The 72,089-nt window shown below is 41.4% G+C and overlaps 1 long non-coding RNA gene across 1 annotated transcript; it reads right to left on the bottom strand.

Moving 5' to 3' along the window:
- Positions 1-26,670: 26,670 nt before the first annotated feature.
- LOC140731453 (uncharacterized) lies at positions 26,671-44,470 on the bottom strand. Its single transcript, XR_012099836.1, has 3 exons — positions 44,296-44,470; positions 36,429-36,488; positions 26,671-26,753 (listed from the first exon to the last, which is right to left on the bottom strand). It is a non-coding gene; the product is annotated as an uncharacterized lncRNA (long non-coding RNA).
- Between the last annotated feature and the right edge of the window lie 27,619 nt (positions 44,471-72,089).

Raw genomic sequence — 72,089 nt, 5'->3', positions numbered from 1 at the left:
CTGTTAACTTAAATCCTAGCTGCCATAATAATCAATTGCCTGTCATGACATCAGCTCTGCAATATTTATATACAATTTACCTCATTCAATAATGCAGATTACTCTTCAGATAATAACAGCAATCTGCTCAACTCAAGTCCATTGAAAATACAGTAAGTGGACAACTGTTACGTTTTGTATCTTCAAAACATTAAAACTAATTGAAAGCAAAGTATGGAGCCAGGAAGTAACTCATATACACTTGTCTTAACTTTAACCAAGGAGTACACATATGATACGGTGGCATCATTGCAAAGAACATGCACGTACTTTTACATATAACTTGTAATGAATTATTTTTTTAACAAAGAATGATTCATCAACCAATATATTTATTGTTGTTCCAGGAATGGCCTGGAAAATGTGCTTTCAGGGTGTGGCTTTGGGTGGCCATGTGGATGACGAATTCCTCACCAATGTTGTAATTGAAGTGTTGCAGAAGACAGGAACATTGAGATAATGGGTATGGCTATCAGAGTCCTCTGCACTCAGCTGATCTCTCTCTCTCTCTCTCTCTCTCTATGGGAGGAGGTAAAGTCTGCTGGTTCTCGAGTTGGGTGAGCTCGAACAAGCATCACTTCAAACTGTAACATCAAAACAGTGATCTGTTGGTCTTCCCTCTCACTGCGGAAGGGGTGACACTTCTCCTCCCTTGTTAGTGAGAGAGGGAACCTTTGGCGTGTTGATCTGTTGGGTGAACAATGGTTTTTGTTGGAATGCAGATCATGATCCCTCTTTGGGGCTTTGCTTTTGCTTGCTTGGTGGATGGCCAGTGCTGACACTTCCTGCTGGAACAAGTTGGGGGAGGGTTGTTTCCTTATCACTGCTTGTGCTTGGGAAGGTTGAGGGGGGCTTTGAGGTTCCAACATTTTCATGTCATTCATTCTTTGGGTTTTTCTACCAAGATGTGAGATAACATCTTTCCTGACAAGGGAGATCACTCTGGTTGGCAGGTAAGGTTTGTAGCTATGAAAACAATCTTAGGTTCTGAAGTCTCCTCTGTGGTGGTTGTAGGAGTTGACTCTGAGACTACAGAAAGTGGTTCTGAGACTCTGGCTTTCCACAAGATCAATGTTTTGCATCATTCTATACACCTCTATCAGGTCACCTCTCATCCTCCGTCACTCCAAGGAGAAAAGGCATAGTTCACTCAACCTATTTTCATAAGGCACTCTCTCTCATCAAGAACCTTTCAGAATTCAATTTCAGTTGACTCTATTACAGGGGATGTGATATGCAAATGGTGGATGGATGCCCAATCAAGTTGTAGTTGTCTGAGTCAATGGCACTCCCGCATAATGCTGGTCCTCCTCGTTTTACCACATACTACCCCAATGTGGCTCGTCGAATGTTGTATATTATTGTTACAAATGTAATCCGAATAGGAGCTAACTTTTCAAGAAAAATTCTTATCTAGTTGGATATCTGTAGATATCAGATTAGTATCTTTGAAATGTCATTCAAACTCATTTTGTGGAATGACTGAAACAGCTGAGCCGTTAGTTAGTTAGCCATTCAATTCTGGTGTAAGTCATATTGCTTGTCCCTTGTTAGTTTTCTCATTGTAAAGCTCATGGCTACCCTTTTCTGTGTCACACTCACAATGATCAGATTTTTCATCAACAGCATACAGATCAGTCCTGTTTTTGAAACTGCAGCTTGACTACTTAACTTATTCTCTTCCCTGTGCAGTCCTTCTATTTTTGTTTGCCTGACAGGCTTTTTGAAGTATGCCTTCTACTTTGTTGTATTTTCTTCAAATTTTCCCTTTAAATCTGCATTGGTCTGAAATATGTGAGCCCCACCACAACAGTAACACAATTTGTTCGACCAGGCCAGTTTCCATTTAGATTTTATTCATGCTCGCTTTAATTCCAGATTGTAGCTCAGTTGTATCTCTTTCTGTTCTTTCCATTGATACAGTTATTTCAACTGCTTTTCTAACTGCTTCAGTTAGGAGCCATTTTTCAATGTTTTCTTGTAAGATTCCACAACCTAAATGATCTTTTAGTGCATCATTAAGTCCATCACTGAACTGACAATGCTCAGGCAACTTCTTTAATTCAGCCACTTATGCTGCAATGAACTCCCCTTCCCTTTGAAACTTAAAGTGTTCTGCAGTCAACAATGGTTTCAGTTCTAAATGTTCTTTTGTTACTTTCACGATATTAGCAAAGCTCACTTAGGATGGTTTGGTTGGAGTGATCAAACTGCAAAGCAAACTGTGAGCCTTTAAACCCAATGCACTCTGCAAAATTGGCACCTGCTTTTCATAGGCTATTTCATTTGCTTTAAAATACTGCTCAATCCATTCAGTATACAAAACACAGTTATCTCTTGTGCAAATTGAACACGTCAGTCTTTCAGATGTAGCCAGCTATTTCTGCTGTGTTTAATTAAGTTTATTATCACCCAATACTCACTGTTTATGAACGCATTAATCCTTCCATTTTCTGCCTCTTTTTAAACTCAATTTTGGCTGGTCCTTCAAAAGAAGCACCTACTGTGCTAATTTTTTATTCAACCATTTTTCACAACACCTTTTCTTGCTCAAATCTCTTGCTGCACTTTAACGGGTAGGCAGTTGTATTGGCTTCATTTTATAAATTACCTCATTGCCACTGTTACGTTTTGTAACTCCAAAGCATGAAAACTGAAAGCAAAACAACGAGTTAGGAGATAACTCATGTACGTTTGTCTTTACTTTAAGCAAGGCATACACATATGACATGGTGGAGTGATGATGTATGCCATTCATGTACTTTTACATATAACCCATAATGAATTATTCAAAGAACAAGGAGTGCTTAATCAAACAATATATTATTCAATTATTACTGAAATATTAAACACACATCAGCATTCTGAATTCTTGATGGATAGAGGCACCTTGCTGCTTATCATATGATATGGATCTGTGATTAAAGCCAAGAACTTAATTGGAGCTACTCCTTTTTAAATTACTAAACCGCACTAAATCATCTCTGAAGACAACTTTGCTCTTGTTATATTAAGATAGGTGTATGATAGCTATTGACTTGATGGTCCAGACCATCAAGTGAGGTGCCTTCACTTGGCATTGACCTCTGTAGAAAGCATGAACATACCTTTTCATTGGCAACTTTCATCTGCAGATTGCACTGATCCTCTGTGGTGTTACCCCATGAAATGGTAAGGCCTTGTGAAAAACTCTAATCTGGTGGTTTGGGCAGGTTTGTTGGTGATTAAGTAGATCCCACCCCACCATTGGTAGTATCTCTAGGAACCACAACTTCAAGAAGGCAATATCAATGATTCCCACTACCGGAGACATGCCAACTCTTTTCAGCTACGATTGGAAGTCCCACCCCAGCAGGTTCAGGACAGTTACTTTCCTTAAACCACTCAGTTCTTGAACCAATCAGAAAATCATTGATCACTCTAGTTTATTAACATCAGGACTACTTTGATCACTTTGCATTAACATGGGCTTTGTCTTTGTTCTAATTGTGCTCTTTCTTGTAAAAAGTGTATATATTTTATCTTTAATTTGTATTAAAGATAAAACATACAAAATGCTGCTTATATAATGCTCTGTACATGTGATGTTGTTGCCAGTCAGATTTTCCTTGCACCTGTGCATGTATGCTCATTCAATGGCCACTTTATCAGGTACCACCTGTACCTAATCAATTGGTCATTGAGTGTACGTTTAAGGTTTTTTGCTGCTGTAATTGATCCATTTCAAGGTTTGACATATTGTGCATTCAGAGAAATTTCTCTGCATACCACTGGTTGTAAAGTGTGGTTATTTGACTACTGTGACTACTTCTGGGGCGCCTAGGCGCAACTTGAGTAGCAGCAGTACTCTCAATGGATACGATTAAATATTCCCGTTTCAGCCTGATACAGCTGAAAATCACAACTGCTTCCAAGGTCAGTACAGTCAAGAAAGATGTTTTATTGCATTTAAATGAACTATCGCTGCTTAAAACTGATGGAAACAACACCAATTGTGGTCAGAAGTGCCCACAGAGGACACCTCGGAGGAAGCGCGAGTGTAGATCGGGGCTACAAGTGTGTTTAAGGAAACGGGGTTTTAAACTCCCTATACCGACTAACTTGCTGGCAAATCTGCAGTCACTGGTGAATAAAATCAATGATCTCAGAGCTAGGGTGCTGAATTAGAGGGACATTCAGCCTGTGTCCTTTGTTTCATGGAATCCTGGTTAACCCCTTCTGTACAAAATGCAGCGATCCAGATTGACAGGCTTACTATACACTATTAGGATAGATCTATAGAGTCTCTTAAAAGCAGAGGTGGAGGAGAATGCGTCATGATCAACTCTTCTTGGTGCACAAATATATCAATGCGGTCCCAATTATGCTTACCAGACCTGGAGTATCTAGCAGTAAAGTGCTATCCTTTTTACCTACCACGGGAGTTCTCCAGGATTTTTAGTAGCAGTATACATTACACCTCAGGCCAATGCCTATCAGGCTTTAGAAGATCTGAGTAATGGGAGCAACATGCACAAAATAGTGCACCCCAACATTTTCACTATCGTTTTGGATGATTTTAACCAGGCCAGTCCAAAAAAATCACTAAGCGATTACCATTAACAAATCAAACATGAGGAAATCTGCAGATGCTGGAAATTCAAGCAACACACACAAAATGCTGGTAGAACACAGCAGGCCAGGCAGCATCTATAGGGAGAAGCACTGTCGACGTTTCAGGCCGAGACCCTTCGTCAGGACTAACTGAAAGGAAAGATAGTAAGAAATTTGAAAGTAGTGGGGGAGGGGGAAATGGGAAATGATAGTAGAAGACCGGAGGGGGTGGGGTGAAGCCGAGAGCCGGAAAGATGATTGGCAAAAGGGATACAGAGCTGGAGAAGGGAAAGGATCATGGGACAGGAGGCCTAGGGAGAAAGAAAGGGGGAGGGGAGCACCAGAGGGAGATGGAGAACAGGCAGAGTGATGGGTAGAAAGAGAGAAAAAAAGGAGGGGGGGGGGGAAACTGAATATATCAAGGATGAGATAAGAAGGGGAGGAGGGGCATTAACGAAAGTTAGAGAACTCAATGTTCATGCCATCAGTTTGGAGGCTACCCATATCAGAATGGGAATGAGACATGGAATTAAAATGTGTAGCCACTGGGAGATCCTGCTTTCTCTGGCGGACCGAGCGTAGGTGTTCAGTGAAACGGTCTCCCAGTCTGTGTTGGGTCTCACCAATATATAAAAGGCCACACCAGGAGCACTGGACACAGTATACCACACCAGCCGACTCACAGGTGAAGTGTCACCTCACCTGGAAGAACTGTCTGGGGCCCTGAATGGTGGTGAGGGAGGAAGTGTAAGGGTAGGTGTAGCACTTGTTCCGCTTACAAGGGTAAGTGCCAGGAGGGAGATCGGTGGGAAGGGATGGGGGGGGGGACGAATGGACAAGGGAGTCGCGTAGGGAGCGATCCCTGTGGAAAGCAGAAAGGGGGGGGGTGGGAAAGATGTGCTTGGAGGTGGCTTATCTACTGATCATCTCCCTCCCCTTTCTTGATCTTTCAGTCTCCATCTCTGGAGACGGCTTATCTACTGATATCTACTATAAGCCTACAGACTCTCACAGCTACCTGGACTATTCCTCTTCCCACCCTGTCTCTTGCAAAAATGCTATCCCCTTCTCGCAATTCCTCCGTCTCCGCCGCATCTGCTCTCAGGATGAGGCTTTTCATTCCAGGACGAAGGAAATAGCTTCCTTTTTAAACAAAGGGACTTCCCTTCTTCCACCATCAACTCTGTTCTCAAACGCATCTCTCCCATTTCCCGCACATCCGCCCTCACCCCATCTGCATACCACCCCACTCGGGATAGGGTTCCCCTTGTCCTCACCTATCACCCCACCAGCCTCCGGATCCAACGTATAATTCTCCGTAACTTCTGCCACCTTCAACAGGATCCCACTACCAAACACATCTTTCCCTCCCCCCCTTTCTACTTTCCACAAGGATCCTACGTGACTCCCTTGTCCATTCGTCCACCCATCCCTTCCCACCGATCTCCCTCCTGGCACTTATCCTTGTAAGTGGAACAAGTGCTACACCTGCCCTTACACTTCCTTCCTCACCACCATTCAGGGCCCCAGACAGTCCTTCCTGGTGAGGCGACACTTCACCTGTGAGTTGGCTGGTGTGGTATACTGCGTCCGGTGCTCCCGGTGTGGCCTTTTATATATTGGTGAGACCCGACGCAGACTGGGAGACTGTTTCGCTGAACACCTACGCTCTGTCTGCCAGAGAAAGCAGGATCTCCCAGTGGCCACACATTTTAATTCCACATCCCATTCTGATATGTCTATCCATGGCCTCCTCTATTGTCAAGATGAAGCCACACTCAGGTTGGAGGAACACCAGCTTATATACCAGCTGGGTAGCCTCCAACCTGATGGCATGAACATTGACTTCTCTAACTTTCGTTAATGCCCCTCCTCCCCTTCTTAACCCATCCCTGATATATTTAGTTTTCTCCCCCCTCCTTTTTTACTCTCTTTCTGCCCATCACTCTGCCTGTTCTCCATCTCCCTCTGGTGCTCCCCTCCCCCTTTCTTTCTCCCTAGACCTCCCGTTCCATGATCCTAAATTTTTATTCTATTTATTTATCCTATTTTTTTTCTCTCATTGCTAGATTATGTGTCACATTGAACTGCTGCTGACAAGTTAACAAATTTCATGTCACATGCCAGTGATAATATTGATTCTGATTGAGTTAACTATCACCTTCCTGTTAGCTTAAACCAGTATGTCCATTCTCCTTTGATCTCCCTCATTAACAAAATGTTTTCACCCACAGAACTGTTGCTCATTGGATGTTTTAAAAATGTTTTTACACCATTCTCTGTAAACTCTAAAGACCATTGTGTGTGAAAATCCTGGGAGATTAGCAGTTTCTAATTTACTCAAGCCACCTACTCTGGCACCAATAATCATTCCAATGTCAAAGTCACTTAGATCACAATTTTTCTCTATTCTGACCTTTAGTCTGAACATCAGCAGAATATCCTGACCATCTCTGCTTGGTTTTATGCACTGACTTGATAGGCTGATTAGATATTTGCATTAACGAGCAGTTGTACAGGTGTACCTCATAAAGTGACCACAGAGTGTATTTGTGCATAGGACAATAAACTTGACTTTGATTTTGTCCTTGAGTAAGTCCTATTCTATATTCACTCAAAAATTATTTGATTTATTTAAGCTAGTTTGAAATTATTTAGCCGGCCAAGAAACATTTAAAATTGAATATAAATCAAACAAATGAAATAATTATTTAAAAAACAAACAAACTGAAACTGAAACAAAAACATTGGTGAAATTCTTAAGACAACTTAAAATATTTAGCCTGACGCTTACTATTCCTCTCGCAGCTGTTCTTCTTCTTTGAAATGAATAGAGCCACAAAAAGCAAGTATTCTCCCCAGTTTAATAGCTGCAAATATAGGTATTTATTTGGAGAAATGCCAGCAGGTCCATGTAGAAGCTTTCACATTTCCCAGCAAGAATAGGCTCATTGTTGATGACTTTTCACTGGCAAACATGAAGATCTAAACTAATGCATAAGCCTGATTTATAAAGTGGAATTTGAACCTCAGTTGTTTGCATTTTCAGATCGTAAATCCTTTACAGTAAAACACAGACTACTGTTGCAAAGACAAAACTATTTTACAAAACCAAGACCTCTGTTCACTGATACTCCAAAAGTAGACCACAAATGCTTCTTTGCATGTATAATGATTATGTTTTGAAATAAGTTCAAAATTTTTTTAAAAAGTTAATGATTCCTGATGTTAATATGCTCATATATTTTCCATATCTACAGATCTTAATGATTTCTGACGCTCTTGGCTTGTTACATGAACTGTGTCTGGTTACCTGGGTGATGTATGAAGTTTGGTTATGTACACAAGATTTGTTTTACGGTGAGACTTCAGCCGATTGCTTTGCACCCAGAAATTTATTCCATCTTATAAATCATTCCACTTTTTTGGCATTACGCTGGAAATCCTCATCAGCCTAGGTCCAGAAATGATGTAAAATGTTGCTGAAAGGATAACGAGCAAGGTGTGACCAGGAAATTGGAAACTTCTGGTTACTGTTAATGCTGTCTGATCCACACCTTTGGTGTTAAATCTGACATTTACAAAATGTCATATGTTTTTCTCCTGCCTAGCTGTGTAATTCATCAACCCGCAGGCTCATGAGAAGGATCTAGGTTAAATCATTTGGTCACAGGAACAGAAGTTCGTCACTGAATCCCTCCAAACTATCTCATTGCTTGGCGGATTACTAGATGCTCTGCTTTCTATTCCCACCTTGTTTTCGATCTCTCGTAATACTACTGGTTAATAAAACCCTACACTTAACATTAATTTGTATTTGCACAAGGAACAGCAATCGAAGTTCTACTTTCAGATAGGCTTCCTAACTTCACTCCAGTCAGTCAAGGTTCTGGTTGTATTACTAAGAAGCGTCTCTCTAAGTGCCAGGCTATCTGTATCCATTTATCTCTCGACCTATTTAAATCTAAGTGCCTGTCACTCCAAAGCATCGCCTCAAAGACTGGCACCTTCAGGGAATGCATGTCCCAGATGGATAAAATGGGCACCAATGAGTTTTAGACCGGTAGCACTTTTTAAAGTAGGCCCATGCCATTTCACACTGGCCTTTTGTCCAGCAGAAGTGGGAAGGGAAGCACCTATCGATACTGTCCCAGAGAGCTCAGACGAGGCCATCATTAGCGTATTTTATGCCAATGCCAATGTGGATGGAAGGTGAATGCTCTACCAGACCGATGAAGGCAAGGAGAAAGGAAAAGTCTACTTCCATGCTCACAGAGGTTGCAAAGAACCTGAATGCCATGTCTTGATTTCAAAAAACTGTGAGCACTTAACCGCAGGCATCATTCGCTCACACAGAATGACAGAAGAAGACGCCAAATGGAGGCCACTCTACCTTTCTGCCTTTGTATCCAGTTAGACTGTGTATCTCCAGCACACAGCTGTAGTTTGTAGTTTGGTGCTCTAGGTGAATAGTGGAAAGCCAGCTGGAAGCAAAGTATCGGCCTTACGGAATAGGAAGTTGCCATCATGAGTAGGCCCCTCTCCTCACTGGTTTAAATGTCAGTTGAGACAAAGTTTCAGAAGGATTATATGAGGTTTTATCATGCATGTTGGGACTCTTCAGGCAGTTTGAGACCTGATATTTTGATATTTGAGATTACCTAGTATAGAGCGGAGCTTAATATGTACTGTTTCCCATGCAGTTTGTTTAGGAGAACGACTATTTGATGAAAAGTCTCTCGGCAGAAGGTAATGCTACGAGCTGTTTCAGGGACTCTTCTCTGGCTGCTTTCTGTGCAATACTCCCTCCAAGCTTAACACATTCTTCCGACTGCTTGGTGCCCAGAACTGATCATGTTACTCCAGGTGTGGTCTAATAAGGGCTTTGTTAGACAAGTGATGCCAACAAAATTGCAGGCACAAACATGAAAATTTAGCTATTTTTGTGTAACAAATTACCACTCTCCACCCAGATTACACAATCATACGCTCTGTAACACTGCACACTTCAAGCTACATGTTAACTCCACATAAACAAATACATCGGACTCCAAGATAATCAGTATTAAAAATAAATATAGCTAGAAATCAGAGATAATACCCACCTTTTCAGCTGAATTCACTTGTTTTCTCTTTCTTGTATTGCTTTGTCTCACAAGAAATCCTTCATTCTCAGGTCACTACAGACTGAACTTGTGTTAAATTGCTGAGAGGTGATTGTATTGTTAGGTGGAGAGAAAAGGGAACAGAGAAGCTGTGTTAAGAATAAATTAGTAAATAAAGAACAAAATACTATGACAATCTCCACCAGTAACCCTTTCCTTCCTACGTAACTGCAATGATGCCACATCTACCCTTTTAACTCCTTCTTTCTTAGCATCCAGGGAACCAAAAACTTCTTTCAAGTGAACCAAGCCTGTCATTTTCCATCTACGGCCGAACTGGCCATTTCTCCTTTCAGATATCTACCTGTGATATTGGCTGCTTTCCCCTCCCTTTCCATGAGCAGCAAATAACTTGCTGATCATGTTTTACAATCCTGCATTTCAGGTCAATTTATGTTCTTTTCCACTTTCCATAGATGCTGCCTGAGTTGCTGAACACTTACAGTATTTTTTTGTTCTATTCCACTTTTGTTCTTTGTTTTCTTTCTCCCTCTACTTTCCCTACAATTGAAAAGATTTTTCATCTCTTATTTTTAATAGATATAATAAAAGATCATTGACCTGAAATGTTAACTCTGATTCTCTTTCCACGGACTAGCTATTTTTGGCTTTCTAGCCATTCTGATTTTGAAATATCACTGAGAAACTGGATTCATAGAATCTCTTTTTTTTGTATCACAGGTGTTAACATCAACGCAATTTCATTTGCAAATACAGGTCCTTTTTTGTGTGGCTTGTCTTAATTCTCTGTACACCCTGAAAATATGTATAGTTGGTGAAACAGTTAGTGTGCAGCACTAATTTGATGCCAGCCCTGCCATAAGGACTGGACTTACCATGCTAATGCCACTGTGTAAACTGGTCTTCACAGTAGCAGGGTATCCCCATCCCTCAGTTTCGTGCTTAGTTTTCCTTGCTGATTACACAATTTGAATATGTTTATTAAAAGCTGTTCAGAGGATAAAATGTCTGAAATTGGCACGAAGAGACAAAGGAGGTAGACTCCTTGGCATTCAGTAAAATAGAAAGGTGGAAGTCTTGAAGAATAGTCAGGAGGTAGAAAGAGAAAAAAATATTTGGGATGGCCTACCATTGAAGAGCAGTCACAGTCATGTGTCTGTTAGAGTAGAAGCTATATTGGAGGTTAAAATTCTCCATGGAGGTGGTCACCAGGATCTACAGGTTGACATGGGCAGAACAGCTGCTGTAGGGATGTGCCTGAACTAATCAGCCTGGGGAGGATTGAAATTCTGGCCCTTCCCAGTTTACTGCATTTCCCTTATGCTCTCTCTAGCAGCTAATAAAAATGCTAATTTGCAGCCACATCTCCTATCGTTTAGTAAGTGACAGAGGTTCTTTACTCAGGGATGGGGTACGGCAGATTTTTGAGGAATGGTGAGGAGTAGCATATTTTCTTCAGCATGGCCAGGCAGTGGCAGACAACACTTACCATCTTTGCCAGCTTTGTTTTTATTTCTGGCTTCTTCATAGTGAAGTGGAAGAATGACAAGGTGTATCTGCTATTCAGATTTCCACCCCAAAAGCTTAATCTTTTACTAAATTTGTAGGGATTTTTGCTCCCCAAGTACTTGAAGAGTTTGTGCAGCTATATTCAAAAAATGTTGATGATCATTCCTATATTCCTGGGTAGCTCACACAATTCTTTTATTCAGCCGTGTTCAGCCATGCCTACTCTCTTATGGCCACTGTGCCACATCTGAAGTAGCTCTTGGGGTAAAGAGCTGCCCTTTGAGTATGTGTCTTCTGACATCAAGCCTTGAGTTACATGAGTGGAGTGCTTTTGCAATGAGAGCCATGTTAGCTTCATGCCTAATGAGAGCTCCTAACGATCCTTGCTGCTGGACAGGACTGGAAGGTCCCACCAATGCACTCACAAAAGGCCTCTCATTTGCCATTACCTGTTGTGTCCCCTGCAGGAATGAGAATTCCTGTACTCATTTGGCAGGAACACTGTTTATCCACAAATACATTCCAGCAGGAAGAGGGAAGAAGAATGCCAGTTCAGACTCAGAATTCATAATCAGAATCAGAATCAGGAAACTGGCATGTAACGTGAAGTTTGTTAACTTATCAGCAACTGTTCAATGCAATACATAATATAGAAGAAAAAATGATAGTTATTTATTAAGTAAATTGATTACAGTATATGTATATTGAACAGATTAAAATTATGCAGAAACCAGAAATAATATACATTAAAAAAGTGAGGTCGTGTTCACAGGTTCAGTGTCAATTTAGGAATCAGATGTCAGAGGAGAAGAAGCTGTTCCTGAATCACTGAGTGTGTCCCTTCAGGCTTCTGTACCTCCTACCTGATGGTAACAGTGAGAAAAGGACATGCCCTGGGTGCTAGAGGTCCTTAATAATGGACGCTGTCTTTCTGAGACACTGCTCCCTGAAGATGTCCTGGGTACTTTGTAGGCTAGTACCCAAGATGGAGCTGACAAGATTTACAACTCACTGAAGCTTCTTTCGGTCCTGTGCAGTAACCCCCACACCCCCCCATACCAGACAGTGATGCAGCCTGTCAGAATGCTCTCCACGGTACATCTATAGAAGTTTTTGAGTGTATTTGTTGACATACTAAAACTCTTCAAACTCCTAATGAATTAAAGTTGCTGTCTTGTCTTCTTTATAACTTCATTGATATGTTGGGACCAGGCTAAGACTTCAGAGATCCTGACAGCCAAAAACTTGAAACTACTCACTCTGTCCACTTCTGATCCCTCTATGAGGATTGGTATGTGTTCCTTTGTCCTGAAGCTCACAATCAGCTTTTTCGTCTTACTGATATTGAGTGCAAGGTTGCTGCTGTGACACCACTCCATTAATTGGCATATCTCACTCCCGTAACCCTCTCATCTCCATTTGAGATTCTACCAACAGTGCCACTAAACTAATAAAGTACAATGCCCACAGCGAGGTAGACTGGGAGGTCAGGAATTCATTATTTAATGTGTGAAAGTCCATTTAGTAATCTGATAAAAGTAGGGTAGAAGCTGCCCTTGAGTTTGGTTAAAGCAGATTACAAAAACCTCCTCAGAGTAATTAGGAATGGCTATTAAATAGACATCTGAGGGTCCAAGGGGCAGAGTTATGATGGCACTTAACAGCGACTCCTTCAAGTTCATCTGTGGAAACAGCTTAATTTCTACCTTTGATGTCTCTCTTTTTTTCTTTTCAGGGTGGGTTGGGTTCTGTCAGAGAACCAGAAGTTACATTCGGATTTTGATTAGATGCGTTGGCGGGGCTTCCTCCTGGGGGCTCATGACCAGACGCTTTTCAATATCCCGAAGGCATGGCCTAGAAAACTCTGTGCCAGTGCCCCTGACTGAAGCACCGTGGGAGAAAACAGAACATCAGGAACAGCGGATCGGCTGTCTGGGGCTCTACTCAGCAAATCGTGCTCCGTCTCTCTTGTTGGTGGTGGAGAGCTTATTGCCGATTCTTGGGTCGGAGAACTCAGCAAAAGAAGCAATGTGGCAGACTTTATCAACGTTAATCAGCGAGTTGTTTTGTTCAGATAGATATAGATACTTTATTGATCCCAAAGAAAATGACAGTGTCACAGTAACATTACAAATGGACAGATATATAAACATGTAAGTATTAGAAGTGAAGTAAGAAGGAATTAAAAAGTAAGTCAAACAGTCTAATGGTGGGGGTGGGGGGAAGGGGTCTTCACTTACCCGGCTATAGGTTGACTCTTATTAGAGCCTAATGTCCGTGGAAGAGAATGACCTCATATAGCAGAGTTCACTTAGTCTGTTACTAAAAGTGCTGCTCTGTTCTGCCAAGGTGGTATGCAGAGGGTGAGAAACATTCTCCAGAATTGCCAGGATTTTCCATGGGGTCCTTTGACCTACCACAGTCTTCAGAGTTCAGCTTGACTCCTACAAAAGAGCCAGCCTGTTAATGCCATTGTCCCAACACACCACCGCATAGAAAATTGTACTGGTGACAACAGCCTGGTAGAACACGTGAAGGAGAGGCCTGAATACTCCGAAGGACCTTATTCTTTTCAGGAAGTAGAAGAGACTTTGGTTCTACTTTAACACAGCCTGTGTGTTGGTGCTCCACCTAAATCTGTCATCCAGGTGCACCCCCAGGTTCTTGTAGGTCCTCACCTCATCCACGCCCTCACCATCAATAGTAACAGAATGCAGAACAGGAAAAAGAATTTTAGGATGTTTATTGTATACATTTCTCTGATATTAAATGGAATGATTGAACTATTGTAAAGATTACTATTTTAACTTCCACATCTTGTAATTGAAATTAAGAAGATGGCACTTCCAAAATCAGCATACAAAATGATACATTGTTTAATATTAGTTAGTGGCATGTGCTTTTGGAGTTAAATATGTGAAATATATTGGACAATACAGGAGTATAGTTTAAAAAAATCCAAAGTGGATTCCTCCATCATATCTATAATAAATCTGATGTTGAAAATGTGAGACTTGAGCCGACAGCTGCTGGGGACCTTATCTGATGGCAGGTTACGAGAATCATTTACATACGATTGAGTTACCAAGTTGTAAGCAGCTGTCCCACACACCCAACTGGTAAAGCCACAACTCATTGAGGTTGGTAATGTGTTCATGTCGTATCAGGAGATGATGGCAAAACAATCATACATTTGTACTCAGAATTGTAATATTGGTGGGGAATTCTAGCACCTGCTGCTTGACACTGGGTTCAAGAATGCACTTGTTAGTTGTCTGCTAACCAGCCACTGATTAGCCTCCTCAGAGCTGGTTGGTTTGCGGATAGAAGCTTGGAACCAAGTCAACGTTCTGTGGCAGACTTGATAAACTGACATTGTACTGACAAGTCTGCAAATGTCTAAGGCATTGTTGATGATTTGCCAGCAAGCTTTGCTAATGTAACCAGGAAGGGTAGCCCTGTCACTTGCAACTGGGATAACCTTCAGATCATTCTGAAAGTCATTTTTCTAATTAACAGGCTGATCCTAGTTAGAAAGTAAGTCAGGACCTTACCAGTGCTCAAGTACTGAGCTCCACACATACAGGAGTCCTTGTAGAGACCTACAGTATGTCCTGAGAAAATAGGTAACTACAATAATAATGTACATTTCTCTGTGGAATTATATTAATACATCTTAGTCAAACAACACACATCAAGATAAACACATTGCAATGTTATGCTACAGGTATGAACTCTTGGTAGCACTTATTTAAATAACTATAGGAAGTGCACAGTGGGAAGTACACCAGCTGTATCGTAAATCTGTCAGTTTATCATTCCAAAAGGCATTGAACAGAACATAGTAGTATCTCTAGTTCGTTTTTTGCCATGCTAATTTTGTATCCACATTAAAGTCAGAAAGGCACAACATTTTTAAGAAACATTCATTTATACCAAGACTGAAACTGATCCTTGTGCAGTTCTGATGAAGGCCTTCAAACTGAAATGCCAATTGTCCATTTTCCTCCATAGATGCTGCCTGACCAGTTGAGTTCCACCAGCTTTTGGGTGTTGTTCTAGAGTTCCAGCACGTGCAGTCTCTTGCCTTTTGATTCTTAGTTCCTCTTTTCACATAATGTCACCAGCCCCTATTAACTGAGATGACTGTCCACATTTGCTGGATTCATTTGCTGCTCCTCCCTTGCAGCAGGGTTCCAATCATCGTCTTGCACTTCTCATTTTCAAAGAGATCAGCACTGGTTTTTAAATGTATTGTTGTACATAGAACAGTACATCGTAGGAACAGGCTTCTGGGCCCACTTCACCTGTGCTGAACATGATACCAAATTAAACTGATCTCTTCCTCTTGAGCAGATCCATATCCCTCCACTCGTTGCATATTCATGTCCCTATCTAAAAGCCTCTTGAATGCCACTATTTTGTCTGCTTCCTCTACCACATTCCGGGCAACAGCTGCTTTCTGTGTAGCAAACTTAACCTTCATCCCTCTAATCTTAAAGCGATGCACTCTACTATTTGACCTTTCCACACTGGGAAAAAGTTTTTGGCTATCCACTCTGTCTATGTCTCTCATAATTTTGTAAACTTCTGCCAGGTCTCCCCTCAGCCTCTGGAGCTCCAGAGAAACCAATCCAAGTTGCCCAATCTCTCCTTATAGCTAATATCCACTATGTGTGTCCTGTAGTTGGGGAGTCAAGGCTTAGAGGGCACGGCCTCAGAATAAACAGATGTCTATTTAGGTTAGAGATGAAGAGGAATCTCTTTAACCAGATGGTAGTGAATCTGTGGAATTCGTTGGCACAGTCAGCTGTGGAGTACAAGTCACTGGGTATATTTAAAGCAGAGGTTGATAGCTTTTTGCTTAGTAAGGATATCAAAGATTACAGGCAGCAGAATGGAGTTGAGAGAGATAATAAATCAGCCATGATGGAATGGTGGAACAGACTTGATGGGCCAAATGGTCTAATTCTGCTCCTATATCTTATGGTCTCTAATCCAGGCAGTATGCTGGTAAACCTCTTTTGAACCCTCTCCAAAGCCTCCACATCCTTCCTACAGTGCGTGTAGCCCATCAAAATTTTCACTTGGCTTTTTTCTTACAGTAAATACTAACCACAGCACATAGAAGTTGGTGTGGTTTAGAAATGTTCCTGTGTGTGTGTGTGGAAGAGTAAACCGAGTATTGCTAAATTCCATGTCTCATCATGGAATGATGCCAGAGACATTGCAATAAATGTGGAGAAGTTTTACAAAGGAAAGGATTTATTCCTGTTCTAAATTAAAAAATAAAAGTTAGCAGATAATGGAAATCTGATCATAGTTACATAAGTATCTAAAGAGAGACAGAAAGGTCAGGATTTCTGATACTTGACTGCTGTCCCTACTGATGCCAACTCTTTACATTTCCAATCTTTTCTTCTTTTTTTCAATAGTTTTCTTGATAGCCCTAATAGAACTATTTGCTCTACTAAAAATGGACTTTTTTTGTTTTATTGCAAAGGGCAGCGGCTAAGGGAACCCAAAATTTCATTGCACAGCAGATATTAATCTCACCCCCAAGTCTTTTTCACTTTCTATGCCAGTGGCTTTAGGGACCGCCTGGTAGAGGATGCCATTGAAATAAAACTAGAGGAAAAGAATTTTAACAAAGACGAAGGTCTCGCTCTAAGAAAGAACTGGAATTTGATTGTAAACAAGGTGGGTTAGCGCAAATCTGATTGAATGAGCACTAACCAATCAGGAGGGATGGACCACAGGGGTATAAATACCACTAGACTAGATGTGTCCGGCAATCATCCGTGAAAAAGATGGCAGAGTTTCTCATTGAAACATACGAGGAGTGATTGATAAGTTTGTGGCCTAAGGGTAGAAGGAGTCGATTTTACAAACAGTAGAAAACCTAGCACATTTATTTTCCAACATAGTCCCCTCCTACATTTACACACTTAGTCCAGCGGTCGTGGAACATACTGATCTTGGACCTCCAGAAAGTGTCCACAGCAGGGGTGATTAATAAGTTCATGGCCTAAGGTAGAAGGAGATGAGTTATTAACTTCAAACTTTCTGCATAGTCACTCAAAGAGTTGACCTGCACGTGCATGTAATGAGAGCTGTATAACTCATCTCCTTCTACCTTCGGCCACAAACTTATCAATCACCCCTGCTGTGGACACTAACTGGAGGTCCAAGATCTGTATGCTCCACAACCGCTAGAAAAATAGTGAGTAGTTTGATGTTCCCCTGTCCGTTCCAAAACCTGTCACGTGCAAGGGAAACACAAGGGGACCAGCAAGGGAAATGTTAAGCATAGCAACCTCATCCTCCAACCCCACACCTCCATACTATTCCATCTACAAACTAAGAATTAGGAGGTGTGGTTGAGATGATGCAATTCCAACACAAAAAAAAATGCAACCATCATTTTGTTGCATTGAGACCTCATGGTTGAGTCCAATTGATCTGAGAAGTGACGGATCAAATACCAGAATGGATGTTATCCCAGTGCATCTCCACTATTCCATTACACAATGAAGCTGATAATCATTAAGTAAAACTTAGAATGTATATATGATTTATATGAACCTTTCAAATATTTGAAAATAGAATCAATATGATATTAGAGATTCTTGTAGTATTACTTTAAAAATTAATTAAAAATTTAAAATTTATTCAGTTATGGGATGTGGGCATCACCAGCTAAGCCAGCATTTATTGCCCATCCCTAGTTGCCCTTGAGAAGGTGGTGATGAGCTGCCTTCTTGAACCGCTGCAGTCCCTGAGGTGTAGGTACACCCACAGTGCTGTTAGGGAGGGAATTCCATGATTTTGACCCAGCACCAAAGAAGAAATGGTGATATGTTTCCAAGTCAAGATGGTGAGTGACTTGGAGGGGAATTTCCATGTGGGGGTATTCCCAGGTATCTGCTGCTCTCGTCCTTCTAAATGGTAGTGGTTGTGGGTCTGGAAATTGCTGCTTTAGGAAATTTGGTGTGTTGCTGCAGTGCATCTTGTAGATTGTGCACACTGCTGCAACTGTTCATCGATGGTGGAGGGATTGGATGCATGTGGAAGGTGTACCGATCAAGTGGGCTGCCTTGTGTCAAGCTTCCTGAGTGTTGATGGAGTTGCACTCATCCAGGCGAGTGGCGAGCATTCTATTACACTCCTGACCTGAGCCTTGCAGATGGTGGACAGACTTTGGCAAGTCAGGAGTTGAGTTACATGCCATGGGATTCCTAGCCGTTGACTTGCGCTGGTAACCACTGTGTTTATATAGCTAGACCAGTTCAGTTTCTTGTCAATGGTAACTGTCTAAGATGTTGATAGCTGGGGATTCAGTGATGGTGATGTCAGAGAATGTCAAGGGACAATGTTTAGAGCCTCTCTTGTTGGAGATGGTCATTGCCTGCAGTTGTGTGGCTCGAATATTACTTGCCAGTTGTTAGCCTAAGCTTGGATATTGTCCAGGTCCTGCTGCATTTAGTTATGAACTGTTTCACGATCTGAGGAGTCAGATAGTCTTTCATACCAGTCTATTAAAATTTGCTGGGCATATTAAAATGGTGCAAGAAAGACATGGATTTAAAATGTTTAAAGTGGCACTCAGTGTGTGAATATATTTGAGACATTTAAGCTTTGATGGAATGTTAAATGTGAACAGCTGATCTTTTGTAGGATCACTGATTGACCTGACACTGATCTGAAACTCTTTCTCTTAGCAGGTAATGCTGCTACTTAGAAATAGTTTGGGCTGCAAATTGAAGAGCAATACAAACCTTCAGTGAACAAACAAATTCGGCACCAAGTGTTCAGATTTAGTGCTTGAATGCCCAGGCTGGATTCGTTTGACCTACATTACATATAAGCAAATGCATTGAATACTTTCGTCTCTTGACTGAGTAAAGGAGGGATTTAGTGCTTATTGAGGATTCCTTCTGGAAATGTATTTCCAATGAAATGGTCAGGAACCAGTGCTTGCTTTAATGAAGGATTATCAGCTGCTTCCAGTACCTGCAAACCAATAAAAGATTGTGAAAATAAAGTACTTTAACGAAACACTCCTATGGAGTCACAGGAGCAGATGGACTGCTAGTGACTCACCAGATTTTTTTACCTTTAGACTTCCCTGAGGGTGAGATGTGCGACTGAAATTGAAGTCTGTCAGGCATGTTGGGCTGAGGAGGCAGGGTGTGGGCCTGCAAAACCCGCAATCAATCTCCACTCATCCACAACACCGCGGCTCCAGCAACACAGCTTCTACAGCTACGGGGGCAGATTAGATCCTGTCACTTTCAAAATATAACTTAGCTTTTTTTTTTTGCCATCTCAGCAATTTAAATATTCCTTGTAATATCTTTCTGGAAGTAATGAAAGTGGGAGCAACTATATTACAGGTCCGATTTACAAATAAATGTAAATGTCAGATTAAGGCACCGGGTCCATCAAATTCCCCACTTCCCCCCTCCATCTCCACCCCCTTATCATCGCTGTTCTGGCAAGATATAATCATTCACCCATTCCCTCACAAAACTGTCCCCCAGATTAGAAAAATAAATGTGCAGCTATTTTAGGGAAAGCCCATGGAAGTTCTGATTTGACTCTGTGAACCTATCCATTTCCATAACTCTTTTTAATGACAGCTAACAAAAATGAGCCCATTAAATTAGATAACCTCTTAGGTTTCCTGTTTAAAAAATCAAAATTTATCAGATGTCCAGATATTCTGTTCCCGAAAATGATGACTGTCTGCGAGAAGAAATACTTCCTTGCACTAACCTAGTCATCCTACATATTTTAAATGCACACCCTCTCATGTTACTCTCCCCATCCTCCTTAAGTAACCAACCCGACTAACTCTAATCCAATCTTCATTTTTAGAATATCAGTCACATCCTCTTTGACCTTATGTAATCTGAATTCATAACTGCTGTTTTGTCACATGAGGCTTTGCACAGGAAATTCTAAGTTGTGAACACAAGATATTCTGCAGATGCTGGGAAGCCAGAGCAATGCACACAAAATTATAGAGGAACACTTCAGGTTAGGCATTATCTATAGAGAGGAATAGAACTGTCAACACTTTGGAGCCAAGGTCTTCATCAAGACTGGAAAGGAAGGGGGAAAAAGTCAAAATAAGAAGCTGGGAGAGAGAAAGTGGGGGTACAGGCTGGCAGGTGATAGGTGAAACCTGGTGAGAGATAAGGTAGGGGAGTGGGGGAGAGGGGATGAATTGGAAAGCTGTGTGGTGATAGGTGGAAGAGGTAGAGGGCTGAAGAAGAAGAAATCTGATAGAAGACAGTGGAGAAATGGAAGGAGCAGATGATCAGAGGATGGTAATAGGCAGGTGAGGAGAAGAGAAGGGGTAACAATGGAGGCCGGATGTGGAATGGAGAAAGAGAGTACCAGAAGTTAGAGAAATCAATGTAAGTGCCTGAAGGTTGGAGGCTACTTAGACAGAATGAGGTGTTACTTTTCCAACCTGAGAGAGGCTTCATTGTGACTACAGAGGAGACCATGGACTGATGGGAATGGGAAGTAGAATTAAAAGGCCTTTTGTAGCGGATGGAGCAAAAATGCTCAGCAAAGCAATTCCCAGTCTGCATTGAGCCTCACTGATGTAGAGAAGACCGGAACCACCTGATACCGCAGGTAACCCCACAGTATAACAGGTGAAGTGTCACCTCATCTGGAAGGACTGTTTGGTGCCTGTACGATGGTGAGGGAGGAGGCAAAGAGGCAAGTGTAGCACTTGTCCTGCTTGAAGGGATAAGTACCAGAAGGGATCAGTGGGGAGTGAAGAGTGAACAAGGGAGTCATGTGGAGATTGATCCCTGCGGAATGCCGAGTGTGGTGGTGGTGGGGGGGGGGGGGGGTGAGGGAAAGATGTGTTTAGCAGTCGAATACCATTAAAGATGACAGAAGATACAGAGAATGGTGTGCTACGTGCGGAGGCTTTTGTGTGATAGGTAAGGACAAGGGTAAGACTGCCATTATCAAAGCAGTGGGAGGATGAAGTGAGGGCTTATGTCCAGGAAGAAGAAGAGATGTGAATGAGGGAAGCATCAATGGTAGAGGCAGGGGAATCCTAATTTGTGTATTTCCCATAATTCTGTAAGAAATTTAACAATGTATAATATTGTCAGTATGAAAGTTATAAATACTGGAAGATCATATGTTATGCTGTACTTGGAGTATTGAGTACAATTCTAATCACCATGTTACAGGAAAGATATCATTACATTGGAAGGAATTCAGTGAAGTTTGACAAGGATGCTGCGAGAATGCAAGAACATGAGTTACAGGGAGAGGTTGGACAGGCTGGAATGTTATCCCTTGGAGCACATGGAATTGAGGGGGTAACTTAGAGAGGTATAAAATCATGAGGGGCATAGAAGAGGTGAATGCACATGGATGCCATGGTAGTGTAGCGATCAGGGTGACACTATTACAGCTTGGGGCATCGGAGTTTGGAGTCCAATTCCAGAGTCCTCTGTAAGGAGTCTCTGTATGTTGCCTCTGTGAAATGAGTGGATTTCCCCTAGGAGCTTGGGTTTCCTCTCATGGTCCAGCAACGTACCAGACAGGTTAATTGATCATTGTAAATTGTGCCAAGGTTAGGTTAGGGTTAAAATAGGGTTACTGGGGGTTTCTGGGGCAGTGTGACCCAAAGGGACAGAAGGGCTTATTCCTTGCTATGGCTGCAAATAATTAAAAACAATAATAATCCTTTTCCTGTGGAAGGCCAACTAAAATTTAGAGGGACACAAAGTGCACTGCAGATGCTGTGGTCAAATCAAGATGTACAAAAAAGCTGGATGAACTCAGCAGGTCAGGTAGCATCCGTTGAAAAAAAATCCGTTTTTTTTTCAACAGATGCTGCCTGACCTGCTGAGTTCATCCAGCTTTTCTGTACGTCTAAAATTTAGAGGGTATAGGTTTTAGGTGAAAGGTTATAAGGGACCTGAGAGACAACCTATTCACACAGAGGGTGGTATGTGTATGGAATGAGATGCCAGAGAAAGTACTTGAGGCACTTACAATAGCAACATTCAAAAGACATTTGAGTAAGTACACAGATAGGTGGAGTTTAAAGGAACATGGGCTAAATCTGGACAAATTGTACCAGATTGGTCAGGATGGATGAGATGGGCTGAAGAGCCTGTTTCCAGGCTATTTCACTCTGTGCAATAGCAAAGTTATTAGAATCTATGCACTTGAACAAATTAATAAATATGGATCAATAGATTTATTGTATACCTCTTATTTTACTATTTTAAAGCACCAAAGAAAGCATCCTATCTGGATACATCAAGACTTGGTACGGCTTCTGCTCTGAAATGCAGAGTTTTGGGCCTAGCTCAGCACATCCTGGAAACCAGGCTCCTCTCTGAAGGACTCTCTATAGAGTGCTTTCATAATACAGCCAGTATAATCAGAACCCCATCGCCAGACATTCTCGATTCAACCCCACCCCTTTGGGAAGAACATATAGAGTTCTGAAAGCACACGCTCTCAGTCTATTGTGTAGTAACCTTGCAGCTTATTCTCCATCTGCACTGTACTTACTCTTACAACACTTTGTTTTGTTATTAGTGCCTCTTACAGTACCTTAACGTGCCATTGTAATGAAATAATCAATGTGGATAGCATGCAGAACAAGGTTTTTCACTCGGTACATGCGATAACAATAAATTATTTTAGCAATTTACCAAGTAAATATTAAAAATGTCAGGCACTGACATAGTAGACTAATAATTTTTTGTAATAAGTGATGTATTTATGTACAGTTTGAGCTAATGGATACAAATTCACACTTTTAGAATGCAATATGAATGAAATAAAACAGAAATATTTTTTCCCCACTATGTATGAAAACACCAGCTCAAAAGTTGTTAGGTCTTAGAATCAGAGGGGGTAATCACCAACAAAGTACATTCATTGTTGCGGAACAAGGCAAATGGTTTTCTGGAGCAGCAGTGCCATGGGTTACTCCTCTTTATCAAGGAGGCAATCCTAGAAAATTATCTCCTCAGAAATAACTTCTAATGAACTTCATAACTCTATTGGAACAAGAACAAGACAGCTTAAGTTCTGACTAGTTTCAACCAAAAAGTGTACTGATCTGTTGGTTACACCCAAAGACCCCAATAATGGCATATTACAAGGGTTCATAGTCTTCAACAGATTGCTCTTTCAATTCCACAAATATGCTTTATTCAAAAAAATCTCCAAATGTACGATACTAATGTCACCATTCACTGTACTTCGCATGCAAGTGCACTTGTTTTTAACATATCAACTCTTCTTTCCCAAGCATGCTGTGATCAACAAGTTTGTTTACCTATCACAAAGTCTAACTGTTCAATGTGCAATGGCAGGAGGGCCCTGACCTGTGGCCTTTCCCATAGTCTTGGCAGCAGCTGCACCAAGCTTCGCTATGTCCCACAGCATGGAATGCAGCAGTTCACAACAGTGTAAACGTCCTGTTTGTAAATGTTCAAATGGGAATGGTTCATTGAATGGCTAACCACTAATTATACCTTGAAGGTGCCATGCTAAGTTACCGACAAGCAAAGGAAATTTTTAAAAAAATGACACACTGGATCTGGTATATTCCAAATTTTTCAGTTACATGGAACAATTGCATTTTAGAAGTAACAAAGAAATACAATAAAAATATGAGGTGTCAGTGCTTCAAAGTCCATTGTACTGATATTTCTAAGGAACTATTTGCTTGCAATATGATTCTGTAAAGACGTGCATTCCTTGGTTATAACTGAAGTGCTAAGCCTTGCAAGTATTGTGCTGGTACATTTTCTGCTGGAGTGAAATGGTTCAGGACTCTTGTTATTCTGCTTATGATTTCTAAGATAAACCAATGCAGTTTTGCTCTGTATAGGAGACCACCTGGGAATAATACCAAGTAGATTCCAAGTAGACCTGCTATCCAGCTATCAAATGGATTGCCGAGCAGATTAAACTCACTAAGGGTGCTGAGTAACATTGCTTTGCAGATGTCAAACAGATATCACTACATGACAATCTTAGCACATTTTATTTTTAAGAACACAGCATATTTCCTCTTTAAGACTGTGTGTAACTGTGTATAGTGCTGAGTATGGCCTGGTTCTCATGGGAAACAGTTATTGCAAAGCATGTAATATACTCAATTCATTTATTGCTTGTAGTGGCTGCAATTAAATAGAAGAAACCAAGAATAGTATTATTTTTTCCAGAACTGCATTCTGTTTATTCTATTGATATTGCCCAATATAATGTGGAGTCAGAGAACCCACATTTTATTATTCCAAAAGTAAAATGTAGCCAATCCTGGAAATCAAAAATAATAGCAGAAAATTCTGAAGTTGCTCAACAAAGCAGGCAGAATCTATGGGAAGAGAGACAGGATTAAAATGACTTGATGAGTTTTTACCACAACTCCATCTCTACATTGTCTGGGATTAGTTACAAAATCCATTCTTTCTATTGGACTTCCACAGAGTTCTCCAGCATGAATCATTTATGTAATGAATCTGAAATGTGTTCAAATTTGTACCTGAGTTGATTGTCAAGTAAAAAGTTCTAATTAGGAAGATGCTACCATTTCTTTATAAGAAGAGTATTCTGATGTTATACTACCTGCCCTTGTTCTTCAAGTCAAGCTGTATTGCCTGACATTGCTCTACATTAAACTTCATCTGCCATGTGCCTGTCCATTCTACCATGCTGTTTATATCTCACTGAACTATCTCTATCCACTTTGCTGTTCTCAAAACTGCCAAGTTCTATACCAAACATAACTTCAGAAATTGTCTCAAATCTAAGAATGAATATAATTTAGGAAAAAAAGCAATAATCCTTACACTGATTCCTGGGAAATACTACCATTTACCTTCCTCCATTCTGGAAAATAACCATTCCTAATGATCTTCTGTTGTTACTCAGCCAATTTTTGTTTTTTGTTTGTTAATGTTCCTAATGCTTCAACTTTGCTGATAAGTCATTTATGTGGCACAGTATCAAAAGCCTTCTGGAAGTCTGTACTGTGCTGTGATGTTCGTAAGTCCTTAAACATCACATAAACTGCATTAGCCTCATCAACTCTAAATGTGATCTCATCAAACAATTCTATCAAATTGGTCAAACAAAATTTACCTTGGACAAATTTTGGGTTCCTGGGTAGTGTAGCAGTTAACATGATGTTATTACAGCTCAGGCATTCCAGAGTTTAGAGTCAATTCCAACGTCATTCTGTAAGGAGACTCTTTACATCCTCCATGTGGAACATTTGGGTGACCTGGTTTTCTCCCACAGTCCAAAGACACACTGGGTAGGTTAATTGTTCATTGTAAATTGTCCCATGATTATGTTAGGGTTAATCAGGGTTGTGGTGTTACTGGGGCAGTATGTCTCAAAGGGCTGGTGGGGCTCTCTCCACATTGTATCACAAATAAACTAAATAAATCCATTACCTTGCTTTAATCACTAGTCAACACACACAAAATGCTGGAGGAACTCAGCAGGCCAGACAGCATCTACAGAAAAAAGTACAGTCGATGTTTTGGGCCTAGACCCTTTAACAGGACTTGAGAAACAAAGATGAGGAGTAGATTTAAAAGGTGGGGGAGGGGAGAGAGAAACACAAGGTGATAAGTGAAACTGCAAGGGGAAGGATGAAGTAAATAGCTGGGAAGTTGATTGCTGAAAGAGATACACGGTTGGAGAAGAGGGAGACTGATAGATGGGGACAGAGGCCATAGAAGAAAGAAAAGGTGGGAGGAGCACCAGAGGGAGGTAATGTGCAGGCAATGAGATAAAGTGAGAGAAGGAAAAGGGGATGGGGACTGGTGAAGGAGAGAGGGGTGAGGGCTGGGCCATTACCGGAAGTTCGAAAAATCGATAGTCATGCCATCAGGTTGGAAGCTACACAGATGGAATATAAAACACAAAGTACACTGCAGATGCTGTGGTCAAATCAACATGTACAAACAAGCTGGAGGAACTCCGCAGGTTGGGCAGCATCCGTGGAAACGAGCAGTCAACTTTTTAGGCCGAGACCCAAAGGGTTGACTGCTTGTTTCCACGGATGCTGCCTGACCTGCTGAGATCCTCCAGGTTGTTTGTACGAGCAGATGAAATATAGGTATGCATTACTTAACGTCCACGATACGTTCTGTGAAATCGGACGTTATGCGATTTGGACTTTGTGTGAACACCATATTATATACTTAGCAAACCTATATGGAGTACTGTAGTGTGCCTGTATTGACTAAATAGCCAAGAACTTACACTAAAACTCTATACTGTACACTATAATAAATACACATACATTATATTTTTTAATTTCATTTCAAACTTTTAATTTTTTTCACTTTTTAAGTTTTTATGTAAACATTTTCATAGCCTATATCACACACAATTTATCAAAGAGGATCAGAATAATCTGCATCACTGTTCTCAACTTCCTCAGTTGTCACTGCGATCCTGAAAAACAAAGAAAAAATTCTCAAAGCTGTTAAAGGATTGGTTTTACTGAAAACTCCAAGACTCATGAAAATGCGAGGGGTCCTATATTGGATAAGGAGAAATTGATAATGACATGGATTGAGGACCAAACACAAAAGAGAATTCCTCTCAGCATGTTGACGATCACTGCTAAGGCAAGGAACTTGTTCAAAATGCTTAAAGAGAAAGCGGGAGCAGACTACGATACCAAGTTTAGTGCTGGCTCTGGGTGATTCAAGTGCTTCAAGCAATGTTTTTTGCTGCATAATGTGATAGAGAGGAATGCTCATGCAGTGTTTGCTGCATATTGAGAAATTTATAAAGAAAAGAAAAACAACTACTTGGCAAAGTAGTCTCCCAATCTACATCGGGTCTCACTGATAGACAAGAGGCCACACCAGGAGTACTGAACACAGTATATGATACCAACAGACTTATAGGTGAAGTGTTGCCTCACCTGTAAGGACTGTTTGGGACCCTGAATGGAAGTGAGGGTGGAGGTGTAGGGGCAGGTGTTCCATTTGCAAAGATGTGCCAGAAGGGAGGTCAGTGGGGAGAGATGAATTAGCAAGGGAATCATATAGGAAGCAAACCCTGCGGAAAGCAGATTGTGTGGGGAGGGAAGGATGTGTTTGGTGGTAGGATCCATTTGGAAGTGGCAGACATTATGGAGAATTATGTGCTGGACGCGAAGGCTGGTGGGGTAGTAGGTGAGGACAGGAGGAACCCTATCCCTGGTAGGGTGGCAGGAGGATGGAGTAAGAGCAGGAATGTGTGAAATGGAAGAGATGGAGTTGACAACAGCATTGATGGTGGAGGAAGGGAAGCCCCTTTCTTTGAAAACGGAGGACATTTCCTTTGTTCTAGACTGAAAAGCCTCATTCTGAGAGCAGATGTGGTAGAGATGGAAGCAAGGACACTTTAATCACCAGTTCCAGGTTTGGCAGAACAGAAAATGTCTGTTGAGGAGCGACCAGTCAGCAGGAGGCTGTACGTAAAAAGAGCTACCTTTCAGTCAGGTCAGTGTTCAAGATTCAATAAGCAGAGCATCATGGCAGTTTTCTCTTGGTTGGACATTTGACATCAGGCAGTTCATAAAAAGAGCTAGCTTTCAATCAGACAGCGATCGAGACTTTAAAGGAAGAACTTTATGGCGGTTTCTCCTAGTTGAGGAGCATCCAATCAGCAAGAGGGATTCATTAGAAAGGGCCAATAAAAACTTAACAAGTGCAAGCATGGCAACCATTGCTGTGAGTGTACCAGTGTTCAGATTGGCTTTGCCTCATCAGGCTCTGGTGAGATCAAGTATCTTGTAAGTTACTCTCTTCCTGTTCTTATTTGATTCATCCCTCATCGGTTAGGGTATATCAGTTTATTGAGTCTAGCTCCAGGGCAGTTGGAGTGGGATTTAGGAAATCTGGGAGACTGCCAAGCTCCTGGATAAACACATCTGCACCAGGTGCACTGAGCTGCAGCTCCTGAGAGAAAGTATTAAGGAAATGGAGCTGCAGTGCGATGACCTTCAACTCATACGAGAGAGCAAGGAAGTAATAGACGGGAGCTACAGGTAACTGGGTGACTGTCGAGAGGAGGAGAGTACACCTGTGGCCATTCCCCTCAATAATAAGTATACACCAGGAGAGTCACGGTGACCAGGTCTCAGGTATTGAGTCTGGTTCTATAGCTCAGAAGAGCAGACAGGTAAAGAGGACTGCAGTGTTGATAGGAGATTCCTGAGTCAGTGGAACAGAAAAGAGGTTCTGAGGGCACAGTAGAGACACCCAGGGGGTATGTTGCCTCCCTGGTACCAGGATTAGGTCCATGGTATTCTCAAGGATGAGGGTGTGCAGCCTGAATTTTTGGTACATACTGGCACCAATGATATAAATAGACAGGGTGAAAAGGTCCTGAAGAGAGATTTTAGAGAGCTAGGTACAAAAGCTGAGAAACAGGACCTCCAGGGTATTAACCTCTGGATTGCTGCTTGTGCCCTGTGACAGTGAGGGTAAGAATAGGATGATTTAGCAAGTGAATACGTGGCCAAGGAACCGGTGCAGGGGGCAGGGATTCTCTCCTGGGGAAGGTACACCTGAAAAAAGGGTTACCTCTGAACCAGAGAGGGGCTAATATCCTAGCAGGCAGTTTGGCTAGAGTTGTTAGGAGGGTTTAAGATAATTCAACAGGGAGATAAGAACCAGAGTGATTGTGCTGAATATGAGGCAGCTGGTTTATAAACAAAGCCAATGTGTTTCATTAGCTGTTCATTGGGCAAAATTGCAGTCAACAAGATGAGTTGCAACATAAAATGCAGACAAAATCGAAGAAAGTGAATGCAAGACTAAAGGTGCTATATTTGAATGCATGTAGTATATGGGATAAGGTAAATGAACTTGCAGCACAGTTACAGATTGGCAGGAATAATGTTGTAAGCATCTTTGAATCATGGCTGAAAGATTATGATGAGTGTTCGATGGCTCAGGGCCTGTATTTACTCGCATTCAGAAAATGAAAGGTGACCTAATTTAAACTTATTGAGTGGTGAAAGGACTCGATAGAGTGGATGTGGAGCAGATGTTTCCTGTGGTGGGAGAGTCTAAGACCAGAGGACACAGCTTCAGAACAGAGGGGTGTTCTTTTAGAATGGAGATGAAGAGGAGTTTCTTTAGCTAGAGGGTGGTGAATCTGTGGAATTCTTTGCCACAGGCAGCTGTAGAGGCCAAGTCTCTCTGTATATTTAAGGCAGAGGATAATAGATACTTTATTGGTCAGAGCATGAAGTGATATTGGGAGAAGGCAGGAGATTGGGGTTGAGAGAAAAAATGGATCAGCCATGATGAAATGGTGGAGCAATCTCAATGTGCTAAATGGCCTAATTCTGATCTTGTATGTTGTGGTCTTGTACCCTAGACATAAAAGATTCTGCATATGCTGGAATTTTGAGCAGTACAAACAAAATTCTGGAGCAACTCTGAAGGTTAAGTAACAGAACAATCGATCTTTTGTGTGGAGACCAGTCATTAGAACTCATGATGAAGTCTTGATGTCATGATTAAAGTCCTGATGAAGATTCTTGGGCAGAGACTTTGTATTTATTTTTCTCCATAGGTGGTACCTGATCTGCTGAGTCCCCCAGCATTTTGTGTGTCTCTGCACATTCAAAATGCCCTTTTCTCATGCTATCTATCCATAACTGCCACTGTCATCCCATTCAGCCACACACACACTTATTTGCTTACTTACAATGTTCTAACGAGAAACATATCTCTTTAAACCATACATCTCCTTCAGCATTAATGCTATTGACTTAAATCAGAGCAATTTCAAGGGTAATTTTACAGATTTCAATGCATAACTGTAGCCTGCATAGTATTTGCAGTCTTGCAAATACTTCATAAATACAAATCCACTTATTTATATTTAATTATAGTTATAGCAGCAAGTGATTCACAAAAAGCATACAAAGCATTTCTTAGAGAAGTTAATGCCTATTCTTGTTCATTGCAGCTATTTAAGAAACATAAGCAGAAATATGACCACCTTAGCAAATGATTAAATGACAATTCTATATTTAAAGCAGTTAAAATCTGTATGTAGTTATTGGCCCCTTTCTAGACACAATATCTTTATACGGAAATTGAGATTGTGGAGACAGTTGCTTTTGCATTTTACACACCAGATTTAAATGTGATCAGGATCTGTTGGGAATTTTGGCGCAGATTGAGATCAAGAAGACAGTTGCTTCTGGGGTTGAAGCACCAGATTTCAAAAGCAGGCAGGGACTGTTGGGATTTACTCTGGCGATTAGAGATTGGCAAGTGTTTTTTTGAAGTTTAAGCAGAGCAGCTATTGTGAATGTAAGTAGAACAGAGTTGCAGTAGGGAACTGAAGCTTTGGCTCAATTAGTTTTAGTGAAAAAAGGTGCAAGATGGGTTGAGGATTGTCAGGTCTTTGTTTGTATATTAGTGTCTAGCTAGAGTAGTAAGAATGGATCCCAGATCAGTGGCGTGCTCCTCTCAAAAGATCTGAGAGAAATGGGAGACTTCCAGTCTCCCCGATTACTACATCAATGTAAGGTGCATACAACTGCAGCTCTTTACAGCTATATTAGGGAACTGGAGCTGCAGCTGGTTGACATTCAGCTCATAAAATCATGTGGAGGTGACAGATAAGAGCTATAGGGAGGTAGTCACACCTAAGTTGCAGGAGGCAGGTAGCTAAGAGTCTGTCACAAGGAAAGGGAATAGGTAGAAATGTTAAAGCTCTGAAATATAGGTAGAGGTGTCACAGAAATCAGAAACCAAAAAAAAATTTTGGAAATACCCAGCAAAATGGACAAAATCTCCCGAGAGAGGAAAAAAAAGCTTTGATAAGGTGAGAATGTGAGGTATCTGAAAATGCTGAATACAATATTGAATTTGGATGGTTCAATATTTACAAATGGAAAATAATATGTTTCTCAAGCTTATGTTGAGGCACATTAAAATGGTGCAGGGCATTGTAGATAGATAGATCAGAGTGGGAGTAAGGTGGACAACTAAAATGCCAAACGATTGGAAGCTGGGGGTTCACCCCTATAAAGTAATCTGAAGTGCTTCACAAAATGGTCACAAAGTATGCAGTTGGTTGACCCAGAACATTATGATCATTCATGAAATTTATTAGATTTGAAGTTTAAGTGAATTGTTGCTTCATCTTAAAGTCAGTTTAGGTGCTTGGATGTTGGGAAGGGTTAAATGTAAAAATATAGAAGCGTAAGGAAATAGAAGCAGGAGCACTCCATTCAAAATTGCATCTGTTCATGACCATTCGATACTTTATTTATATGGTTGTTCGTAAATTTTCTTATAAGCCAAGGAATCTTTGAAAGTGGTAGGACAGGTGGTAGCAAAGAATTTGGGTTCTTGAGGTTCACAAATATAAAGTCGGAGAAATTATGTGGAAACTTTATAAAATGCTGTCAGTCAATAAAAATTGGGAATAGGTGAAGGCAGTAAAGGTCTGAGAGTAGGTGCATAAAACATTTACTGGAATGTTCTAGGCTGGATTCCAGCTCCATGTTTAAGCTGGAGAAGCTAGGATTCTTTTCCCTGGAGCAATGTATACCAAGGATCAATTTGAAAAAGCTGTAAAATTTCACTTAGGTAGAATGAAGCTGTTCTCCTTAGTAGATGGTTCAGGAAATAGCTGCACATATTTTAAGCAATAAAAAAAAGATACTGGTGTTATGATGGTGAAGTATTTTTTTTTACATAATGAATAATAGGGTCCATAACTCATTCCTCAAAGATGGTTGAAAGCTAATTAAATTGGCACATTGTTTTAATTTTCATTCAAAGGATTTGGATATGCATTTGGACCTATGACACTAATTTTCTTTGATTCTGTGGATCAATCAACAGAAACCTTAAATTGCATTAAAAAGTCTACACTAATATTTTTGGTGACTGAACAAAATATATACAAATTACTAGGACTGCAGTTTGATGTATCACCTGCAGAAATTTAACAGAACTATTATTTTCCATATTGGATTATCAGTTAATGTCTTCCTCTCACATGTTTCTATGGTAGTTCTTCAGTTGTCTCCCAGAAGTTCCCCTTTAATTTATGACTTTGTGATGTAACCTTGAGAAAAAAAAGTGAAGTTTTCTGAATGTTCACATTGCAGGTGTGCTGGACTTATCTGCTCCATAAATGACTTAAGTTTGGTTTCTCCTGCCAAGGAATTTTAACACTGATTCTATTACCAAAAGAAAAATTCTAAGTATTCCTGTCTACTTAAAAATGACTTATCAAAATACTATTGTACAAATTGAAGAGTTTGGATTTTTCATAAGGTTACTTACAACAGAATGAGATAGTGACACCAAATCATTTTGTGTTTGGAGATTAAAAGATAGTCAGTGAAGTTTAACAGATGACAATTGGCTTAAAACTCCTGACCGTTGTTTACAATGAACAAATTATTATTTCTAATCATTCTCACCTCCCTTTAATCTTTAAAGACTAGACTGTTGTTGGGAAAATTGTTAAGTCTGAGAGTAAATTCCTTGAGCCCCCTAAAATTCATTTGCCTGGAGCCATGTCTGGAGAAATGATTTATCTGTAAACAATATGCGAGTAGAATATTATCTACTGGAATTTTTCCAAACTATTTCTGCTGATTTACCAGTTGAATTTATACTTTCTTTTCCCCAACAAACAAATATTTTGAATCCAGAGCTCTTTGCTTCCATAGTATCAAAAAAAAAATCAGAATACAGCATGAAAGGAGGCATTTGCCCCATTGAGTCAATGTACATCTTTCAATGAGAAATATAATTATGTTTCTGCTTTGAGTGTTTCTTCCACTTTCCTTTGAAGTGAATTAAAGGTGTTCATCACCCAGTGAGGCACAACACTTTCAAATCCTGACCAGTTGCACTGAAATTGTTCATCATGTCACAAACAAGAGAAAATCTGCAGATGCTGGAAATCTAAGCAACGCTCAAAATGTTGGAGGAACTCAGCAGTCCAGACCAGGCAGTGTCCTGATGAAGGATCTCGGTCAAAATGTCAACTGTACTCTTCTCCATAGATGCCGCATGACCTGCTGAGCTCCTGCAGCATATTTTCTATTTCCTCATGTCCCCTGTGATTTTTGCACTTTGTAGCCATTGCTATCAACCCTTCAGACATAATTTAGCCAAGAAACTGAATTCCACCCATTTATGCTATGCAACATATTTACCAAGATGATTTCTCATGACAAACGGGATGTCCATTACAAAATTAAAACTGAGATATGCTTCCATCAAGAAAACATTATGCTTTAATTCTCTTGAGGAAATGATAAATCCCAACATGTAGGTTCAGACTCATTGTCTCACAGGGTTGATAGGATTTTGGCCAGAAGGTGCCTTGAAGATATTGCCAAAGGTCAGGAAGATCATGAAAGAAAGTAAGGTGGGAAAGAATATGAGGTAGGGAGGAGGAATTCTGGGGCATTATGTGAGGAAACCATCTATAAACATGGAGCCACATTTAGTCACAAATTTCACAAACTGCCACAGGTTTATTCGAGTCTGATAAACTTTTCTTTTACTTTTGAACAATACTTTTTAAATTTTTTTTTGAGTTAACTTCTTTCTTGCCTCTCGAAGACTCAATTTACTTTAACATTTCAGTGAGACAGGTACAAAGTGCTAGAGGAACTCAGCAGGTCAGGCATTGTCTATGCAGGGAAATGGACAGAAAATGTTTCAGGTCAAGACCCTTCATCTGGACGGAGATGAATAAACTTTTTCAAAATGCTAGACTCTAGACTTTATCTCCAGTCCAGGCAAAAGGTATCAACTCGAAACATCAATTGTCAATTTCTCTCCATGGATGTTAACTGACCTACTGAACTTCACCAGGACTTTGTGTGCTACTCCAGATTTCAGTGAGTTATCTGCTGGCCAGTCAAACCCTGTTTTTGTGTCTTATTTCAGACAAGATAAAACTTAGACATTATTTCAAGTTGATTAGACATTGCAATCCAGCCCTAGTACTGAACTTTCTCCTTCCAGATGCTCTTCTGAGAAGTGAACTCATCTACTTCACTTTTCTCTTATTTCCATTATCCAAGAAAAAAATTCCTCCTAACTTTTCCCATACTTTAGCAGTTTTGTACAATTACAAAGAACATGTACTGTAAATAAACAAATGAATGAACTGGGAGCAGGAGGTCCTTTACCATTTAAAAACATTATGGATGAATTGGTTGCAACATGTCACAATCTCTTCATAACCTTTTTATTTGACAAATGCAGCAACAGATCTGTTCCTTTCACAATCTGTTCCTTTTTGGAAAATGGATGGTTGTTTCAATAATAGACCATAAATCCATAAGATATAGGAACAGACTTAGGGCATACAACCCATCAAACCAACTCATACCCATTCTCCTGTCTTCTCCCTGTAATGATTGACACCCCGATTGATCAAGAACCTATCAACCTTCTCTTTTAAATATACCTAATGTTTGGCCTCCACAGTCATCTGTGGCAATGAATTCCACAAACTGACCACCCTCTAGCTAAAGAAATTCCTCCTTATTTCTGTTCTAAATGGATGGCCTTCTATCTGAGGCTGTGGCCTGTAGCCCCAGACTTTCCCACTATAGGACACATACTCTCAACATCCACTCTATCTAGGGTTCTCAATATTCAAAAGGTTTCAGTGAGATCCCCCTCATTCTTCTAAACTACAGAGAGTACAGGCCTAGAGCCATCAAACATTCCTCATACATTAACCCTTTCATTCCCAGAATCAATCTCGTGAACCTCCTCTGGATCATCTCCAATGCCAGCACATCTCTTCTCAGATAAGGGACCAAAAACTGCTCACAATGCCTCAAATGCAGTCTGAATTAAGCCTTAAAGCCTCAGTATTACATCCTTCCTTTTATATTCTAATCTTCTTAAAATGAATGCTAACATTGCATTTGCCTTCTTTAACACTAACTCAACCTTCAAGTTAGCCTTTACAGATTCCTTCATGATGACTCCCAAGTTCCTTTTCACCTTTGAGTTTTGGATTTTCTCCCAATGCCGGTTAGAAAATTGTCTGTGCCTTTATTCCTTCTACCGAGGTGCATGACCATACACTTCCCTGCAGTATACTCCATCTTCCACTTCTTTGCCCATTCCCCAATCTGTTTAAGTCCTACTGCAAGCACCCTGCCTCCTTAGCACTATTTGCCCACTATCTTCGTATCGTCTGCAGACTTGATCACAAAGCCATCAATTCCTTCATCTAAATCATTGATATACAGGTAGTTCCAAAGTTATGAACATCCGACTTATGGACAACTCGTACTTATGAACCGAGGAAGGAGAATGTTGTCTGCCATTTTAAGTCAAATCGCAACGCCGTCCATTATTTTATGTTGTTGCCGTTGACACTGTTGAGTGTGTAACTTTGTATTTGGCTTAAATTTTTCTTAGCAAGATTCACCCCCACCTTTCCGGTCAGCTGGTGGTGCAGTAAGATGAGCGCCGGGCTCAAGAATGGAGGTTCCCAAGTTCGATCCAGTGACAGATCACTCCCATGCCGGGTTGATGTCGAGCTCGCAACTCAACCTCGTTTAAAAAACACTGCCACCTCCAATTTAAACTCCCAAGTGGAATATTGTGGAGGATCAAATACCCAAACCCAGCACAGCCCCCACTTGTCCCATTTAACCTGTCTCAGTGCAGTGGACTTTAGGACCCGGGGAATTCAGTGCAGTGGTCCTTAGGACCCAATGGACCTCGGTAGTCAGCGGAAGTCAGGACCTGCCACCCTCAGTGTTTCTGTTCTGTTGATGGAAAGTGATCGCAATTGAAACCAAAGTGGAAATAATAAAGCAATTGGAAAGAGGTGAAATACCATTGGTCACTGGAAAAGCATTAAGCTACAGTCGGTCAACGATGGGAACAATTTTAAAGAATAAAGTGAGAATAATGGAGCATGTGAAAGGCCCTGCCCCGATGAAAGCTACATTACTAAGCAACGCAGTGGTTCAATTATTGGAATACATACGTTTCTGAAGTGTTTTATATGCATAGTATAATATATACTTTAAATTTCTAAGGCAAACATTTGACCAACTGACACTGAATAATACTGGATGTACTTGTTCCAACTTACATACAAATCCGACTTAAAGACAGACTGAGGAACGGAACTCGTTCGTAATCCGGGGACTGCCTGTATAACAGAAAAAGAAGCAGTTCTGAGATTCTGGGAGGCATAGATAGGGTGGATAGTCAGTACCTGTTTCCCAGGGCACCAATACCAAACACCAGAGGGCATATGTACAAAATTAAGGGAGAGAAGTTTAGGGGAGACATCAGGGGTAAGTTTTTTTTTATTAACAGAGGGTTGTGAGTGCCTGGAATGACTTGCCAGGGATGGTGGTGGAGGCTAAAACATTAGGGGTATTTCAGAGCCTCTTGGACAGGCACATGGATGAAAGAAAAATGGAAGGTTATGGGGTAGTGTGGGTTTAGTACTTTTTAAAAAAAGGATTATATGGGTCAGCACAACATGGAGGGCTGAAGGGCCTGTACTGTGCTGTAGTGTTCCATGGTTCTATCTCTGACCCCTGCAGAACAACATCTGGCTCTGACAGCCAAACCCACTCTTTGCCTCCTGCCAGTCAGCCAATCTTCTATCCATGCTAGCATCTTTTCTGTAATACCATGGGTTCTTATCTTGTTAAGCTGCCTCATGTGCAGTAATTTGTCCAAGGCCTTCTGAAAATTCAAGTAAGCAACACCCACTGATTCTCCTTTGTCTATCCTGCCTGTTATTTCCTCAAAGAATTCCAACAGATTTGTAAGGCAAGATTTCCCCTTAAGGACTTGAATCTATATTATCATGTGCTCCAAGTACTTTGAAACATCATTCTTAATAATGGACTCCAACATCCTCCCAACTAAAGACTAAAGTTTAGTTGGGACTAACTAACTGGCCTATAATTTCCTTTCTTCTGCCTGCCTCCCTTCTTAAAGAGTGACATTTGCAAATTTTCAGTCCTTCAGAACAATTCCAGATTCTAGTGATACTTGGAAGATCTCCAAAATACTTCTACAATCTCTTCAGCTACCTTCTTCAGAACCCTGAGTGTAGTCCACCTGGTGCATGCAAATTACTAATTTTCTGACATTTCAGCTTCCCAAGCACCTTCACCTTAGCAATAGCAAGTATACTCACTTCTGCCCTTTGTTACCCTCAAACTTCTGGCATAATGCTGGTATCTTTCATAAAGAGTGCCATAAAACACTTAATTTTGTCTGGCATTTCCTTGTCCCCATTACTACCACTTCAACGTTATTTTCCAACAGTCTGATATTCTCTCACCTCTTTTCCACCTTGTATCTAATCAGACTTTCTTATATCCTTTATTGGCCAACTTAACTTCATATTTCATCATTACTCTCATTATGTCTTTTTTAGTTGCCTTCCGTTGGTTTTAAAAGCTTCCCCATCTTTTAATTTCCCACTTAATTTTGTTATATTATATGCCCTCTCATTTGCTTTAATGCTGTATTTAATTTCACACTTGGCAGCCACATTGAGTCATCTTCCCTTTAGAATATTTCTTTTTCTTTGGCTGCATCTATCCCGCACCTTCTGAATTGCTTTCAGAAACTCCAGTTATTGATATTGTCATCATTCCTGCTAGTGTACCCTTCCAGTGAACTTTAGCCAGCTTATGCTTCTGCAATTCCCTTTACTTTACTGTTATACTGATACATCTGACTAGCTTCTCCCTTTGACTACAGGGTGAATTCTATCATATTATGATCACTACCTTCAAAGAGTTCATAGAAACATAGAAAATAGGTGCAGGAGTAGGCCATTTGGGCCTTCGAGCCTGCACCACCATTCAGTATGATCATGGCTGATCATCCAACTCAAAACCCTGTACCTGCTTTCTCTCCATACCCCCGATCCCTTTAGCCACAAGGGCCATATCTAACTTCCTCTTAAATATAGCCAATGAACTGGCCTCAACTGTTTCCTGTGGCAGAGAATTCCACCGAATCATCACTCTCTTGTGAAGAAGTTTTTCCTCATCTCGGTCCTAAAAGGCTTCCCCTTTATCCTTAAACTGTGACCCCTCATTCTGGACTTCCCCAACATCAGAAACAATTTTCCTGCATCGAGCCTGTCCAATCCCTTTAGAATTTTATACGTTTCAATAAGATCCCCCCTCAATCTTCTAAATTCCAGTGAGTATAAGCCAGTCAATCCAGTCTTTCTTCATATGAAAGTCCTGCCATCCCAGGAATCAATCTGGTGAACCTTCTCTATTGGTGAATATTCTATGGCAAGAATGTCTTTCCTCAGATTAGGGGACCAAAACTGCACACAATACTCTAGGTGCGGTCTCACCAAGGCCTTGTACAACTGCAGTAGAACCTCCCTGCTCCTGTACTCAAATCCTTTTGCTATGAATGCTAACATACCATTTGCCTTTTTCACCGCCTGCTGTACCTGCATGCCCACCTTCAATGACTGGTGTACAATGACACCCAGGTCTCGTTGCATCTCCCCTTTTCCTAATAGGCCACTGTTCAGATAATGATCTGTTTTCCTGTTCTTGCATCCAAATTGGATAACCTCACATTTATCCACATTAAATTGCATCTGCCATGAATTTGCCCACTCACCTAACCTATCCAAGTCACCCTGCATCATCTTAGCATCCTCCTCACAGCTAACACTGCCGCCCAGCTTCGTGTCATCCACAAACTTGGAGATGCTGCATTTAATTCCCTCGTCTAAATCATTAATATATATTGTAAACAACTGGGGTCCCAGCACTGAGCCTTGCGGTACCCCATTAGTCACTGCCTGCCATTCTGAAAAGGTCCCATTTACTCCCACTCTTTGCTTCCTGTCTGCCAACCAATTCTCTATCCACATCAATACCATACCCCCAATACCGAGTGCTTCAAGTTTGCATACTAATCTCCTGTGTGGGACCTTGTCAAAAGCCTTTTGAAAATCTAAATATACCACATCCACTGGCTCTCCCCTATCCACTCTACTAGTTACATCTTCAAAAATTCTATAAGATTCGTCAGACATGATTTTCCTTTCACAAATCCATGCGGACTTTGTCCGATGATTTCACCCCTTTCCAAATGTGCTGTTATCACATCTTTGATAACCGACTCTAGCATTTTCCCCACCACTAATGTCAGACTAACCGGTCTATAATTCCCCGGTTTCTCTCTCCCTCCTTTTTTAAAAAGTGGGGTTACATTAGCCACCCTCCAATCCTCAGGAACTAATCCAGAATCTAAGGAGTTTAGAAAAATTATCACTAATGCATCCACTATTTCTTGGGCTACTTCCTTAAGTACTCTGGGATGCAGACCATCTGGCCCTGGGGATTTATCTGCCTTTAATCCCTTCAATTTACCTAACACCACTTCCCTATTAACATGTATTTCCCTCAGTTCCCCCATCTCACTAGACCCTCGGTCCCTTACTATTTCCGGAAGATTATTTATGTTCTCCTTAGTGAAGGCAGAACCAAAGTAGTTATTCAATTGGTCTGCCATGTCTTTGTTCCCTATGATCAATTCACCTGTTTCTGACTGTAAAGGACCTACACTGGTCTTGACCAATCTTGTTCTTTTCACGTATCTATAAAAGCTTTTATAGTCAGTTTTTATGTTCCCTGCCAGCTTTCTCTCAAACTTTTTTCCCCTTTCCCAATTAAGCCCTTTGTCCTCCTCTGCTGGTCTCGAATTTCTCCCAGTCCTCAGGTGTGCCACTTTTTTTGCTAATTTATATGTTTCTTCTTCGGACTTGATACTATCCCCAATTTCCCTTGTCAGCCATGGGTGCACTACCTTCCCTGGTTTATTCTTTTGCCAAACTGGGATGAACAATTGTTGTAGTTTATCCATGCGATCTTTAAATGCTTGCCATTGCATATCCACCATCAACCCTTTCAGTATCATTTGCCAGTCTATCTTAGCTAATTCACGTCTCATACCTTCAAAGTTACCCTTCTTTAAGTTCAGAACCTTTGTTTCTGAATTAACTATGTCACTCTCCATCTTAATGAAGAATTCCACCATATTATGGTCACTCTTACCCAAGGGGCCTCGCACGACAAGATTGCTAACTAACCCTTCCTCATTGCTCAATACCCAATCTAGAATGGCCTGCTCTCTAGTTGGTTCAGAAAACCATCCCGCATACATTCCAAGAAATCCTCTTCCTCAGCACCCTTACCAATTTGGTTCACCCAATCTATATGTAGATTGAAGTCACCCATTATAACTACTGTTCCTTTATTGCACACATTTCTAATTTCCTGTTTAATGCCATCCCCAACCTCACTACTACTGTTAGGTGGCCTGTACACACTCCCACCAGCATTTTCTGCCCCTTGGTGTTATGCAGCTCTACCCATATCGATTCCACATCCTCCAGGCTAATGTCCTTCCTTTCTATTGCATTAATCTCCTCTAACCAGCAATGCTACCCCACCTTTTCTTTCCTGTCTATCCCTCCTGAATATTGAATATCCCTGGATGTTGAGCTCCCATCCTTGGTCACCCTGGAGCCATGTCTCTGTGATCCCAACAATCATATTCATTAACTATCTGCACATTCAATTCATCCACCTCGTTACAAATGCTCCTCGCATTGACACATAAAGCCTTCAGGCTTGTTTTTACAACACTTAGCCCTTATACAATTATGTTGAAAAGTGGCTCTTTTTGCCCTGGATTTGCCTGCCTGCCAGTTTTACTTTTCACCTTACTACTTTTTGCTTCTACCCTCATTTTACACCCGTCTCTCTGCACTTGTTCCCAACCCCCGCCACATTAGTTTAAAGCCTCCTGAACAGCAGTAGCAAACACTCCCCCTAGGACATTGGTTCCAGTCCAGCCCAGGTGCAGACCGTCCTGTTTATACTGGTCCCACCTCCCCCAGAACTGGTTCCAATGCCCCAAAAATTTGAATCCCTCCCCTTTGCACCATTTTTCAAGCCACATTCAACTGAAATATCCTCCTATTTCTACTCTGACTAGCACATGGCACTGGTAGTAATCCAGAGATTATTACCTTTGTGGTCCTACTTTTTAAGTTTATCTCCTAACTCCCCAAATTCACCTTGTAGGACCTCATCCCGTTTTTTACCTATATCGTTGGTACCCATGTGCACCACGACCACTGGCTGTTCACCCTCCCATTCCAGAATGTCCTGCAGCCGCTCAGAGACATCCTTGACCCTTGCACCAGGGAGGCAACATACCATCCTGGAGTCTCGCTTGCAGCCGCAGAAACGCCTATCTGTTCCCCTTACAATCAAATCCCCTATCACTAAAGCTCTCCCACTCCTTTTCCTTCCCTCCTGTGCCGCAGAGCCACCCATGGTGCAATGAACTCGGCTGCTGCTGCCTTCCCCTGATGAGATCTCCCCCAACAGTATCCAAAACAGTACATCTGTTTAGGAGGGAGATGACCTCAGGGGACTCCTGCACTACCTGACTACTGCTACGCTGTCTAGTGGCCACCCCTTCCCTTTCTGCCTGTGTAGCCTTTACCTGCGATGTGACCAACTCACTGAACGTGCTATTCACGACTTTCTCAGCATCGCGGATGCTCCAGTATGAATCCAATCACAGCTCCAGACACTCAATGCGGTTTGCCAGAAGCTGCAGTTGGACTCACTTCCTGCACACATAGTCGTCAGGGACACTGGAAGTATCCCTGCTTTCCCACATGCCGCAGGATGAACAAACCATGGGGCCAATCTCAGCTGCCATAACCTACCCAATACTTGCTTCAACTTTTGAAACTTTCTCCTTTGAAAGGAACTTACCCTGCCTTACCTCACTTGTAGTGAAGCTCGTCCTCAGCCTCTTCTCGTCGAAGCCTGTGGTGAACTACATATACCTATCTGGACACGCCCCCTGCTGACTGCTCCTGTGGCCCCTCCCACTGACCCTGGTATAAAGGCGATTGAGGCCTGAGCCCGGCTCTCAGTCCCCAGGATGTAGTATGGTGGTCAACTACTGCTTGTTCTTTCTTCCAGTCAATAAAAGCCGATATCTCGCCTTCACGTCTCAGAGAGAGTTATTAATGGTGCACCAAAGCCTCTCAAGTCAAAGCCTCAAATCTCCACTCACTCACTGGCCGCTCTGCTTGAGGTAACCCTCTATTTATTTGTTTGAGCTTTTCAAACTGCTTTGTCACCTGACCTCGATTGCCCAATCAGCTGCTTTCTGCTGAGTCTGAGCCATTCAAATCTTGATTGACTTGATTGCACAGTCAAAACTTGCAGAATCTCTTGAGTCAATTGCCTTAAGCTCCCTGATTAAATCTGGTTCATTATACAACCCCCAATCCAGAACCACCTTTTCCCCTCACAGAACACACACAAGGGTCCAGATGAAGGGTCTCAGCCCAAAATGTCGACAGCACTTCTCCCTATAGATGCTGCCTGGCCTGCTGTGTTCCACCAGCATTTTGTGTGTTGTTTGAATTTCCAGCATCTGCAGATTTCCTTGTGTTTGCTTTTCCCTCATGGGCTCACCATAACTACTCTAAAAAACAATCTCAGGCATTCTACAAATTCCTACTCTTGAGATCCAGCACCAGCATATTGAAATCCCCATGACTATTGTAACATTATCCTTTTTACAGGTCTATCTTTTTGTAATTGGTGCCCCAAATCCTGGTTACTATTTGGAGGCCTGTATACAGCTTCCAACAGGTTATTTTTTACACTTACATTTTCTTAATTCTACCAACAATCCTATATCACCTTTTTCTAAAAATTCTATTTTAACCAACTAAGACACCCCACCCCTTCGTCTACCTGTCTGTTATTTTGATACAATATGTTTCCTTGATTTTTAAGTTCCCAACTCAGATCTTCTTTCAGCCAAGACTCAGTAATGCCTATAACATCATAGCTACCTCCCTCAAGCTGTACAGCAGTATCATCCATGTCATTACTTACATATACTATGTGCATTGGTGTCAAAATGGCTGTTGTGATTTGTCTAGTCTGGTAGTGCTTGTTGCTCTCTTTCAGCTTCCACTGCTTGCAAAAAGGAGAGCTGAATGTGCAAGTCCCTCCCTGCTAGTACATAGCCTCTCCAACAGCAAGCCTCAGGTAGTGCCTCCTCACTGGAGAGGCACAGAAACTGAACTCCTTTCAGACAGACTGAATGACAGGAGATCTGGCCCCTGCACATGTAGCACACAGGCCAACCAGTGTGTGGACACCTGGTGCTCATGAACCAGATCTCCAGCTATGTGCAAATAGTCTCACTGTGAGCAACCTCAAGAGAGATGAAGGTTATGGGAATAAACCCAGACAGAAAATCCAGTATGGAGCCCCTATGGCAGCTGAACATCATTGAACATTTCTGGCAGCTCCTGCAGCCAAGCTGGTACCAAACATATTGCTTCATAAGCTTTCCTTTGGGCCACACTGTTGAGGACAAAAGGGGACCTTGGCAACTTAGGATCTCCTTACCTTCCACCCAGGCTTGTAATGATGACAATGATCACCCATTGTTCTTTGAGACTGATGGGTGCCAACCACAAACCACTATGCTTATTCAAATCTAACACCTGAAGTCCTGAATTAATTACCCTTCTCAATTTTATTAAAATACATGTTACACTTCAACTCATTCCACCAACTACAATTTTGATCAATCATCCATCCACCTGTCCCTCATCACAGTCTCACTATACACTGCATCAACTTGTATACCAACTGTCCCATCCTCAACCTTATCACTTTGCTTACTATCTCCCTGCCAAATTAGTTTAAACCCTCCCCAATAGCTCTAGCATACCTATATGGTGGGATGTTGGTCCACTTTAGATTCAGGGGTAATTGTCTCTTTTGTACAGGTTATGCCTTCCCCAGAAGAGATCCCAACAATCCAGAAATCCAAAACTCTGTCTCCTGCATCAATTCCTCAGCCATGCATTCAGTAGGGAAAGAATCCATTACCTTGTCAGGATGCTGGAGCAGGGATCCAATCACAGACCCAGTACTGTGCACACAGTGATATTAACTGAGTAACAAATCCAAAGATGCAAACAAAGTCAGAGTTCAGGCAAAGATCAAAAAATTCCAGAGAAATCCAGAAACAGGAAACCAGCAGGACACAGACAGGAAAATTCACTAGCACAATCTGGCAACAAGTAGGTGAAATCACAGGACTGAACTACACTGAGCAATAAAGAGAGGTAGATGATAGGTGGAGCACAATGAGACACAGGTGGCAGCAAAACAGATAATAATGAGAAGCAGGTGAGAGACGGAGTACTCAGTAATACAGGGGCCGGAGCAGAGCAGGAGCGGGGACAGGAGCACATGGCAATACAAAACCACAGACTGACAGCTAGGGGGAAACACACAAAAAGACAGAGTTCAACTGGAGGTACTGACATACCTGTTTCTAGGGCAACTTGTAATATGATTAATAATTCTAAGCAGGTGTGACATGATTGATATAGAGTCATGGATTCATGGAGCAATGCAGCATGGTTACACATCCTTTGGCCCAAATAGTCTAAGCTGACAAAGCTGTCCACCCAGCTAATTCCAATTTCCTGTGTTCAGCCAATATCCCTCTAAACTCTAAACTCAACAGCAAAGCAAAGAGCAAATGTGGAGGTAGTCACATTGCAAAGACATGTCCTATTTACGGAAAGTCCTGCAATAAACGTGGGAAGAAGAATCAGTTTGCAAAGTGCTGCAAAGCTGGGGCACACGTTGAGGAGGAAATAAAATTATTCTTTGTGGATTATCTACAGGGTACTGGTGCTGATAAAACAGAATGGATTGTTCAAGTGACTGGGAATGAGACCGTAATTCAATTCAAGCTTGATACTAGAGACCTGGTGAATCTGTTATCCATGGATGATTACAAGGCTCTCACATTAATATACTGGACAGAACGTTCCAATAAAAGGAGGCTGTATAGTGACCATCAAGCACAAGGGGAAGTACCTAGAGTCACAGCTACTGATTGTTGATAGGTCTGCGTGGATGTGAAAAGCTCAAACTAGTGAAAAGAGTTCTCCTTCAGGCTCAGACCATTAGATCATAAGATATAGGAGCAGAAGTAGGCCAGTTGGCCCATCAAGTCTGCTCTGCCATTCAGTCATGGGCTGATCCAATTCTTCCAGTTATCCCCACTCCTCTGCTTTCACCCCATGCCCTTTAACGCCCTGGCTAATCAAGAGTCTATCTATCTCTGCCTTAAATGCACCCAATGACTTGGCCTCCACAGCTGCTCGTGGTAACAAATTCCACAGATTTACCATCCTCTGACTAAAGTAATTTCTCCGCATCTCAGTTCTAAAAGGACGTCCTTCAATCCTGAAATCATGCCCTCTTGTCCTAGAGTCCCCTACCATGGGGAATAACTTTGTCATATCTAATCTGTTCAGGCCTTTTAACATTTGGAATGTTTCTATTAGATCCTCCCTCATTCTCCAGGGGATAAAGCCCAAGAGCTGCCAGATGTTCCTCATACAGTAACCCTTTTGTTCCTGGAATCATTCTCATGAATCTTCTCTGAACCCTCTCCAATGTCAGTATATCTTTTCTAAAATAAGGAGCTCAAAACTGCACACAATACTCCAAGTGTGGTCTCACAAAGTGCCTGATAGAGCCTTAACATCACATCCCTGCGCTTATATTCTATACCTCGAGAAATGAACGCCAACATTGCATTTGGCTTCTTCACAACAGACTCAACCTGGAGATTAACCTTTAAGGTATTCTGCACAAGGACTCCCAGTCCCTTTGCATCTCTGCATTTTGAATTCTCTCTTCATCTAAATAACAGTTTGCCCGTTTATTTCTTCCACCAAAGTGCATGACCGTACACTTTCCAACATTGTATTTCATTTGCCACTTCTCTACCCATTCCCCTAAACTATCTAAGTCTCTCTGCAGACTTTCTGTTTCCTCAAAACTACCTGTTCCTCCATCTATCTTTGTATCATCAGCAATAAACTAGTCACAAATCCATAAATACCATAGTTCAAATCATTGACATACATCATAAAAAGCAGCGGTCCCAAAACTGACCCTTGTGGAACTCCACTGGTAACTGGCAGCCAGCCAGAATAGGATCCCTTTATTCCCACTCTCTGTTTTCTGCTGACCAGCCAATGCTCCACCCACGCTAGTAACTCCCCTGTAATTCCATGGGCACTTATCTTGCTAAGCAGCCTCATGTGCGGCACCTTGTCAAAGGCCTTCTGAAAATCCAAGTACACCACGTCTACTATATCTCCTTTGTCTACCCTGCTTATAATTTCCTCAAAAAATTGCAGTAGGTTTGTCAGGCAGGATTTTCCTTTCAGGAAATCATGCTGGCTTTGGCCTATCTTATCATGTGCCTCCAGGTACTCTGAAATCTCATTCCTAACAATCAATTCCAACAAGTTCCAAGCCACTGATGTCAGGCTAACAGGTCTATAGTTTCCTTTCTGCGGCCTCCCACACTTCTTGAATAGCAGAGTAACATTTGCAATTTTCCAGTCAACTGGTAAATGCCAGAATCGATTCTTGAAAGGTCATTGTTAATGCCTCCACACTCTCTCCAGCTGCTTCTTTCACAACCTGAGGGTGCATTCCATCAGGTCCATGTGACTTATCCACCCTCAGACCATTAAATTCCCTGAGCACATTCTCAAGCGTAATTTTCAATGCACATACTTCACTTCCCTGACACTATTGAATGTCTGGTATACCGCAGATGTCTTCCACCATGAAGACTGATACAAAATACGCATTCAGTTCCTCTGTCATCTCTGCATCTCTCATTACAATATCTTCAGCACCATTTCGTATTGGTCCTATATCTACCCTTGACTCTCTTTTACCCTTTATATACTTTAAAAAGCTTTTAATATCATCTTTGATATTAGTTGTCAGCTTTCCCTCATAATTCATCTTTTCCTTCTGAATGACCTTCTTAGTTTCCTTCTGCAAGTTTTTAAAAGCTCCCCAATTCTCTATCTTCCCATTAGCTCTTGCTTCCTTGTATACCCTCTTGGTTTTAATTTGGCTCTGACTTCACTTGTCAACCATGGTTGTGTCCTTCTTCCCTTTGAAAATTTCTTCTTATTTGGAATACATCTGTCTTGCACTTCCCTCATTTTTCACAGAAACTCCAGCCATTGCTGCTCTGCTGTCCTTCCTGCAAATGTCCCTTTCCAGTCAAGTTCAGCCAGTTCCACTCTCATGCCATTGTAATTTCCTTTATTCCACTGAAATACTGACACATTATATTTTATTTTTTCTCTCTCAAATTTCAATGTGAACTCAGTCATATTGTGAGCACTGTTCCCTAAGTGTTCCTTAACCTTAAACTATCTTATCACCTCCAGATCATTGCACAATATCCAATCCAGCACAGCCGATCTGCTAGTGGGTAAATGCAGATTAAGGTACATTCTACAAATTCTGTACCTTAAGGTCCAGTACCGACCTGGTTTTCCCAATCTAATTGCATGTTAAAATCCCCAAAAATTATCATGGCATTGCCTTTCTGACATGCCTTTTCTATCTCCTGCTGTAATTTGTAATCCACATCCTGGCTGCTGTTTGGAGGTCTGTATACAACTGCCATTAGGGTCCTTTTACCCTTGCTATTTCTTAACTCAACCCACAGAGACTCTACACCTTCCAATCCTATGCCATCTCTTTCCTATGATTTAATATTATTTCTTATATGCAAAACCACACCACCCCCTCTGCCTACTAAACTATCTTTCTAATACACCGTATATCCTAGGACGTTCAGCTCCCAATGGCAGCCATCCTTTAACCAAGTTTCAGAGGTGGCCACACATCATATTTGCCAACCTGTAGCTGAATTTCAAGATCGTCCATTTTATTCCTTATGCTACGTGTATCAGTCCAGTATTTGTTGCTTTCTGATTTAACTGCACCATGCCTTTATCACACTGTAACTCAAGCCACTGGCTTTGGTTAAGCCTCATCTCCTGCCTGTTCTTTCTATAATCTCTGTTGCACACTATCTTTGATTTATTTCCGTTTTCCCCTTTCTCAGCCCTATCACTCTGGTTCCCATCCCCCTGCCAAATTAGTTTAAACCCTCCCTAACAGCTCTATTAAACCTGCCTGCTATGATATTGGACCCCTTTAGGTTCAGTTGTAACCCGTCCTTTTTGTACAGGTCGTACCTTCCCCAGACGAGGCGCCAATGGTCCAGGAATCTGAATCTTTGTCCCCTACACCAGTCTCTCAGCCACATATTAAAATGCCTGATCATTCTATTCTTGCACTCACTAGCACATGGAACCGACAGCAATCCTGATATTACTACCTTAAAGTTCCTGCCTTTCAGCTTCCTACCTAACTCCCTAAATTCTCTCTTCAGGACCTCCTCCCTTTTTCTACCTATGTCATTGGTATCAATGTCTATCAAGACTTCTGGCTGTTCACCCTCTCCCTTCAGAATACTCTGCACCCGATCTGAGACATCCCATACCCTGGCACCTGGGAGGCAACACACCATGTGGGTATCTCTATCAGGCTGACAGAACCTCCTGTCTGTTATGGAATCCCCTAAGTCTACCGCATTCCTCATCATCCTCTTTCCCTTCTGCACCATGGAACCAGGCTCAGTCCCAAAGATCTGATCGCCGTGGTCGTCCTCTGTCAGGTCATCCCCCTCAACCACATCCAAAACGAGATAACGATTACTGAGGGGGAATGGCCACAGGGGCGCTCTCTACTATCTGAGCTCTTCCCCTCACTTCCCTGACTGTCACCCACTTCTGCAGCCTCGGGGTGACTAACTCCCTGTAGATCAAGGATGCCCACACAATACGCATAGATGTGTATACAGATGTGTTTGAGGGGCTCGCATACTTACCTGGTTTACACAAAATTCATATAGAGGAGACAGTGACTCCTGTTGTCCATGCATGTAGAAAAGTTTAATTTCCACTTGGAGACTAACTCAAACAAGAACTATAGTAGCACGCATGCAGCAAATGAGAGTCTTACAGAAAACTGAAGAAACAACAGAGTGGGTGAGCTCACTGAATATTGTGCAAAAGAAAAACAGAGCATTGTGGATATGTCTGAACCCAAGAGGTTTCAATAAAACCATCAAGGAACAACATTTTCATTTGGCACCATGGGAGGAGTTCATGTCCCAGTTTGCAGGTGCCAAGTTGTTTAGCAAGCTCGACCCACCATCTGGGTTTTGGCAGATGAAGCTTGATGAGGCAAGTTCAAGACTGTGTACTTTTATCTCACCACAGGGAAGATGTTGTTTTCTTCGGCTACTGTATGAGATTCTGACTGCACCACAAATCTACCATAAAACCACCCACATGATCTTTGAGGGCATATCTGGTGTCAAGATCGTGATGGATGACATCATTCTCTAGGGGTCGATCAAGGATGAACATGATAAATGACAGATAAAGTGCTCGACGTGACACAGAATGTCAACTTGAAATTAAGTAATGAGAAATCTGAGTCTGCTAATAAGTCTTAGTTGGAGATGTCAAATCTGAAGAGGGAGTGAATCCTGACCCAAGGAAGTCATCAGTCATTGAAAATATGGAGAGACCCCAAAAGGCACAGGAGGTGAGATGTTTCTTTCGGATGGTGACTTAACTGGCTACGTTCGTCCCTCAACTGTTAAATGTATCAGCAATACTTAGGTCACTCCTTGATAAGTGGATTTTGTCTCACAAGCAAGATGAGTGTTTCCAGAGGCTGGAAAGAGTCCTAAATGAAGAGCCCATATTGAAGTTTTATAATCCAAAAAGATGTAATAGGATCTCAGCTTATGCATCGTGATATGGTCCTGGAGCAGTACCACTGCAGCAGCATGATGACACATGGCAAACTGTGGCTTATGTATCAAGGGCTTAAATGAGTGTGGAGGCCAACTATGCATGGATAGAGAAAGAACTTCTCACTAGCATATATGCATGTGAAAGGTTCTATCAGTATGTCTATGGTCCAGCTTTTGAAGTGGAGACAGACTCTAAAACACTGGTCTCAATTATGCCCCATGAACATACAGCCCATGTTAATAACACAGCAGAAATAAAATGTGAAGATGATCTTCACGTCAGGAAATTACATTTGTAGATGTTGCACTGTCTCGCACAGTCAACAAGAAAGAAATGAGTGACTAAGAGGTTAATGCAGATATACAGGCCTAGGCTGACATGATTGTCGCCTCCGTTCTAATATCTCCCGATAGAACAGAGCAGATTAGGAAAGCAGCAGGGTCAGATGAAACTATGAAAGAAATCAAAGAAACAATACAGCCAGCAGCTAAGAATGACTGTCCAGTGTTTTTCCGGGACTACTGGTCATGCAGAGCTGAACTGTCAGTAGTGAGAGACATAGTCTTCAAGGGGAACTGGTTTGTGATTTCAGTGTCACTAAGCAATGAATTGCTCCAGAAGATGCACAACGTGCATCTTGGTGTGGAAAAGTGATCGAGCTCAGGAAGTGATGTACTAGCCAAGAATGAACCAGGACATCAGTCAGACTTCATGTGAAATATGCCTCACCTGCAGACCAAAGCAGCAAGCAGAACCACTTACGCCACAACCCATCCCGGACAGGCCATATTTCAAAATTGGAATGGACTTGTTTGATTGTAATGGGAAAAGTCATATTTATTGATCTTTTATACACATTTTAGTCTTACAGCAAATTTTTACATCTATGAGCTGATTCCTGACAGCACAAGGTGTTTTAGAGCAAATATTTCACTCACGTGTGAAGTATAAACAATGTTTTCATATAAACAAGGAAAATGTGTGATTTTAGATTTTCAACAAATAATATGAGGAATTTTGATGATAAAAGAGCATATTTTAAATAAACAATGTGAAACAATAAGAGGATGTTGCAAAACTAAGAAGAACTATGTACTATTCGAGCCAGGATTGCAGGGTCCTGAAAGAATAATCAGTTTAGTCAAATACATTCTTTGTTGATGATTAATATTCTGAAGTGTCCTTTGAAATGTTTTATTTTTGTAGTTGTAAATAAAATGGATTATAATTTCTTGAAACACAAATATGTCTTAATTCACACTATTGCTTTGAAATTTTTGCACTATATTTTTAGTCACTTTGAGAAAAGCTTGTTAAAAACTGAAGTCTGTCCTCTACTCCTCTTGCCAATTTTATCAGTCTTGAATACTTTTGGATTCTACAGTCTAGGTTTAACTATCCATCATATTTTTCCCTTCCAAATTTGCACGACCTATTTCCAACTCTTATTCTTGTTCCACTTTTAGATGCCAGCTGAAATCATTTACAGATGTTCACCCATGCATTGCCCCTTGTTCACTGCTAAGTTTCAACTTGATTCACAGCCTAAGCAATGTGCATTAAAACTTCACTCCAGGAGTGATATTGTTAATCCAGATTGAATCTTTTATTAAATCAAGGAGGAAGCTATGCCTTATAGGACTTCTCAGCCCTTATACCCAAGTCTTTCTACATTTACCATTGGCATCAAATATTGAATTTTGTGAAATTGGTATCTGGGTAAGTCCCCTCATTTACCTATTCTAGGTTGGTCACTACAACACCAGAATATATAATAAGTTTATAAAGTGGATCCCACCCAAGTAGGGTCCACTGTGGAAAGTGCACCCAGCTGCAACTCCTGACACATAGGGTCAAAGAACTGGATCTGATTTGGATGTATAATACTTGTTCAGGACCCTGCAATCCTGGCTTGAATAGTACATTGTTCTTATTTTTGCAACATCCTTCTATTGTTTCACATTGTTTATTTAAAATATGCTCTTTTATCACCGAAATTCCTCATATATTATTTGTTGAAAATCTAAAATCACACATTTTCCTTGTTTATATGAAAACATTGTTTATACTTCACATGTGAGTGAAATATTTGCTCCAAAACACCTTGTGCAGTCAGGAATCAGCTCATAAATGTAAAAATTTGCAGTAAGACTAAAATGTGTATGGAAGACCAATAAATATTTAAGTAGTGTTATGTATAGGCATTGTGATTTATTAATAAATATAATGTTGTTCATAATTTCATGAGCAGCAATTAAGAGCTGTGACTTTTAACGCCAACCATATTGAACTCTCACAAATTGATTTCCGGTAACAAGCTTTTTGTTAAGCTTGCACCTGCTTTGACTTCTTTACCCACTGTAGATACCAAGTTACGTAGTTATTTGACTAACTTTCTTCATAAAAATTTTGAACAAGTCAGCAATTTTTACTAATTCCTGAGTTAAAATAAAGCGAACAAACATATTTAGACAGTAGCTGGTCTGGTTTGAACTTGTCGCCAGAATACATGTTCAGTTCATTGAATTGCTTTGAATGATGTAATATGCTGAAAAAAGACAACGATGTAATGCACATCCAGAATAAAACATAGCACTCCTCATTGGCGTTCCAATCTGTACAAGCCCTGTCAGTTTTTCAACAAATGCTGTACGAACTAAATAACCAAGAATAAAGATTCTGTGCCAAAATAAATCTGTCATCCATTTATCAATGCTTAAGCATTGGCGCCACAAGGGCATGTGCTGAGGATTCATTTACTTTATCATCTGATGTTTTGTTGAGAACATAAGTAGTAACAAGCTACACCCTCAATGCAAAAGGTGAATAGAAGGGCAATATAAAATATATAAAATCATAGGATATACAGTATTACTGATGTTACATCTGTACAGACTCAAATTGATCTGCAGAAGTATTTGTCAGAGAAAGGCTCAAAGTCACTTTACTGACTTGGAAAGCTCAGTGGAAGATAGAAAAGATGTTAAATGGTATGATTTGCATAACGTGAAAAGACGACATAATGATTAATCAGAAAATAATGCAGTACTCAAACAGAACTCAAATCTAAAATCCACTCTATTCACAGGAAAAGGAGAATTTAAGTGCTTTGCAGGGTTAACCATTTACCAAACCACCATTTAAAAAAAAATCACCAATACTGAAATAAGACGAAGACAGGAACGAGCACACTGTGGTTAACAAGGACTCACAAGATGAAGTATGCTGCAGAGAAAGGTTTTTAGGAGATATAAGGGAAAGAACTGGTTGGCTTTGCAAACCCAGGATGTTTGATCCTATGGCTCTACTTTTTCCAAAAGAGTTAGTTGTTTACATTAGAAATTTGCATTGTTCTTTCCAGAATACAAACTGACATTGATTATGGAGGAAACCTAATGCCCAAAGCCATCCTGAAGCAACAGATGTCTGAACTATGGATGGGTACTGAATTTATAAGAGCAGGAATTTATAAGTATAAAGGTAACTATACTTCACCCACAGCGAAAGTCATGTCAACATGATTGACTATTGTACTACATGTGAGGCATTAGCTGTCTGAAAAATCCTTACTTCCTCACTTCTGAAGGCCAAGTGCATTAGAATAATACTGATCTCTTCCACTTGGACTTGAGCTGTTTTAGTGAGGAAATTTGTGGAGGAGCAATTCCTCTTGTCCTGGAAACAGAGAATGTTAAAGCAGATCATGGGAAGGTTTGTTCATTTGAAGTCCTATCTAACCAGATGTTTTCCATTACTCAGATGTTTCTCCTTTCAGCATTTATTCAATTCCCATTGGAAAGTCATAACACCCTTTTGAAGCAGATCACTTCCAATCAAACCAACTTATTGCATAATGATGTTTTCCCTCATTTTGTTTTTTGTTCTTTGGATTTTACCTTTAAGTTTCTGAGTTTGATTACTTGATGTTTTATGGAAAGAACCTTTCTTCTTCTCTATCAAAATAACACATAATTTTCAACACTTATTTCAAGCCAATTTTTAATCTACATTCAATGAAAAATTCCAGTTGAAGTCCTTCATTCCTCCTGGTTTCCACACTAGCAAATCACTGTCCTATAATGTGGTGCTGGAATTAGACACAATGTACAAGCCAGTACTTTACAAACTATTTACATATCTTCCTTTTGTACATTGAGCCTCTAGTAATAAAACCAAGGGTAACATTCTCAAAAGATTTCTCAACCTGTCCTACCACTTATAGAATTATGCATCTATACACCTGTACTGCTTAGTATATATGGCCTTTCATCATTCTTCTTACTTCATACTTCTTTGTTCAATTTCATCTTCAGTAAGGATACTCATCATCTGGGAATGCCCTCTTCTCATTATTACCATTGGATAGGAGGTACAGGCGCTTGAAGATCCACACTATCTTTTTAGGAACAGTTATTTTCACTTCTGCCATCAGATCTCTAAATGGTCCATGAACTATCTCACTAATCCTCTTTTTCCCTATTTATTTATTTATTCTAACTTGCAGTAATTTTTGTCTTGCACTGTCTTGTTGCAACAAAAGAAGAAATTTCATGACATATGTTAGAGATAATACACCCGATTCTCATTGATTGAGTCAGCAACTATCGTTACTGTTTACCATACATGTGACTGACATTGGGCATCTGCAGATTTTGAAATTACCTGGCACATGGAAGGAAGACATTTGAAAAAAAAAATGGGGTTGAGACAGCACTTCATAAAGCTTTGGAATATTTCATGTTTGTTCTTAAACCTTGTTTTAGAATTTGTCCAACTTGATACAATAAAACAAAGTTTATTTGAACTCTGCTTCAAAACCTGAAAGGATAAATTTTCAATAAAAATAATCCTTGGGATTATGATCCCCTCAAAGGAGGCAACTTTGAAGGGAGAGTGAATATAGCCTTTGAACATCTGGAATCAGCTGTCAAACCTGGCCTCATTTAATCTCCAATTCCAGCTTCTCAGAGTTTAATCTTTCCATTTATTGGAGTTGAGATTACATCATGCCTGTTATTCCACAATCAAAATTATGCTCAGAAGTAAATATGATAATAACCTGGGTGTGTTAACATCACTGACAGGTGCACTGCATTTACTTCACGATTACCGACATAACATTGAAACCAGCTTAACCGTCACCTCCTCCAACTTACCAAACACAATGCAGCTCAGACTGATTACCTAACTACAGAAAAAGAGCAAATTACATAGAATTACAGAAAACAAACAATGTACGCTTCAGTGCTAATCATACTTCTATCAACCCTCCTCCTACACATTCTGAATTCGATTCCCCCTTTCCCTCATATGACTACTGAGTCTCTCTTTGGTTGCATATTTATTATTATTTCTGTCAACCATAACTGCATTCCATACTCTTGCCAGTCCCTTGGTAAACAGGTTTCTTTTGCACACATTTAATTTTAGAGTATTAAACAGCATGGAAACATGCCTTTTGGCCTAATTTGTCAATCTTGATCTATTTCAGCTGGTCTCATTTGCCTGTGGTTTGCCCAAATCCCTCCAAACCTTTTCTGTCCATGTACCTGTCAAGCATTTTTAGATGTTGTATTTGTATCCAGCTCCAATACTTCCCCTGGCAGCTTGTTCCATACATCTTCCACATTCTGTGTGAAACAGTCCCTTTAAATCTTTTCTGTATCACCTTTAAACTATGCCCTCAAGTTTTGAACTGCTATAACCTAGGAAATAAATTGTGACCATTCAACTTAGCTGAATCTCTCATGATTTTGTACTCCTCTTTAAGGACCCCTTTAGTCCCAATGCTTCAGTCACAACACTACAACACAGAAACAGGACCCTCAGCTAAGCTAGTCCATGCAGAACCATTAATCTGCCTAGTCCCATCGACACGCACCATGTATATAGCACTTGCTATCTCTCCCATCCACGTACCTATCCAAAATGTTGAAATCGACCGCACATCCATCACTCATGTTGGCAGCTCATTCAACACTCTCAACACCCTCAGAGTGAAGACGTTTCTACTCATGTTCCCCTTCAACATTCTACCTTTCACCCTTAATCAATGACCTCTAGTTGCAGTCCTGCCCAACCTCAGTGGAGCATCAATCTTCTATTCTATGGAATACAGTCCTAACCTATTCAACCTATTCAACCTTACTCAGGTCCTCAAGTTCCTGGAACAGCCTTGTAATTTTTTTCTGCTCTCTTTCAATCTTACTTACATGTTTCCTGTAAGTAGATGGCTAAAACTGAACACAATAGTTCAAATTAGGCTTCACCAAAGTCTTATACAATTTCTACATAACTTACCACTTCAGTACTCAATGCATTGATTTATGAAGGCCAATGTGCCAAAAGCTTTCTTTACAAACCTATTTAAGTGTGATGTCATTTTCAAGGAATTATGGATCTGCAGATGCATAGAGATGGAATTAGAGCAGTTTGTCATTGAGCCTTCTAAGAGATCAGCTATATTAGGTTGGGTGTTGTCCAATGAACTGGAGATGATTTGAGAACTTTAAGTAAAGGAACCCTTAGAAGGCAGTGATCACAGTATGATTTAGTTCAACTTGAAATTTGAGAGGGAAAAAATAAAGTCTGATGTAGCAGTATTTCAGTGGAGTAAAGGAAATTACAGTGGTATGAGAGAGGAGTTGACCAATGGAAATTGGAAGATGATGCTGGTAGGAAAGGAAGCAGAGCAGCAATGACTTGAGTTTCAAGAAAAAAATGAGGAAGGTGTAGGATAGGTGTTTGCCAACAACAACAAAATACTCAAATGGCAAAATAGTACAACTGTGGCTGACAAGGGAAGACATAGCTAATGTAAAAGCAAAAGAGAGGGCATACAACAAAGCGAAAACTAGCGGGAGGATAGAGGATTGAGAAACTTTTTTTAAAACCTACAAAAAGCAACTAAACAAATCGTTAGGAGGGAAAAGATGAAATATGAGACAAAGCTAGTAAACAATATCAAGGTGGATAGAAAAAGCCTTTTCAAGTGTATGAAAAATAAAAGATGAGAGTGGATATAGGACTGCTAGAAAATGAGGCCGGAGAAATAATAACAGGGGTCAAGGAGATGGCAGATGAACTAAATGAGTATTTCTGCATCTGGGTTGAACTCCATCTGCCACTTCTCAGTCCAGTTTTGCAACCTATTGACGTCCTGCTGTAACCTCTGACAGCCCTCACACTTTCCACAACACTCCCAACCTTTGTGTCATCAGCAATTTACTAACCCATCCCTCCAATTCTTTATCCAGGTCATTTATAAAAATCATGAAGAGAAAGGGTCCCAGAACAGATCCCTGAGGCATAACACTGGTCACCGACCTCCACGTAGAATACAAACCAGCGTCAACCGCCCTTTGCCTTCCATGGGCAAGCCAATTCTGGATCCACAAAGCAAGGTCTCCTTGGATTTCATAATTCCTTACTTTCTGAAGGAGCCTTGCATGGGGAACTTTATCAAATGCTGTAATGTTGTGGCTTTATATGGCACTGGTCCAGCCTCAGCTTGAGTACTGTGAACAGTTTCAGATTCCCTAACTAAGAAAAGTTGTGCTGGCATTGGACAGTGTTGAGAGGAGGTTTACAAGGATGTTTCTGGGAATTAAGGGGTTATCATATGAGGAATGTTTGATGGCTCTGGGCCTGTAGTCGCTGGAATTTAGAAGAATGAAGAGGGATCTCATTGAAACCTTTAGAACGTTGAAAGGCCAAGACAGTAGATGTGGAAAGGATGTTTCCCATGTTGGGGAGTATAGGTAAGAGAGAACAGCCTCTGGATAGAGGGGTGCCTCTTTAAAATAGAGATGCAGAGAAATTTATTTTGCCAGAGGGTTGAATTTATTACCACAGGCAGCTGTGGAGGCCAGGTTGTTGCATGCATTTAAGGTGGAGATTGATAGGTTCTTGATTTGTCAAGGCATCAAAGGCTACAGTGAGAAGACTGGGGAGTGGGGCTTATGGTCTATGTCATTTCTCAATGTCCTACCATTCACAACGTAAAACCTACCCTAGTTGGTCCTCCCAAAGTGTAACACCTCACACTTGTCTGTATTAAATTTCATCCCCCATTTTCAACCAGTTTTTTACTGTTGGTCCAGATCCCCCTATTGTTACATTTGTTCTTAATAAAGACAAACCAGGCATGGGTTTAACACCAAAACATTTTATTTACAGAATGCTGTTCAACACTGAGGCATGTGATCAACTCACTATTGAAGCTTCTGGATCCTGGGGTGGACCGCCCACAATGTCCACATAATACACACATAATAACACATCTTCCCTCTTTAAAGAAAAACAAACACAATACTATGTCCTCATAAGCTTGCAAGTAACAATAATCCTTTCCAACAAAGATATATACTTGAACTTCAATTCTAATGAGCAAATACAGGCCCTTATTCACTTAACATCTCTCAATCAGTCTCTGAAGTGGTTTGATGATCTTTTTTGGTCTGCTATTTGTTTCCACAGATGTATTACTTTCATCTTGTGGTGTTAATATTAGTGTATCTCTGAGAACGCTGATCAACATCCTCTTTTTTGGCACCTACAGGCCCACTTTGATGAACTGACAGGTGACGTATCACAGCTATTGTTTGGAGATTGTGGTCTTAAAGCCACATGGTTCCTCCTCTGGGGTGTCCCTCACTTAGTCTGGAATTGGTAAGAATGTAGAGCTACTTCATCTTGCACGTAGCCTTGTACGGACCATGTGCCAGAATCCTGATGTCAGATTCACACTTAATTCCCAGTGTTCAGGCCTCAGGCTGGTAGGTTATTCAGAATCTTATTATAATACTGTTTCTGTTTGTTTTTCCCCTTTCACTTTAACCAATTTGATCTTGTGGTCTCCTTTTGGGGTCCACAGGCTCTCATGCACTGGAAGGTTAGTGCATATATATCAACCAATTAGCATTTGGGCTGGTGAAATGCCATTCTGTAGTGGAACATTTCTGTAAATCAATAGACATTTTTGGAAATCCTTTCATCCATGATGCATTTTCTTCATGAAGTCCTTCACTACCTTTTCTGAACTCTCTGCTAGACCATCAGATTTTGGGAGTTGTGGGCTTGAAGTTATATGTCAAAACCCCCTTATCATTGGCAAAGGACTTAAATTCACAGCTCAAAAATTGTGCACCATTGTCTGATACCACTTCACATGAAACTCCATGCCTCACAGACACAGCTTTCAGAAAGGTGATGACCACTTTGCTGGATGTTGATTGCAGTGTTACCATCTCTGGGCAACTGGATAAGTACTTTGTTACAAAAATATGACTTCATATTGCAATCAAACTAATACACTCTAACTTTAAAATATGGCAACTCTGCCTGCTGCCTTGGTCTGTATGTACTGCATCTTTCACATGAATCAATGGTCTGACTGAAGATTTGGTTTATTCTTGGGGAGCACATCACTTCACAAGCTTTACGTTTACACTTTTCCTGATTTAAATGTCTTTCATGTACCTTCTGGAGCATTTCCTTGAGTAGCAACACTGGAATCACAAACCTGTTCCCTTTGAAGACCATATCTTCCACTCTTCCACTACTGAGAGGTTAGCCCTGCATGTTCAATAATCCTGAATACATATTAGATGGCCCTTCAATGTTTTGGACATAATTGAGACCAATGGTTTATGGTCTGTCTCCACCAAAAGCTTGACCATAGATGTACTGATGGAACCTTACATGCGTATGTGCTGGGAAGAAGCTCTTTCTCTATTTGTACATAGCTGGCTTCTGCATTTGTTAAAGCCCTTGATGCAAAGGTCACATTTTGCCATGTGTCATCATATACTGCAGTAGTACTGCTCCAAGGCTGTACTGGGATGTGTAAGTCAAGATCCTTTTTGGATCATAGAACTTCAGCATGGGCTCTTCATTTAGGACAGTTTTTAGCCTCTGGTAACTCTCTTCTTGCTCAAGAGACAAAATCCATGAATTTTGCTGCTCAAGGAGTGACCTAAGTGATGCTGGCACAGTAGACAATTGTGGGATGAACTTAGCCAGATAAGTCAACATCCCAAAGAAATATCTCAGCTCCTCCTTGGTTTAGGGTATCTCCATGTTTTCAAAGGGTGCTGTCTTCCTTGGGTCAGGCTTCGCTCCCCCTTCTGATATGAATCTCCAATGAAAGACAGTGTCTTAATACCAAACTGACATTTCTCTTTATTTAATTTCAAATTGACATTCTATGTCTTTTCAAACACCTGTCTCAGTCATTCATCATGTTCATCCTTGGTGGACTCCCAGACGATGATGTTATCCATCAGAGTCTCGACACCATGTTTGCCCTTAAAAATCATATAGATGGTTTTATGGTAGACTTTTGGTGTGGACAGAATCCCATACAATAACCGAATAATGTAATATCTTCCCTGTGGTGTGTTAACACAGTCTCAAACTTGCCTCATCAAGCTTCATCTGACAAAACCCAGACAATGCGTTAAGGTTGCTAAACCACTTGGCACATGAAAACCAGGACACAATTTTCTTCCATGCTGGCAGTGGAAAATGCTCTCTCTTGTATGGCTTTATTGAGATCGAGATCTTTTAGGTCCAGACATACCCACAATGTTCCATTTTCCTTTTGCACAACAACCAGTGAGCTCACCCAATCTGTTGGTTCTTCTTTTTTTATGACATTTATCCATTCCATGCATGCTAGTTCTTGTTTGAGTTTATCCCTAAGTACAAATAGAATATTCCTGCATATATGGACATCAGAGTCCACTGTCTCAGCTTTATGAATTTTGTGTACATCAAGTAAGCATCTGAGGCTCTCAGAGATATCTGCGTGCACTTCCACGAGTGAAGCATCATCTTCTTTGGACTGTGAAGCCACTACAAAAACACTTCTCACCAGGCTGAGCTATTCACATGTACTCAGACCTAATATTGGCTATACTCTCTTTTCCACAATCAGCAGCTGTGCCTTTAGGTACTGCTGCTTGTGCTTGAAGATCACTTTTACAGCTATGTTCTCTCCAGTATAGCCTGTCACTTTTAACTTCACTGGGTAAATCTTGCTCATTACTTTGTGATTCTTGTAACCAATTTACCTTTGCTCTGGTGTCAGGCTTGAATGGAATTACTGTCTCATTCACAGTTGCTGGAATAATCTATTCTGTTTTATAAGCACCAGCAGTCTGTAGAGGACTCCACATCCTCAGGAACAGTGTACACCTTACTCTTGATGGCCCTAGCCTTGCAGCACTTTGCAAAGTGATTCTTCTTCCCACAATTATTGCAGGACTTTCCATAAGCAGGACACACCTTTGGAATGTGATGACCTCCACATTTGCTGCATTTGCTGTTTAAGACTTCCTCATTGCTTTGCTTTGGGAAATGGCTTGTGCTCTGCCCCTCTGTTTTCACAGCAGGCACTGTTTGTTGTGTCTGCCTTGTGCAGCTCCTTAGCTTGAGCTTGTATGGTCTCCACTGCCCTACACATATCCACAGCTTTTTCCTGTGTTAACTCATTTTCATGGATTAATCTTTCTCTGAGCCCATTATTTGGGATCCCGCAAACTATTTTGATTCTAACTAGTGAGTCTCTCAAATCTCCAGACTCACAGGACTTACTCAGTGTGTAAAGCTCATCTAAGTACTGATCAAAGCTAACATTTGATTTCCTTCTTAAGTGTTCTCTTGCACTTCTTATACTCCTTAAGTACCTTATGTGTTCCTACCTGCCTATATCTGCTATGTACCACCTTTTTTTCTTAACCCAGACCTCAATAACTCTCAAAAATCAAGGTTCCCTAAGCCTTTTAATCTGACAGGAACGTACAAACTCTTTTTATCTCAAATTTTCACTTTAGAAAGCCCCCCCCCCCACTTATACCAAGTATACCTTTGCCAGAGAACAACCTATCCCAATCAACACTTGCTGATACAATGAAAATTGGCATTACTCCAATTTAAAACTCAATGCAAAGACCAGACATTTCAAGAGTCCAACAATTCTTGAAAGATCATTACTAATGCCTCCACCATTACCTCTTTCAGAACCCTAGGGTGCAGTTCATCGGGTCTGGGTGACTGATATACCTTTAGGTCCTTCAGCTTTTTGAGCACCTCTCCCTTGTAATAGTAACTGCACCCACTTCCCTTCCCTCACACTCTTTGATAACTGGCATGCTGCTAGTGTCTTCCATGGTGAAGACTAATGCAACATACTCATTTAGTTCATCTGCCATCACTTTGTCCTTTGTTATTATTTGACAGCCTCATTTTCTAACGGTCCTATATCCACTCTCATCTCTCTTTTATTTTTTTATATTCTTGTAAAAGCTTTTTCTGCCCTCTTTGATATTGTTTTCTAGCTTGCTTTCATATTTCATCTTTTCCCTCCTAATGATTTTCTTAGTTGCTTTCTATAAGTTTTAAAAGCTTCCCAATCTTCCATCTTCCTGCTAATTTTTCCTGTGTTGTGTACCCTCTCTTTTGCTTTTACATTAGCTTTGACTTTCCTTGTCAGCCATGGTTGTGTTATTTTGCCATTTGAGTATTTATTTGTTTTTGGAATACATCTAATCTGCACCTTCCTCATTTTCCCCAGAAACTCACGCCATTGCAGCTCTGCTATCATCCCTGCCAGCATCTCCTTCCAATTTACTTTGGCCAATTCCTCTCTCATACTACTGTAGTTTCCTTTACTCCACTGAAATACTGCTATGTCAGACTTTACTTTCTCCCTATCAAATATCAAGTTGAACTCAATCAAAGCGTGCCTCCTAAGGGCTATTTTACTTAAATCTCCCTAATCGCCTCTGGGTCATTGCATAAGACCTAATCCAATATAACGGATCCCTTAGTAGTCTCAATGAAAACATGCTCTAAAAAGCCATCTCACAGGCATTCAACAAATTCACTATCTTGAGATCTATTACTAATCTGATTTTCCCAATCCACCTGCATGTTAAAATCTCCCATGACTATCATAACATTGCCCTTTTGACATGCCTTTTCTATTTCTCATTGTAATCTGTGGTCCACATTCCAGCTACTGTTGGGAGGCCTATATATAACTGCCATCAGGGTCCTTTTGTCCTTGCAGTTTCTTAACTCAACCCACAAGGATTCAGCATTTTCCAATCCTATGTCACACCTTTCTGGTGATTTGATGCCATTCTTTACCAGCAGATCCATGCCACCCACTCTGGCTACCTTCCTATCCTTCTGATCCAGTGTGTAACCTTGGACATTCAGCTTCTAACTACAACCATCCTTCAGCCATGATTCCGTGATGGCCACATCATCATACCCGACAATCTGTAACTATGTAAAAAGACGATCCACCTTATTTCTTATACACCAGGCATTGAGATATAACACTTTGACTGCTGTATTTCCGATCCTTTTTGGTTCTGCATCCCTAATATACCGATATTTACCCTGTTGGCTGTAATTTTGTCCTATCCTCCGCTTACCGTTGCTGACAGTCTGACTGCATGCTCTCTTTGCTTTTTTACTAACTGTCCTATCCTGAGTCCCTTCACTCGGGTTCCCACCCACCTGTCAAAAAGTTTAAACTCTCCCCAACTGCTCTGACAAACCTACCCATGAAAATATTGGTTCTCCTCAGGTTCAGGTGCAAGCTGTCCCTTTCATACAGGTCAAAACCTCCGTCAGAAGAGATCCCAATGTTCTAAGAACATTAAGCCCTGGCTCCTGGAAAGCTAAAATCACCTGTTATCTTGACCTTATGTTTCTTGCAACAGTCTGCGATCTCTCTACAAATTTTCTCCTCTTAATCCTGCAGACTGATCTGTGGTTATTATAATATAATCCCACATTTACCAGAAAATTGCCTATCCCGATCCCTATTTGCCCACTCCTTGCTGATATAATCAAAATTGGCCTTTTTTCCAATTTAGAATCTCAACCTGAGGAACAGACCTATCCTTTTCCATAATTTCCATGAAACCAGTGGCATTCAGTACTATCATCTCCTCAAAACTAATCAAAAAGCCTCAGGACCTTGGCTTCAATACCTCCTTGTGCAATTTGATCCTTGAATTCTTCACTTACTGACCCAGTTAGTTCGGATTGCAACAACATTCCTTCCACATTTTCCATCAGCACAGTTGCATCACAATGCTATGTGTTTAGCCTCCCGCTCTATTCATTTTACACTTATGACTGTATGACTAAGTACAGCTCCAATGCCATATTTAAGTTTGCTGACAACACCACTGTCGTAGACCAAATCAAAGGTGGTGATGAATTAGAATATAGGAGGGATATTGACAAGCTGGCTGAGTGCTGTCACAACAACCTCTCACTCAACGTCAGCAAGAACAAGGGACTGATTATTGACTTCAGGTAGAGGAAACTAAATGTCCATGAGCCAGTCATTATCAGAGGATCAAAGGTGGAGAGGGTCAGCAATTTTAAATTCCTTGGTGTTACCATTTCAAAGGATCTAACAGAATAGCCTGACTTCAGTGGTTGGAAAAATGTTGGCATCTATTACTGAGGATGAGGATTTGGGGTATTTCAAGGTACATGATAAAATAAGCCAAAGTTAGCTTGGTTTTCTAAAGGGGAAATCTTGAGAATTCTTTGAGGAAATAACAAACAAGATAGACAAAGGAGTAAAGGTGGATATTGTTCATTTGGATTTTCATAAACCCTTTGATAAGGTGCTGTACATGAGGCTGCTTCACAAAGTAAGAACCCATGGTTTAGCAGGAAATGTACTAACATGGATAGAAGATTGGGTGACTGGCAGCAGGCAAAGTGTGGGAATAAAGGGAGTCTTTTGTTGTTGGCTGCCAGGGACTATTTGGGTGTTGCAGGTGACAGTGTTGGTACTGCTTTTTTCATGTTGCGTGTCAATGATTTAGATGAAGGAGTTAATGGGTTTGTGGCCAGGCTTGTAGATGATACAGAGCAAGGTGGAGGGGCAGGCAATTTTGACGAAGCAGCGTGCCTACAGATGGACTTAGACAGATTGGGAGAATGGGCAAAGAAGTAACAGTCGGAATATAAAATAGGGAAGTGCATGGCCATGCATTTCTCCCTACTATTTTCTTAATGGGGAGAAAATTCAATAATAAGTGGTGCAGAGGAACTTGGGAGTCCACATGCAGGCTCTCTTAAAAAGTTAACCTGAAGGTTACGTCAGCAGCATGGAAGGCAAATGCAATGTTAGCATTCATTCTGAGAGGACTAATATAAAAAAAGCAAGGGTGTAAGCTTAGGCTTTATCAGGCTTTGGTCAGATCGCACTTGGAATATTAAGCAGCTTTAGGCCCCTTACCTAAATGAAGATGTGCTGTCAGAGTACAAAGAGACTTGAAAGTCCTTGAGCAGGATTTCCTAAAAGTTAACTTGAGTTTAGTAGGTGGTATGGAAGGCAAATACAATGTTAGCATTCATTTCGAGAGAACTGGAATATATGAGGCTTTATAAGGCATTGGCCAGACTGCACTTGCAGTATTGTAAACAGTTTTGAGCCACTTTTCTGAGAAAAGTTGTGCTTGTGTTGGGGAAGGTCCAGAGAAGGTTCATTTGAATTGAATTGAATTTTGGTTTATTGTCATTTAGAAACCACAACTGCAATGCAGTTACAAAATGAAACAATGTTCCTCCAGAATGATATCACAAAAGCACACGACAAAACAGACTACACCAGAAAATCCACATAACATTTGGCAAACCCCAAATCCAGAGTCCGGAAAGGCTGCAGTGTATTAATATCACGCTACCATCTTAGTGTGTTCCCCGGAAAGGAGCTCCAAATCCACCAGACAAAACAAGACTACCCAGACACACCAAGTCAGGAGACCAACTCTACCACCCAACAAACCAAAAACTAAAGCTACAAGAACTACACAAAACCACATAGTTACAACAGTGCAAACAATACCATAATTGATTTAAAAAAAAAACAGACCATTGGCACAGTAAAAATAGTTCAAAGATGTTAAAAGACTATAAGTTCGAAAGAAACCACCACACAGTTTCCACAAGTCCTCAGGGTCCCGACAGACTCGTCATCCCACGCAGGTGGCAGAAGGGAATATTCTCGCTATGGACTTACACGGCGCCGTCCGACTCAGCCTCGCAGGCGCAGCACACAATGAAAGCGCCGCCAGACCCAGCCTTGCAGACACAGCACACAGTGAAAGAGCCCCGACCGCAGCGGACTCCGAGTCCGTCGAACCTCTGAGCCTCTGACCATCCCCTCAGGCACAGCCTCTCTGAGCACCATCCTCTGCCGAGCACACTACGACACCCCCGCCACCGTCCCCACATCCGTTTTTCATCAGATTAGGATTGTGCATGGCACCCCGCTTGACAAATAACAGATACCAACTCTGGAGAGGCCGCTGCAAACTGCGTCGTGCTGCCACCTTGAATTCATGAGATTGATCCCAGGAATGAAAGGGTTAACAGATGAGGTGTGTTTGATGACTCTGTGCCCATCCTCACTGGAGTTTAGAAGAATGAGGGAAGATCTCATTGAAATCTATCGGATATTGAAAAGACTGGATGGACTTTCAAGAAGGAGCTAGATGGGCATCTTATGGATAGGGGAATCAAGGGATATGGGGACAAGGCAGGAACCGGGTATTGATAGTAGATGATCAGCCATGATCTCAGAATGGTGGTGCAGGCTCAAAGGGCCGAATGGTCTACTTCTGCACCTATTGTCTATTGTCCATTGACTGGATGTGGTGAGTATGTTTTGTATAGTGGGAGAGCATCAGTATTGAGAGATGTCCATTTACAACAGAGATGTGGGAAAACTTCAGCCAGTGGGTTGTGAATCTGTGGAATTCATTGCCACAGACAGCATGCTGGCCAAGTCTGGGTATGTTTAAGGTGGTGGTTGATAGGTTCTTGATACTAATCAGGATGTCAAAGGTTAAGAGGAGAAGGCAGGAGAATGGGATAAGAGGGCTGATGGATCAGCCATGATGGAGTAGCGGAGTAGACTTGATAGGCCAAAAGGCTTAATTCTGCTCCTATGTCTTATGGTCTTTTGATTCTTGAGTATATGAGTAGGCTTAACAAGATGTTTTTTTACAGCTACTCCACTTTATGTTCTGACGCTCTGGTAGCATCTCCGTGCAACTCCAGTTTAACTTCACACCCACCCTGTGCAGGATGAGTGAACCTTCCTACTAGGTCATGGTGAACAACTCTAGCCTAGTTGGTCTTTCCTTATAACATAAGCCTTTCAGACCCAGCAACATCCTTCTGAGTCTTCTCTGCACTCTCTTCCAGCTTATTAACATATTTTGGCTCTAACTAGAATTTACAAAATCTTCAGTAATTCAACTCTCATTTTCCCTTTCTGAAAGAAAAGAGACTGTTATTTTAAAAATAAAACTTTTGCATTTTTGCTATCATCCTTGCAGACATTTTTTGCACAATGTCCATTGCTCTACATAGTGATAAAACTGTATGAAGTATTTGAGCTCTAATTAAGGCTCACTGCCAGTTTAGTATAACCGCTCTGTTTTTCCATTCTGTCCCTTTGGCCATCAGCCATAGTGCTTGGTTTGCTCGGCCATGGTCATAGTCTCACTGCACTTTTGGACTCCTAAACCACTTATTTTCACTATCCCATTTGGATACTTATTTTTTATTTGGATATTTATCTTCTTAAAATAATTTTCCTTACTTATCTTGCCAAAATGTAAAACCTCTCAATCATTTATGTTAAAATTGATGTGACAAGAATGTGCTTAGTCTGCAAGTTTATAGTGCTGACACAATTTTTTTTTTCTGTAAACAATCTCAAAAAAGATCAAATAAACTGACTTTACTTAAGAACATAAGAAATGCCTGATCTTTTACCACAGCTCAGCTTTCCTGCTTTGAAATTGCCTTAGTGTCCAAATGTAACATGAATTTATGATTGTTGTCCAAATGCGGTTGTTGGCAAACATTTATGAAACGATAAAGAATCAAATACTATAGCTTCAATAAACGCATCTGAAAAGAATTATCCAGCAGATTATGAAGGATTGACATAGCAAAACTGAAGCTACAAGTGTGAAATAATAAAAGTAACTGTAGTGTATTTGATAATTTCATAATATTTGAGTAATATTGTAAATATATTGTTTGATTAAGCATTCCTTGTTTGTTCACCTGATTCATTATGGGTTATATGTACAAAGTCAAAGATTGCTTACATCATGGGGTTGTTGCGAGTAAGTGCCTTAGCGTGGGCCAGAACTGTTTGGGATAACCAACCGGATATCTGCTCTTCTTTTGCCACCTTTATTGTGGAAATGAGAAAGTTCTTTGACCATCCTGTCCATGGTAAAGACACCGCCAAGCGTCTATTCACTCTCAGCCAGGGTTCACGCAGTGTTGCCGAATGTTCTGTGGAGGTCTGGACGTTAGCGGCCAACTCGGGGTGATGATGAGGCACTCCAAGGGGTATTTCGAAATGGTCTCAGCAACATGGTAAAAGACCAGTTGGTGGCAAGAGATGTCACCAACAGCCTGGATTCCTTGATCTCCCTAGCCACCAGGTTGGACAATCGTCTCCGAGAATGCCATAGAGAAAGAACTGGTCGTCCACCACCTTTGGCCACTCCATGGCACTCATTTCTGCCTCCTGCAAGAACAAGCCTCTCTCCTCCTCCTGCTCCTAGAGTAGCTCCCAGCCTGGCCGTTTCCACCACCCCGGGAGAGAAACCCACGCAGCTGGGGCGAAACTGCCTTTTCCCCACAGAACAACTACGGAGATGGAGAGCGGGTGAGTGTCAGTTCAGCCACTTTCATGCTACCTGTCCCCTTCGGCCAAAAAGGGAAGATTCAACAGTAGAAAGGGGTTACCTGGTGAGCCAGACAACATTCCCTTCTATTCCCCGAACCACGATGCAGTTTCAAGCTACTTTACGTTACAACTAACAGTCCCTGCCTCCGTCAGCACTAGTAGACTCTGGCGCTGAGGGAAACCTTTTGGATGAAGACTTAGCTTTCCGGGCCGGAATTCCTTGTGAGCCATTGAGTGCCCCCCCTGGAAGCCTGGGCACTGGATGGTAGACTACTGGCCAAAGTTACACCACCCCTGTCTCTCCTTCTTTCCGGGAACCATCGGGGACAGCTACGATTCAATTTAATTTCCTCTCCTCAAGCTCCAAAAGTTCTTGGGTACCCCTGGTTAAGCTGTCATAACCCCCACATTGACTGGTCCACCAGGAGGATAGTCAGCTAGAGTTCATTCTGTTGCTCCACCTGTCTATGATCAGCCTTTTCCCCAGCGGAAGTCACCGTGATCTTGTCTGCCTCTGAACCCCCCGACTTATCCAAGGTTCCCGCAGAGTATCACAATCTGGGAGAAGTGTTTAGCAGGTAACGAGCTCTTTCCCTTCCTCCACACCACCCTTATGATCGTGCAATTGACCTTCTCCCCAGAGCCCCTCTACCCACCAGTCGGCTGTATAACCTGTCCTGACCAGAAAGGGAAGCAATGGAGGCTTACCTAAATGACTCTCTCATGGCTGGCATTATCCGACCCTCATCCTCTCCTGTAGGGGCAGGTTTCTTCTTTGTAAGGAAGAAAGATGGCTCACTGCGCCCCTGCATTGACGACCGGAGCCTGAATAGCATCACCAGAAGGAATAAGTATCCACTGCCCCTTATCAACACTGCTTTTAGTCCCTTCACGGAGCCACAATTTTCTCTAAGTTGGACCTGCGGTGCACCTATCATCTGGTCAGGACAAGGGAGGGAGATGAGTAGAAAACAGCTTTTAACACCCCTCTTGGTCATTTCACATATCTGGTCCTGCCATTTGGTCTCACCAATGCCCCCACAGTCTTCCAAGCTCTGCTAAAACAATGTCCTTAGGGGCTTTATCAACCATTTCATTTTTGTTTATTTCGACGACATCCTACTCTTCTCCCGCAGTCTTCAGGAACACACCCACCGTGTCCGTCAGGTTCTTCAGAGGCTTTTGGAGACAAGCTATTCGTTAAGGCAGAGAAGTGCGAGTTCCATGTCTCTTCTGTCAGTTTTCTGAGGTACATCATTGAGACAGGCAAGTGAGGATAGGTCCCGAAAAGATCCGGGCGGTGGCAGAGTGGCTCAAGCAAATCCAGCGGTTTCTGGGGTTCGCAAACTTCTACCGTTGCTTCATCAGGGATTACAGCCGGGTGGCAGCGCCCCTTTCTCCACTCACCTCTCCCGCGACCCCTTTTCACTGGGATCCCAAAGCGGACTCAGCCTTCTTAGAGCTGAAGGGGCATTTCACTTCTGCTCCCATCCTGGCCCAACCAGACCCCTCTCGCCAATTCATTGTGGAAGTTGACACCTCTGACTCTGGGGTGGCAGCGGTGCTCTCCCAACACTCCGGTCCAGTCTAAAAGCTCCATCCCTGCGCCTTCTTCTCTTGTTGTTTATCCCCCCGCCAAATGGAACTACGACATTGGGAACCAGGAGTTACTGGCCGTCAAACTCGCTTTGGAGGAGTGGAGGCACTGGCTGGAGGGAGCTGAACATCCATACATCGTCTGAATGTACCACAAGAACCTCACATACATCCAAACCACCAAACACCTGAATTCCCACCAAGCCCACTGAGCATTATTTTTTGGCCATTTCAGATTCACACTCACCTGTCATCCTGGCTCCAAGAACAGGAAGCCTGATGCTCTCTCTCATCAATACGTCTCCAAGGAGGGCCTTCCCAAGCCCGAGACCATCCTTCCACTATCCTGTATGGTGGCTGCCCTCACCTGGGAGATCGAATCCATAATCAAAGAGGCCCAATGGACTCAACCTGACCCAGGCAATTCACCCCCCAGTCACCTCTTTGTGCCTGACTCTGTTCGGTCTCAGGTTCTCCAGTGGGAGTGCATTTCTCGGTACGCCTGCCATTCCGGAGTCGATCGAACTGAAGAGACATTTCTGGTGGCCCTCCATGGACGCTGACACCTGTTCCTTTGTCTCTGCCTGTTCTGTGTTTGCCCGCAGAAAAGCCTCCCATTGACTACTTGCTGGGTTCCTTCGTCCCCTACCTGTCCCTAGCCGCCCTTGATCTCACATTGCTCTGGATTTCTTTACTGGTCTACCCTCTTCACATGGGAACACTGCTGTTCTCACCGTGGTGGACCACTTCTCCAAAGCCGTGCACTTCGTAGCCCTTCTCAAACTCCCTACAGCCCGTGAAACAGCCCATCACGTCTTCCGCCTTCATGGAATCCCTCTGACATAATTTCTGACTGAGGCCCCCAATTCGTCTCTCAAGTCTGGAGACCCTTTTGTCAAGCCCTTGGAGCCTCAGTAAGCCTGTCTTCTGGCAGACTAACTGTCAAACAGAATGAGCAAACCAGGATTTGGAAGCAGCACTGCACTGCATAACCGTCATCAACCCATCATCAGCATGATCAAATCACTCACCAGCGGCACCAGCCGTGAGTCTACTCATCTCCAGAGCCACGAAAATCCAGCACCCTGAAGGTGTGCTTGTTGTCCAGGCTGTGTCCTTGGTGTATATTAGTAATTTTTGAGTAATATTGTAAGTATATTGGTTAATTAACCATTCTTTGTGGTTTACATTATTTATTATGAGTTATATGTATAAAGTACATGAATGACAAATGTCGTTATGCCACCACATCATATGTGAGTGTTCACTACAGAAAAATGAGTTAAGTAGATCCATTTTTGGTGTTTTTCTTTTGATTAATTTCTGGAGTTACAAAACCTAACAGTAACAGGGTCTGGTTGCAATATAGTTCAACAATAGAAATTTGGAACACCAATTTATGATATACAGCTGTAGAATAATTTTCAGAAAAAAAGTAAATATTTCACTAAAATTTAGTGCTGCGAACTTTACCAATAATTAATTTGTTTTCCCAAACTTGAAAGCAAGGCTTGATATCAAGACTTGCACAGGTACAACATAATGTTTGTTTCTCTATTTCACCATTATGACATTCA

The sequence above is a fragment of the Hemitrygon akajei genome, chromosome 8 (assembly GCF_048418815.1).
Source record: "Hemitrygon akajei chromosome 8, sHemAka1.3, whole genome shotgun sequence".
Classification (NCBI taxonomy): domain Eukaryota; kingdom Metazoa; phylum Chordata; class Chondrichthyes; order Myliobatiformes; family Dasyatidae; genus Hemitrygon; species Hemitrygon akajei.
The sequence above is the reverse complement of the archived record's forward strand: the minus strand, read 5'-3'. Positions and strand labels throughout refer to the sequence as shown.